Source organism: Apium graveolens, chromosome 9, assembly GCF_009905375.1.
Source record: "Apium graveolens cultivar Ventura chromosome 9, ASM990537v1, whole genome shotgun sequence".
NCBI lineage: Eukaryota > Viridiplantae > Streptophyta > Magnoliopsida > Apiales > Apiaceae > Apium > Apium graveolens.
The window spans coordinates 287,447,206-287,519,294 of NC_133655.1; the positions used below are offsets into that span (position 1 = coordinate 287,447,206).

The following is a 72,089-nucleotide window of genomic DNA, read 5'->3' on the forward strand; positions in this document are numbered from 1 at the left end:
TTCATCAGCTTCTATATCAAACTTGGATAGCTGTTCGGGATGAGTCTTGAGAACAAAACACTTGCATCCAAATACATGAAAGTACTTCAGATTTGGTTTCTTTTTCTTCACCATCTCATATGGTGTTTTTCCTTGCTTGTTAATGAGTGTTGCATTTTGAGTAAAACAAGCAGTCTGCACAGCTTCAGCCCAGGAATAGGTTGGAAGCTTTGCTTCTTCAAGCATTGTACGTGCAGCTTCAATGAGAGTTCTATTCTTCCTTTCAACAACTCCATTTTGCTGTGGAGTTCCAGGAGCAGAAAATTCCTGCTTAATTCCATGGTTTTTACAGAACTCTTCCATTACAGAAAATTCTTTAGATTTACTCACAACTTCACAGTGTTCTTCAAAGAAATCAACATGATAACCTCTGTCACAGATTTGACTTATACTCAGTAGATTGTGTTTAAGTCCTGAGACCAGAGCTACTTCTTTAATGATGACATTCCCAAGATTGATATTGCCATATCCCAATGTTTTTCCAATGTTGCCATCTCTATAAGAAACACTTGGGCCAGCTTTCTCCATAAAGTCTGATAGCAGGGCTTTATTTCCAGTCATATGTCCTGAACATCCACTGTCCAGAACTAGGATATTTTTCCTGTTGCCCTGCAATCACAAAGACCATTAATTATTAGTTTTAAGGACCCAGACTTGCTTGGATCCTTTGGCCTTATCAAGTTTGTTAACATTTGCAGCGGATTTAACATCAGAGTTTATGTTAACATTTTTCTTATCAGAACTTACACTATCAGACTTTAAATCAGAATTTACACTAGAAGGAACAATGGAAACTATGATATTCCTCACAAGTATAAATGGAATGCCATAAACTACCACAATGAAAACAAGGATTTTGTGGTTTATATCTAACAAACTGACTCTTAACTCCTGATTTTGAAGGTAAGGAGTTTATGTTCTTATTCTTCCTGCAAAAAGAAGCCAGATGGTTAGAACTTCCACAGTTATGACACGTTTTCCTAGGAGCATCAGGAACAGGTTTATAATCATTGCTTTTATTCACACCTTCCTTTCCATTCCTATTTTTCCTAGGTGATTTAACCTTGTTTGCATTCTTAACATCTTTCAGCTTATGCTTAAGCTGCTTCTTAGTCATTAAGCCTACGTTTACTTCAGCTATCTTTTCCTGTTTTAGTTTGTCAGAAGTTAATTCCACTTTAACTTCTGATTTCACATTATCAGACTTTACAGTTACAAACTTAACAGGTTTTAACTTTGGCTTTTGCTTAACAACAGGCTTAATTTCTACAGTTCCTTTATCATTCTTATCCTCTCCATAACCTAAGCCCTCTTTCCAATTTTCACTACTTAGCAAATTTTGAGTTGTTCTACCAGAGTTAGTCCAAGTCCTGATTATCTCTCTTTCCTTTTCTAACTCAGTTTTTAGAGATTCATTCATTTTTAGCACTTCATCCCTAACATAAAGAGCATCATCTCTATCCTTCTAGCATCATCTCTATCCTTCTGAGTTTGATGGAACATAACTAACTCTTTTTCTAAGAAATCATTTCTTTTCTTAAAAGCAAGATTTTCAGAAGTTAATCTTTCACATGTTAAAGTTTGATCTCTATAACTAACAAACATGGTTTTAAGATATCTTCTCAACTCATTAATATCATCAGTATGAAAAGCATAAGTAGTCTGAGGTACCTTTGTTTCAGCAGCTTCAGAATTGCTCTCAGCACTTTCTTTATCAGCATTTGCCACCAATGCATAGTTCTCCTCACTTTCAGAGTCTGAGGTGTCTGTCCAGCTTTTCTGCTTTGTGACAAGAGCCTTGCCTTTGTCACCCTTTACCTTCTTGCAATCAGGAGATATGTGACCTTTCTCACCACAGTTATAGCATTTGACATTGGTATAATCTCCTCTATCAGACTTTCCTCCTCTGCCTTCAGATCTTCTGAAATTCTTCTTATCAGAACTTATGCCTTTCCTGGAAAACTTCTTTCCCTTCCTGAACTTCCTGTATGCAATCTTTGTGATCCCTTTCACCATAAGAGCACACAGCTTCATCATCTCCTCATCAGCATCAGTCTCAGGCAAGCTTTCAGAATCTGAGTCATCATCACTTTCAGAACTTGATGACTCAGTATCAGACTTTGTGAAAAGAGCTTTACCCTTGTCTTTCCTTGAGGTAGCTGCCTTGGGGGATTCTTCTTCAGCCTTAAGAGCAACTGTCCTTGACTTTCCCCCTTTCCTCTTGCTTCTTTGTTCCATCTCAAGTTCATGAGTCTTGAGCATTGATAAGTGGCATTTTTTACCACTTAGAACGTCTTAAAATGGTTTAAATTGGTGTCTTGAAATCAAGTATTTTGTGTATTTGATGCGTTTTTCTAGTGTTCATGCATTTCAGGTTATTAGTTGCATTTCGGGGGAGGAATCATCAAGAATAAGCCTTGGCATGTGTTCACCATTGCGAGAGGAAAGGAATGGGCAGATTACGGCGAAGAAACAGAGCAAACCTGGATTTTTTCCAGTAGAGGCCTGCGCGCCCGCGCAGCAATGCTGAGCGGCCGCGCAGCAACCCGCGCGCCCGCGCAGCTATGCTGAGCGGCCGCGCAGGGTCGGGGAAAAAGATAAATTATTTTAGACTTCTACTTCTATTTGGCTTCCAACTTCTATGTAATCTGAGTTTTATGGGACTATTATATAAGTAGATTTGAGACGTTTTCACAGTGAGTATTAAGGGGATTATGTTTTAGATTGTGTTTTACGCAAGAAGCGAAGGAGATAAGGAAGAAGACCGATTTAGCACACCGCAACGAAGAGGAAGCATATTTTCTTGTGATTCTTGTTTCGTTGTAATGTTGGATGCTAGTTTTCTTGCTTTGACTTATTTACTCTTGTGAAGTACTCTGTTTTAATATAATTAGTTTAGTTATTATTTTCTTGTGTTTGTTTATCATGATTTCATATGAACCCATGATGGCGATAAGTTCTATTATGGGCTAATCGTGATCATGGGGTTGCAACGGATTTATTATGGAATTCTTTAGTTAATTGTTTAATACTTTAGTGTGTGATGATTGCATGATATCTAGTATTGGTTGTGCGTATTCGTCTTATGTGCGTCGCGAACATATAAGATAGGGTGTTAATCTCTTGTGAAGCGACGGTGGATCTTGAGATTTAGAACTTGCCATGCTAGCATAGGTTCATGTATGTTGTGCATGATTAGTGGGTAACTCTAACAGTTTTATTTGCCCTATGTAATCAAAAGGAATAACTTGTGCTTAAATCGTTGTGTTGTCAATTTCTGTAGACATATAGGAACTCAACATAATTGATGACTATTCGACTTCTATCTTAATTGTGGATGCTTGGTAGAATGGTATTAGTACAATGAAAGTTGGCTTTTATCAGTTTCGTGTTATTCGATTAATATCATCATTGTCACATGCTAAAGGTAATAACAATGGCTATAGAAGGAAGTAATAATGAAGTTGTGATCTCATGAGTGTTTTATTATCGATAAATTGAAGTGTTAGTTAAGTGGTTAATTAAGTAGTTAATTATAGTTAATATTTAATCAACAATTTTAAGTGTTATTATCTTAACATTGAGAAGTAATCATACATTGGTGAGTAAGTTTAATTAGACAATAATTTAGTCTGAGTCTCTGAGGGAACGAACTAGAAAGTATTCTATATTACTTGCGAACGCGTATACTTGCGTGAATATTAGTGCGTGTTTTCGCCCTAACAAGTTTTTGGCGCCGTTGCCGGGGACTCGGCGTATTTGTTTAGTTTATGTACTTACCATCATTGGTCATTAGGACTCAGTGATTAGGACGTAGTAGTTACTTATTTTTTTCTGGTTGTGTTTCAGGTACTTTAGCAAGCGTTTATGCAAACTCGTTCTCGTGCTCGCAAGAGGACTTTAGATACAGCTGAGGAGACAGACGAAGTTCTTGATATTCCGGAGAAGTTAGATTTTGAGGATTCGGATTCAGGAACTGAGCAGAAAGAACCAGTAAACATGGGAGATCGTATTGTTCAAGCTGATCCAGCTCTTATGGATTTTTCTCGGCCTAAAATTGATGACATTCAGTCAAGCATCCTTCATCCGGCTATTCAAGCTAACACCTTTGAAATCAAGCCGGGCACTATTCAGATGGTGCAGAATTCTGTTTCTTTTGGAGGAGCGGCAACTGAAGACCCCAACATGCACATAAGGAATTTTGTCGAGATCTGCAGCACTTTTAAGTATAATGGCGTGACTGATGAGGCTATCAAGTTGAGGCTTTTCCCATTCTCACTGAGGGATAAGGCTAAAGACTGGTTACATTTTGAACCAGCTGGGTCCATCACTACGTGGCAAGATCTTGCGCAAAAGTTTCTGGTGAAGTTTTATCCAATGACAAAGACTGCTGCTATGAGGAGTGCTCTTACTCAGTTTGCGCAGCAACCTACAGAATCTATGTGCGAGGCTTGGGAACGCTACAAGGAAATGTTGAGAAAATGTCCACATCATGGAATGCCGGATTGGATGGTGATCACTGGTTTCTATAATGGTTTGGGGGCCCAATCTCGGCCCATGCTCGATGCAGCAGCTGGAGGAGCCTTATGGGCTAAAAGCTATACTGAGGCGTATAATCTTATAGAGACGATGGCTGCAAATGAGCATCAAAACCCAAATCAGAGGATGACGTCAGGCAAGGTAGCAGGTATTCTGGAAGTTGATGCAGCCACTGCTATTGCAGCCCAGCTCCAAGCGCTATCAATGAAGGTTGATTCTTTGGCTACGTATGGAGTTAATCAAATAGCTATGGTTTGTGAGCTTTGTGCAGGTTCTCATGCTACGGATCAGTGTTCTCTTGTCAACGAATCTGTTCAGTATGTGAATAATTATCAGCGACAACAGCAGCCTGTGCCAGCGACCTATCATCCTAACAACAGAAATCATCCAAATTTCAGTTGGGGGAATAATCAGAATGCTATTCAGCCACCATATCAGCAAGGAGTGAGTAAACAGTTTAACCCACCTGGATTCCAGCAACCACAGCAGTATGCTACAAGGCAATCATATCCTCAACAGGGAAGTGCAGCTGCACCTACTAGTGCTGATTTTGAGGAACTTAAGCTGTTATGCAAGAGTCAGGCGGTTTCTATCAAGACCTTGGAAAATCAAATTGGTCAATTAGCCAATGCAGTGCTCAATCGTCAACCTGGCACTCTTCCCAGTGACACGGAAGTACCAGGCAGGAAGGAAGCTAAAGAGCAAGTCAAGGCTATTACCTTAAGGTCTGGAAAAGTAGCTGATGCTGAAAAGGCAAAAGAAGTAGAAGCTGAAATTAGAGGTGAAGAATCTAAGCAAAAGGAGAAAGCGGCGGAACCAAGGAAGACTACTGTTGAACACACTCTGCCTGAGGCTAATACAGGGGAGAAACAGCTCTATCCTCCACCACCTTTTCCTAAGAGATTGCAGCAACAAAAGCTGGATAGACAGTTCGGGAAGTTTCTGGAGGTGTTCAAGAAACTTCACATCAATATACCTTTCGCTGAGGCTCTGGAACAAATGCCTAGTTATGCGAAGTTTATGAAGACTATTCTTTCAAGGAAGGTGAAACTGGATGACCTTGAAACCGTTGCTCTTACGGAAGAATGCAGCGCTGTTCTGCAACAAAAGTTACCACCAAAACTGAAAGATCCAGGGAGCTTCACCATTCCTTGCACAATTGGCAATCTGACGTTTGACAAGTGCCTTTGTGATTTGGGAGCAAGCATTAATCTGATGCCGTTGTCGATCTTTAAAAAACTGGATCTGCCTGATCCAAAACCCACGTACATGTCACTACAATTGGCTGACCGTTCCATTACTTACCCAAGGGGCATAGTTGAGGATGTGCTCGTCAAAGTGGATAAGCTCTTCTTTCCAGCAGATTTTGTTATTCTGGATTTTGAGGAAGATAAGAAGATTCCCATAATCTTGGGGAGGCCTTTCTTGGCTACTGGCCGTACCTTGATAGATGTGCAAAAAGGGGAACTTACTATGCGGGTCCAAGATCAGGATGTGACCTTCAACGTATTCAAGGTAATGAAATTCCCTACAGAAGATGAAGAGTGCTTAAAATTGGATGTGATTGATTCTGCGGTTACTTCGGAACTCGATCACATGCTAATGTCTGATGCATTGGAAAAGGCCTTAGTGGGGGATTTTGACAGCGATGATGAAGATAGCAACGAGCAATTACAATATCTGAACGCTTCTCCCTGGAAGCGAAAGCTGGACATACCATTTGAATCTCTTGGTACTTCTGACCTCAAGAACGCTGATGGGAAGCTCAAACCATCAATAGAGGAAGCACCTACCTTGGAGCTCAAGCCATTACCTGAACACTTGAGGTATGCTTTTTTAGGTGATTCATCTACGTTACCTGTTATTATTTCATCTGACCTTTCAGGTAGTGAGGAAGACAAGCTCTTAAGGATTTTGAGAGAATTCAAATCGGCTATAGGATGGACCATAGCAGACATCAAGGGGATAAGTCCTTCATATTGTATGCATAAAATTCTGCTAGAGGAAGGTAGTAAGCCAACTGTGGAACAGCAGCGAAGACTGAATCCCATCATGAAGGAGGTGGTGAAGAAAGAAATTCTGAAATGGCTAGATGCAGGCATCATTTATCCTATTTCTGACAGCTCGTGGGTGAGCCCCGTACAATGTGTACCTAAGAAGGGAGGTATCACTGTGGTCGCAAATGAAAAGAATGAGCTCATCCCTACTCGAACAGTTACAGGATGGAGAGTATGCATGGATTATAGAAAATTGAACAAAGCCACAAGGAAGGATCACTTCCCCCTTCCATTTATTGATCAAATGCTTGACAGATTGGCGGGTCATGAGTATTTTTGTCTTCTGGATGGTTATTCCGGGTATAATCAGATTTGTATTGCACCAGAGGATCAGGAAAAGACTACCTTTACTTGTCCATTTGGCACATTTGCTTTTCGCAGAGTTTCGTTTGGGTTATGTGGCGCCCCGACCACTTTTCAGAGATGTATGATGGCTATATTCTCTGACATGATTGGAAATACCGTCGAAGTGTTCATGGATGACTTCTCCGTCTTTGGACACTCATATGATGAATGTTTGAACAATCTGCGCGCCGTACTCAAAAGATGCGTGGAAACTAATTTGGTGCTTAATTGGGAGAAATGTCATTTTATGGTGCGTGAAGGCATTATCCTTGGGCATAAGGTCTCTAGCAAGGGTCTGGAGGTGGACAAGGCCAAGGTGGGAGTCATTGAAAATCTTCTGCCACCTAATTCTGTGAAAGGAATCCGTAGTTTTCTTGGTCATGCGGGTTTTTATCGGCGATTCATCAAGGACTTTTCAAAGATATCTAAGCCGTTGTGCAATTTGCTTGAGAAAGATGTGCCTTTCAAATTTGATGATGACTGTTTGGCAGCATTCGAGACTCTCAAGGAGAGTTTGATCACGGCACCAGTCATTACAGCACCAGATTGGACAGAACCATTTGAGATGATGTGTGATGCGAGTGATTATGCGGTAGGTGCAGTTCTGGGACAGCGCAAGAAAAATCTTTTCCATGTGGTCTACTATGCGAGTAAGACTTTAAATGGTGCCCAATTGAACTACACCACTACTGAGAAGGAGCTTTTGGCTATAGTCTTTGGCTTTGAGAAATTTCGATCTTATCTGCTTGGTACGAAAGTATCAGTATTCACTGATCATGCAGCTATTCGCTATCTGGTTTCTAAGAAGGATTCGAAGCCGAGACTCATTCATTGGGTGCTTTTACTTCAGGAATTTGAGTTAGAGATCAAAGATAGAAAAGGTACTGAGAATCAAGTAGCTGACCATCTCTCTAGGTTGGAGAATCCCGATTCTACTTCACAAGATAGGACGTTAATCAATGAATCTTTTCCGGATGAGCAGTTGTTTGCAATTCAGGAGGAAGAACCATGGTTTGCAGATATTGTAAACTATCTCATCAGCAATATAATGCCGCTTAATTTGACATCCGCTCAAAAGAAGAAGTTTCTGCATGAGGTGAAGTGGTATATGTGGGATGAACCATATTTGTTTAGACAGGGAGCTGACCAGATAATCAGGAGATGTATCCCATTCTGTGAGACGGAGGGGATATTACGAGACTGCCATTCCACGGTTTATGGTGGACACTATGGAGGTGAGAAGACGGCAGCTCGTATTCTGCAAGCAGGTTTTTTCTGGCCTACTTTGTTTAAGGATGCTCATCAGTTTGTTTTAAGGTGTGATCGTTGCCAAAGAGTGGGAAATTTGTCAAGGAAGGATGAAATGCCATTAAATGTGATGCTTGAAGTCGAGGTCTTTGATGTATGGGGAATCGATTTCATGGGGCCTTTTATCTCATCTTGCAATAATCAGTACATCTTGCTGGCAGTCGATTATGTCTCAAAATGGGTTGAAGTTAAAGTTTTACCGATAAATGATGCAAAGGCAGTACTAAATTTTCTTCATAAGCAAATTTTCATAAGGTTTGGAACACCTCGGGTAATCATAAGTGATGAAGGATCGCATTTTTGTAACCGTAAGTTCACTTCTATGATGCAGCGTTATAATGTGAATCATCGAGTAGCTACTGCCTATCATCCGCAAACAAATGGTCAAGCGGAAGTGTCTAACAGAGAGATAAAGCGCATTCTAGAGAAGGTTGTTTGTCCGTCAAGGAAGGATTGGTCTTTAAAGCTCGATGAAGCTGTTTGGGCTTACAGAACAGCATACAAAACTCCACTTGGGATGTCACCATTTCAGTTGGTGTACGGTAAGGGATGTCATCTACCGGCGGAGCTTGAGCATAAGGCCTACTGGGCATTGAAGAAATTGAACCTGGATTTAGATGCAGCTGATAAGAAAAGAATGCTTCAGCTTAATGAACTTGATGAATTTCGACTTCAAGCGTACGAGAATAACAAAATGTATAAGGAAAAGGTGAAGAGGTGGCACGATAGGAAGCTACATCCTAAGTTATTTGTGCCAGGACAACAAGTTCTTTTATTCAACTCTCGGCTCCGACTTTTTCCTGGGAAGTTGAAATCAAGGTGGTCTGGACCTTTTATTGTCAAAACTGTGTTTCCACATGGAGCGGTGGAAATTTTTGAGAATGATTCGGACCAAGCATTCAAGGTTAACGGTCAGCGGTTGAAGCACTACTATGGGGACATGGCAAACCGAGAGGTGGTTAGTGCCATTTTGTTGACTACTTGAGAAAGGTACGGAACGGTAAGCTAATGACGAAAAAGAAGCGCTGCGTGGGAGGCAACCCATGAATTGTTGTTACAGGAACCCTTAGAAGTTAATAACCTATCCAAAAACACAAAAAAATCAGAAAACAGGGGCTGAAAAAAAAAAAAATCCAGAGACCCTCTGCGCGCCCGCGCAGCTATGCTGAGCGACCGCGCAGCAAGCTGCGCGCCCGCGCAGCTATGCTGAGCGGCCGCGCAGGGGTCGAGTTCCAGAAAATTTTTTACAGCTCAAAAAAAAAACAAAAAAAAACACAAAAGCAGTTTTAGCCCATAAACCCACGAATTGTTCCCACTACCCCATCATTTTATCCCTTAATTCTCAAACCCTAATCTAATCCACACCCTATATATACATACACCTATCCTACATATCTCCCACAAAACTTCCTACACTTAAACCCTCTCACAAACATCAAAAATCAGTTCTTACACACTTTTATTCACGAATCAATGGCACCCAAGAGAGCATGCACTATTGACAGCAGCAGCACAGTTCCTACTGCTGATTCATCGAGGGGTATTGCTGCAAGGCCTCGGTTAACTGACAGAGCTGCGGAGGAGGAGTACACTAGGCTGTTGGGGAAGCCGATTCTGAAGGAGAGGGGGTTTTTACCATCAGGGAGGGATGGTGAGTTGTTGCCCATGATTGCAGAGAAGGGGTGGATAGCTTTTTGTGAGTCACCCGAAGCAGTACGAATGAGCGTTGTTCGCGAGTTCTACGCGAACGCGAAGGCTGAAAAGAATGGGTTTTCTGTAGTCCGTGGGCTGACGGTTGATTATCATCCTGCGGCGATTCGCCGTGTGATTGGACAGCGAGAGAGGAAGCCCGAGGAGGAGAACTGGAATGAAAAGACTGCTGAGGATTTTGACTTGGATTTGATTTGTGCGACTCTCTGTCGACCGGGCACAGTTTGGAACCAAAGTCCAGCCAATAATGAGTATCGTCACTTTCCGGCGATCGCCATGAACAGGTATGCCCGTGCATGGAATGCATTTATATGTGCTAATATTTTGCCTTCTTCACATGCACACGAGGTCACAGTTGAGAGAGCACAGTTGTTGTGGGGAATTCTGAATGAGGAGTACTATGTGGACCTTGGTGAGTTTATCTACCAAGGAATTCTGAAGTTTTTGAGGGGAGCAAAGCATATGAACATCCCTTATGCATCTACGGTTACGAAGCTATGCCGAGCAGTGGGAGTGAACTGGCCGGCTCATGAGCAGTTGCAGTTGCCAGCCGCTCCGATTGATTCTGGCACTCTGAATGGGATGCAGGAGTGGACCGGTGGTGAGCCTGAGGAGCATGGGCTGGGTTATCATCTTCCAGGAGGGCGTCCAGCACGAGGTGCTACTATGGCTAGGCCAGGGCGTGGTGAGGCTGGTTCTTCGAGAGCTCAGGAGGGTGCTGGGATGGGTGATGCCCAGTATAGGAGGCTTTCACGGCGGATGGATGCCATGTATGAGACGCAGAGCAGGTTTGCTCAGGAGCTCACCCTTGCGTTAGGGACTGCTTTTCGAGGCCTTGGAGCTGATATCCAGTGGCCAGTTTTTGGTGAGGACTCTGCATACCCACCGCCTGATACTCCACCCACTGAGGGTGATGATGATGATGACTCCGAGTAGGTATACCCTGTGTTCCTTTCTACTACTTTCACTGAGGACAGTGAAGATTTTTAGTTTGGGGGTGGTAGTTAAGGAATATTGTGTGTGTGTCATTTAGTTGCATATTCATGATAGTTTAGTTCATATAGTTGCATAATTTATGCCATTTAGTTTTTTTTTATGAATGTCATGTAGCTCATGCATTTACCATGATCCCTTTTGCAATAAGTTATCGACTGAATTGTGATATTGATGCGAGTGTAGTGATAGCATTAAAGTGATATTAAGTTGTGTAGGTTGATATGCATGCTAGAAACAATTGTAAGTCCACTAAGTCTTAAAAAATGTGTAAGGGCTAGATTGTTGTTATGATTTGGTTGTTTTCAAGCTCAATCTACTTATTATGCTTAGAATTCGATTATAGGTTCTTAGTGATAAAGACATGAAAAAAAAAATTTTGGAGAAAAAAATATGGAAGTTGTTGCTAGTTGTGGCTAGGCGTCAAATGGCTAGTAGCCGGCTCGCATACGTTGCGAGTAGTCTAGGGTTGAGCAAGATGGAGCGAAACGCACTTGCTCAGAAGTTATTAAAAAAAAAAAAAAAAATTTTTTTTGCATAATTTATCAAGAGTGGGCTCTTTGGTATTCGAGTTATTAAGTTCTTAGGGGACTTTATGCCTAGTGACCTAAGGCTTTTAGAGTCTGGGATCCGCTAACCTAACGCTCGTTAAATGGATACCATTGTATAAGTCTTTTGTGGACCTCACTCATTGCACGGTCAAATAAGCATTTGAGTTGTAAATAAAAAGCACGATTCCGTAGTAAGCTCCAGAGTTCTTGTAGTGTTGTATATCACTTTGTGCCTAGAATTTTTATTCTTTGTATAATCGTAGGATTGCCTTGAGGATAGTCTAGTCATAGTAATTGGTCTAGTTCCGAAGCATATCTGTTAAGCATTTGCACACACCACGTTTCTGGCTGTATGTCCGTTTGCATGAGTTTATTGATCTTTAGTTGTCTAACTGCATTCGTTGAGATGTGACAATTTGGTTGGTTAATTGTAGTAAGGGGGATCGGTGCATTTTCATATAGATTGCATTCATGCATATTTTTATTTGTTTTTGAGTCTGTGACGCTTGAGGACAAGCATCGATTTAAGTTTGGGGGTGTGATAAGTGGCATTTTATACCACTTAGAACGTCTTAAAATGGCTTAAATTGGTGTCTTGAAATCAAGTATTTTGTGTATTTGATGCGTTTTTCTAGTGTTTATACATTTCAGGGTATTAGTTGCATTTCGGGGGAGGAATCATCAAGAATAAGCCTTGGCATGTGTTCACCATTGCGAGAGGAAAGGAATGGGCAGATTACGGCGAAGAAACGGAGCAAACCTGGATTTTTTCCAGTAGAGGCCTGCGCGCCCGCGCAGTAATGCTGAGCGGCCGCGCAGCAACCTGCGCGCCCGCGCAGCTATGCTGAGCGGCCGCGCAGGGTCGGGGAAAAAATAGCTGCGCGGGCGCGCAGGGTCGGGGAAAAAGATAAATTATTTTAGACTTCTACTTCTGTTTGGCTTCCAACTTCTATGTAATCTGAGTTTTATGGGACTATTATATAAGTAGATTTGAGACGTTTTCACAGTGAGTATTAAGGGGATTATGTTTTAGATTGTATTTTACGCAAGAAGCGAAGGAGATAAGGAAGAAGACCGATTTAGCACACCGCAACGAAGAGGAAGCATATTTTCTTGTGATTCTTGTTTCGTTGTAACGTTGGATGCTAGTTTTCTTGCTTTGACTTATTTACTCTTGTGAAGTACTATGTTTTAATATAATTAGTTTAGTTATTATTTTCTTGTGTTTGTTTATCATGATTTCATATGAACCCATGATGGTGATAAGTTCTATTATGGGCTAATCGTGATCATGGGGTTGCAACGGATTTATTATGGAATTCTTTAGTTAATTGTTTAATACTTTAGTGTGTGATGATTGCATGATATCTAGTATTGGTTGTGCGTATTCGTCTTATGTGCGTCGCGAACATATAAGATAGGGTGTTAATCTCTTGTGAAGCGACGGTGGATCTTGAGATTTAGAACTTGCCATGCTAGCATAGGTTCATGTACGTTGTGCATGATTAGTGGGTAACTCTAACAGTTTTATTTGCCCTATGTAATCAAAACGAATAACTTGTGCTTAAATCGTTGTGTTGTCAATTTCTGTGGACATATAGGAACTCAACATAATTGATAACTATTCGACTTCTATCTTAATTGTGGATGCTTGGTAGAATGGTATTAGTACAATGAAAGTTGGCTTTTATCAGTTTCGTGTTATTCGATTAATATCATCACTGTCACATGCTAAAGGTAATAACAATGGCTATAGAAGGAAGTAATAATGAAGTTGTGATCTCATGAGTGTTTTATTATCGATAAATTGAAGTGTTAGTTAAGTGGTTAATTAAGTAGTTAATTATAGTTAATATTTAATCAATAATTTTAAGTGTTATTATCTTAACATTGAGAAGTAATCATACATTGGTGAGTAAGTTTAATTAGACAATAATTTAGTCTGAGTCTCTGAGGGAACGAACTAGAAAATATTATATATTACTTGCGAACGCGTATACTTGCGTGAATATTAGTGCGTGTTTTCGCCCTAACAAGCATTCCATAAATTTCATCAAGAGTTGTTTCATCAAGATTATAGTTGTCTCTTATTGTTGTTGCCTTCAAATCCCTGAATTCAGGAAGAGCTAACAGGAATTTAAGGTTTGAATCTTCAAGATCATACTCTTTATCAACTAATGACAAATCATTCAAAAGTTTGACAAATCTATCATATAAATCAGTCAATGACTCATCAGCCTTTGAGTCAAAGTGTTCATACTCTTGAGTGAGTATTGTCTTCCTGTTCTTCTTAATTGTGTCGGTTCCCTGACACCTTGTTTCCAGAGCATCCCATATCTCCTTAGCAGTCTTGCAGTTGATTACCCTGTTTGACATTACATTATCAATGGCACTATGCAGTAAGTGTCGTACCTTAGCATCCTTAGCAATTGATGCTATATCTTCAGTAGTATAATCACTCTTCTCATTTGGTACGGCCTTTGCTGCTTCACCTGCAACTGCAACAGCGAGCTTGGTTGGTTTGTGAGTCCCTTCCTTTATTCTATCAAGATATTCTGGATCTGTTGCTTCCAGGAACATGGTCATCCTCACCTTCCATATGGGATATTCAGATGGTCTCAGTATGGGAACTCTGATGGTCTCATACCGACTCTGAATTTGTGTCTTTGGTGGTTCTTCAGTTTTGGTAGGCTTAGTTGGAGTTTCTGTGTCAGACATGATTGCGTTTGGATCTTTAACTGTATGTGTGTTAACAGATAAGCTCTGATACCACTTGTTAGGTCACACACACTGTAGAGGGGGTGAATACAGTGTAAAATACAATCAAATCGAACTTTTAATATTTCAAGTAACAGAAAACAAACTTTATTGAAACAATAAACTCTGTTACAGTATGGAACTGTTACCTCTCAGTGATGAACAAATATCACGAGAGCTGCTAGGGTTACAATGAATAATCTTCTCGAATATGATAACACTTATAGTGTAAACCCTATGTTTGTGTTTATATACTACACAGTTACAAGATAATCGCTAATTGATATGGAATATAATTCTGCTTCCTAAAATATATCAATCAGATATCTTTTCTTCCAAGTATTTCATTCTTCATAGAATTCCTTCTTCATGCATATCTCTTCTTATGTTTATCTTGATCTTCTTTCCTTTAATCAGCTACTGTCCTTATCTGAACGTCCTTCAGCACTTAAGTTCTGATATCCATCTTCTGATGATTATCTCCTGATAATATAAGTATTGATATCCTTAAGTCCTGACTTCCAGTATAAGTACTGATTCCCAGTTAAGTACTGATTTGTCCTGTTAAGTAAGATCTGAAAAAACTAAACATAAATCATATTAGCCATGACATTATCAAATATATCTAACACATGAGGACTCACAGAGTGGAAGTATGAATTAAGAGGTAGAAAATGTATGAAGAAGCATATACAGTTGAGACGATAATTGACATGCGAGACTTCGATAAAGGTTTTTCTAGATATTTTTGGAAGAACAAAAAGTTGTAGCTACAAGGTAAGCACGAGTGTTTAGCTTCTCTAAGAGTATAGTAGGAAATAATGCGAGCATGATAAAAAGATGAACACAAATAGAAATAGGTGAAGACGTGTGGCTGAAGAAGAGGACATGTAAATTTGCTTCACCGTTCCGTATACAGTTTGTGCTACTTATGTTTGAGCATTTTGTACTTTATTTTTTAGTTTTGCATTTGGTGCCTCAATTTTGAATTTAGTTTGTTTATCCTCCCTCATACCTTTTGTTTAGGTAGAAGTTTTGGTATTTGGATTTATAAAGGTTATACTTTTCTTTTGAAAATGTTAGAGACTATTTGTATACTTTTTTGGTTTAACTATTTAACTATAAAAAGTCATTTTTTATCATTAATTATTACTGTTTATTGCATATATCTGATAAATTTGTGTAAGATTATTCCACAATGAATTAAAATCTTAACATTTTGATAATTAGGTTGAATTATGAAATGTTAGATCTGATAAATTTAAATAACTTAATTAATTTAATATCATAATTTCCTACAAAATTTCTTAAAATTACTAAACAAAAGGAAACTAGGTTGGTGAGCCATTTAATATTTTATACCTAGACTAATAATTTTTTAAGTCACTATAAAATAATATAATATATTAGTTTTATAAATTAAACGTAAAACGATAAGGAAACGAGAAGAATATCTATGAAGTACAAAAATAAAATTACAATCCTAATATTACAGTTTATTATTTTTCCTAAAACATAAATATAAAATTGCTATTATGGCCAAAATTTGGCGCCGAGTCATTTCAGGTCAAGAATGGGCCAATTGGAATAGAATTGGGGCAAAGAGATAAAGGATTAAGTTGTAGGCAGCAATATACTAAATGAGGGCGTGCCCTCTGTGTGTTGGACGCGTCCAGCATTGAGTGGACTGTGTGATTTGGGTCATTTCAAGTCAAGGTTGCTATGCCAAGGAATTTGGAGATAATCTCAATGCATCAAGGACGCGCCCAAAGCCCAAGGTGCGTCTTGCACGAAAAGAATTTACGAGATGGGTTGTCCACATGTTAAAATTTCAATACAAGGGAAATATGTGCATTCCCCAAGAAGATGACGCGTCCTGTCCTTGGAAGATGCATACTTTTGGATAGTTGGGTTTGTCCTCACCTAGGACAAGGCAAGAATGTGATAAACAGTGGAGTATTATTTTTATTAACATATTTGTTGTAGGTAATTTTTGAAGAATTCCCTCCTTGAGACGGTCAAGGAGGAGGATGTCCATGAAAAGCTTGAACTTTGAAGGCCTCCAGGGGTATGCCTGATGATTGAAGGCCTCCTCCTGTATTCAACGGGTATCCTTATTGGGGATGCGGGGTTAACTTTGGTGTGTGCTCTGGGAACTCTGTTCTTGTATTCAACGGGTGTCCTCGTTGGAGAACTTTGGAGTCATCCTGCACTTTGCACCCAAGAGCTTGGGATCACCTGTCCTGCTATCTGGTGGGTTATCCTCATTCGGGGGACAGGGACGCATCCGACATTTGGGGTGAGCCGTGGCTATACCTGCATTCGTAAATCAAGGGAGATAGCTGTAGCGGGGTGTTATCCTTGTGCAGGGAGATGCACTATCCGTGAAGTCCTACGATTACGGAAGAGCATTGGTCCTTCGCGATTGGGCCTCATAGTTGGACATTCCTAAAGCTAGCAAAAGATGAATTTTGGAGGGACTTCTACCGGGCCTAGGAATGAGAAGTCTAAGCCCATTAGATTTCTTGTTCCCCAAGAACTACGTTAGGCTTGATCCCTATATAAAGGGTACGTAGGCACATTGAGAGGGGTAAGAAGTTGAGAGCTAAAAAGGAGCCACAACTTGCCCTAATCAATCTCAGCCACCAATTAACATACAACCACCTCACACCGCTTAATTTTCCAACGAAGAACCACCGTCACAGATCTTGATTCCGGCGATAAGCCTCAAACTTTGTTGTTACCAGATTCCTCCGTCAACAAATTGGTGCTAGAAGGAGGGGTGCTAATCAAGATCATAATCTTAGGAGGAAAAGATGTCTTACAATTGTGATGAAAGTTCTTATGACGGAAGTGATAGCAGGTCTGAAGGAGATGTTGAGGAAGGCTATACTCAGCATGAACCCTAAGTACCCAGGAACATAGTTGATCCTCTGTGAGCTCCTGATGTTAGGGGGATACCTCCGGTACTCATCAGCAACGCTGATATTTTGGAGCAGCTATATCGCATGGGAGATACCTTGAATAACTTCAATTCGAGGCTGAGTACGGTGGAACGTCGTAAGACGAGGAGAGGCCGTCATGTTCCTCGCTATGGGCATGCTGTGGAAAAAGCCCGATGAAGGAATGTAACGCTCGCGGAGCCCTTGGGCAAGCTAATGGAGGAAATCCTCGAATCACCCCACAGCTTTTGAAGTACTCCGACAATGTTTAACCTATCATGGAACTCGTAGATGGGGATACGGATGGAAGAGAAAGAGCTCGTATTGACAACCAGGTAATTCCACATCCTCATAGGTCTAGGCATACGATGGAAGAGCGGCGTCATGCAAACAATGTCCAACCTCAAACTCAAGGCGAGTAACGAAGAAATCTTTCAACTCTGAAAGGGAGGTTGGGCAAAAGGTTGGGAGATGATGACTTGAGAATGTTGTTGATGGAATGGTAGAAAAAAGCTAATGATAGAGAAGCGAGTCCCTGTGATACATGTTAAGTGGAATTTATGTCAACTTATAACGCTCCGTAAAGCTTTGAATTGATGTTTTGTACTCAAGTTATTTGTGTTTTTGATGTTTTTTTGTAGTGTTTTTCATTTCAGGCATATATAAAGGATCCAGGTGATTTGGCATTGTTTTGGTGCTAAATTGGTGCTAGGAATGTGTCTAGGAAGTTTGCTCATAGATTGTCATCTCAAACCAGCAAGAAAAACAGAAGTCAGAACTTTTTCCAGAAGGTCAGTGCGCCCGCGCTATAGTAGCGCGCGCCCGCGCCGAAGCTCCAGGAAGACAGCGCACCCGCGCTGGTGAAGCGCACGGCCGCGCCAGGTCGGGTTTCAAGAATTATGTTTCTACTACAATTTTGATTTCTGTACTTCTCTGTTGATTAGGGATGCTATATAATAAAAACTTAAAGATCATTTTTCATAACAAGACATACGAGAGCTTAAGGAGAAGGCGTAAGAAGACCGTATAACACAATTCAACCAAGGCGAAGAGGATCTAGTTTATTCTTGTGATTCTGTATTTTAAGTTGTAATCTTGGATGCTTGTTTTCTTATTTATTGAACCTATACTCTTGTTTAACGCACTTGGTTTATTAATTATTCAGTATAAAGACTACATATGTTATACCATCCTTTCATCGGAACCCACGTTGATGATGAGTCCGGTTATGGGCTAATCGTTATCGTGGGGTTCTAACGGATTTATGTATGGATTTCAATAGTTAATCTTGTTTTGATATCTTAGTGTGTGGTGATTGTGTGATATCCTAGTATTGGTTGTGCTTATTCGTCTTATGTGTGTCGCGAACATATAAGATAGCGTGTTAATCTCTAATGAAGCGACAATGAATTTAGAGGTTTAGAACTTGCCATGCTTGAATAGGTTCATGTATTTGTTATGCATGATTCATAGGTAATTTTAACCATCTTACTTGCCCTATGTAATCAAGATAGATAACTTGTGCACTAAACCTTTGTGTTGTCAAATTCTATGGACATATAGGGTCTCAACATACTTGGTGTCTATTCAACTTCTATCTCTTTTGTGGATGTCTGGTGATATGTTATTTAAGCAACGAAAGTTGGCGTTTATCAGTTTTGTATTATCTGGTTAGTATCATCACCATTGCATGCTAATGTTAAGAATAATAAGACTTTGAATGAAGTATTTAATGAAGTTAGAATCCCATGTTTGTCTCATATAATAAATCAACCACTTATTCTCTTATTTAATTGCATGTTAGTTAGTACCTTAGTTATAAACAATTTCAACTTGTTATTCGTCTTAGCATTGAATAATAACCATATCATTGTTGCATAAGCGCATAAATCATTAAGTTAATCAAAAGAGTCTCTATGGGAATGAACTAGAATTAATTCTATATTACTTGCGAACGCGTATACTTGCGTGTATTATTAGCACGTGTTCTAGCCCTAACAATTTGTTGGCGCCGCTGCCGGGGACTCGGTGTTAATTTTTAATTTATGTGTTTGTCATCAGTGATCGTTAAAGTTCATTGACCCGGACATTGTTACTTACTTGTTTCCTTGTCGTGTTTCAGGTACTCTAGCGAGCGTGTATGCATACGCGTTCGCGGTCTCGTAAGAGAACTCTGGATCAAGCCGAGGAAGAAGTTGTGGAGAGAAAGTTGAGGAAGAAGCACTAGTTGTGATGGGAGATCAAGCAAAAAATCTGAAGGTTTTGATGGACTATTCTCAGCCTAAGATCAATGATATTCAGTCTAGCATTATCAGACCAGCCATCTCAGCTAACACCTTTGAGATCAAGTCGAGAACGATCCAGATGATACAGAATTCAGTTCAGTTTGGGGATTCTCCTATAGAAGATCCCAACATGCACATCAGGGATTTCATCATGATTTGCGACACTTTCAAATTCAATGGCGTTACTGAAGATGTTATCGAGCCGAGACTTCTCCCATTCTCTTTGAGGGATAAGGCTAAGTGTTGGTTACATTCTCTGCCAGTAGGCTCTATTACTACTTGGGAAGATCTTGCTCAAAAGTTTCTCACTAAGTTCTTCCCTATGGCAAAAACGGCTGTAATCAGGAATGCTCTTACTCAGTTTGCGTAACAATCTGGAGAATCTTTGTATGAGGGTTGGGACCGCTACAAAGAGATGCTTAGGAAGTGCCCAAAACATGTCATGCATAATTGGATGATCATAAACTGTTTCTATAATGGTTTAGGCACACAGTCTAGACCTATGCTCGATGCAGCATCTGGTGGAGCCTTATGGTCCAAAAGCTATAATGAAGCTTATGAGTTGATTGAGCTCATGGCGGCTAATAAATACCAGAATCCAATGCAGAGAATGTCGCAAGGCAAGGTAGCAGGAATTCTGGAAGTGGATACAACTACTGCTATAGCTGCTCAACTTCAAGCTTTGATGATGAAAGTGGATTCTTTTGCTAATTATGGAGTTAATCAGATCATTAGTGTTTGTGAGCTTTGTGCTGGGGCACATGAGACTGAGCAGTGTGCTATTTCTAGTGAATCAGCTCAGTTTGTGAGCAACTTTCAGAGATCACACAATAACAAGCTCCAGCCACTTATCATCCCAACAACCGTAATCATCCTAACTTCAGCTGGAGCAACAATCAGAATGCGGTGCAACAATCTTATCAGCCATACACAGCAAAGCAGTATAACCCTCCTGGTTTTCAACAACCGCAATATGCACCAAGGCAACAATTTCAACTTTAGCAGCTACCTCAAGCTAATGAAAAATCTGAATCGGAAGAGTTGAGGCTCATGTGCAAGAGCCAAGGCGTTTCTATCAAGACCTTGGAGAATCAAATTGGGTAGATTGCTAATGCCTTGCTGAATCATCAACCTGACACACTTCCTAGTGATATTGAAGTGCCAGGCAAGAGGGAAGCTAAGAAGCAGGTTAAGGCGATTACATTGAGATCTGGAAAGGTTTACATTGAGATCTGGAAAGGTTGCAAATCCTGAAAAATCTAAAGTTTTTAGAATCCGAAGTTGTGGTTGAAGAAGAGGAGCCGAAGGAAGCAGAAGTGGAACCAAGGAAGATAGTTGTTGTCAACACTCCTCCCGAGGGTAATACAGGGGGAAAACAGGTCTATCCTCCACCTCCTTTTCATACAGAAGCAAAATTTGGATAAGCAATTTGCTAAGTTCTTAAAAGTTTTCAAGAAACTTCACATCAACATACCTTTCGCTGAAGCTCTTGAACAAATGCCTAGTTATGCGAAGTTCATGAAAGGTATTCTCTCTCGGAATGTGAAGCTCGATGACTTAGAGAATGTTGCTCTAACGGAGGAATGCAGTGGTGTGCTGCAACAAAAATTGCCTCCGAAGCTTAAAGATCCTGGAAGCTTCACTATTCCGTGTACCATTGGAAAGGTGTCATTCGACAAATGCTTATATGACTTGGGAGCTAGCATCAACTTGATGCCTTTATCTATCTTCAAAAAGTTGGGTCTACCTGATCCAAAGCCTACATATATGTCCTTGCAGTTGGCCGATCGCTCCATTACATATCCACGAGGCATTGTGGAAGATGTATTGGTCAAGGTGGAAAAACTCATCTTTCCTGCTGACTTTGTTATTCTTAATTTCAAGAAAGATAAGAAGATTCCCATAATCTTGGGAAGACCTTTCTTGGCTACTGGCCGAACCTTGATTGATGTGCAGAAGGGTGAGCTCACTATGCGATTCAGGATCAGGATGTCACCTTCAATGTTTTTAATGCCATGAAATTCCCTACTGATGAAGAGGAATGCTTTAAGGTGGAGTTGGTCGAATCTGTGGTTACTTCAGAATTGGATCATGTGCTAAAATCAGATGCCTTATAGAAAGCCTTATTGGGAGATTCAGATAGTGAAGATGAGGAAAGCGACCAACAGTTACAATATTTGAATGCTTCTCCTTGGAAGCGAAGATTGAAAATGCCTTTTGAATCTCTTGGATCGGAGGAGCTGAAAAGTTCTCTAAAGCGCCTCAAGCCATCCATTGAGGAAGCTCTTACTCTTGAGCTTAAGCCTTTACCTGAACATTTGAGGTATGCGTTTTTAGGTGACGCATCTATTTTTCCTGTTATTATTGCATCTGACCTTTCACGTAGTGTTGGGGAAAAGCTTTTGAGAATTCTTAGAGAGTTCAAATCGATAATTGGTTGGACTATAGCAGATATCAAGGGAATCAACCCTTCTTATTATATGCATAAAATTCTGCTAGAGGAACGGAGCAAGCCTACTGTTGAGCAACAGAGAAGGATAAATCCAATCATGAAAGAGGTGGTGAAGAAGGAAATTCTCAAGTGGCTAGATGCAGAGATCATTTATCCCATTTCTGACAGTTCTTGGGTGAGCCCAGTTCAGTGTGTGCCAAGAAATGAGGTATCACTGTGGGTTCAAATGAGAAGTATGAGCTCATTCCTACGCGAACAGTCACGGGGTGGAGAGTGTGCATGGATTACAGAAAGTTGAACAAAGATACAAGGAAAGATCACTTCCATCTTCCTTTTATTGATCAGATGCTTGATAGATTGGTTGGGCATGAGTACTACTGTCTTCTGGATGGCTAATCGGATTATAATCAGATTTGTATCACTCTAGAAGATCAAGAGAAGACTACATTCACATGTCCTTTTGGTACTTTTGCATTCAGGAGAATTTCCTTTGGGCTATGTGGTGCACCTGCCACATTTCAGAGATGCATGATGGTTATCTTCTCTGATATGATTGGAAATAATGTGGAAGTATTCATGGACACTTTCTCGGTCTTTAGAACTTCTTATGATAAATGCTTGCACAATCTTGGGTTAGTGCTGAAAAGGTGCGTTGAGACCAATTTGGTTCTTTATTGGGAGAAATGTCATTTTATGGTGCGCCAAGGCATCATTTTTGGTCACATGGTCTCTAGTAAGGGTCTCGAGGTGGATAAAGCCAAGGTGGGGGTTATTGAAAATCTTCCTCCACTAATTTCTATTAAAGGAATACGCAGTTTTCTTGGTCATGCGGGTTTTTATAGACGTTTCATCAAGGACTTCTCTAAGATTTCGAAGTCATTGTGCAATTTACTAGAGAAAGATGTTCCTTTCAAGTTTGATGACGAGTGCCTTGCTGCTTTTGAGAGCTTAAAGAAGAGTTTGATTACGCACCTGTCATAACTGCAGCTGATTGGACTGAACCGTTTGAAATGATGTGCGATGCAAGTGATAATGCAGTTGGAGCAGTTATTGGGCAAAGGAAGAACAACATATTTCATGTGGTCTACTATGCTAGTAAGACCCTCAATGGTGCTCAACTGAACTACACTACTACCGAGAAAGAACTATTGGCCATTGTTCATGGTTTTGAGAAATTTCGATCTTATTTACTTGGGACGAAGGTGACAGTTTTCAATGATCACGCTGCAATTCGCTATCTCGTCTCGAAAAAGGACTCAAAGCCTAGACTGATTCGATGGGTTCTTTTACTTCAGGAGTTTGAGTTGGAGATCAAGGATAGAAAAGGGACTGAAAATCAAGTCGCCGATCATCTCTCTCGTTTAGAGGATCCAAGTGCAACTTCACAGGATAAGTCGTTGATTAATGAGTCTTTTTCCGATGAGCAATTGTTTGGAGTGCAAGCAGAAGAACCGTGGTTCGCCGATATTGTGAACTACCTTGTGAGCAAAGTTATGCCTCCAGATTTGACTTATGCTCAAAGGAAGAAGTTTCTGCATGAAGTAAAGTGGTACATGTGGGATGAGCCATTTCTATTTCGGTAAGGAGCTGAACAAATCATCAGGAGATGTATTCCGTACAGCGAAACGAGGGGTATCCTACGAGATTGCCATTCAACGACTTATGGTGGACACTATGATGGAGAAAAGACAGCAGCTCGTATCCTTCAAGCAGGTTTCTTTTGGCCGACTTTATTTAAGGATGCTCATCAGTTCGTTTTGAAATGTGATCGATGCCAGCGTGTGGGTAATATGTCTAAGAGGGATGAGATGCCTCTTAATGTGCTTCTCGAGTTGAGGTCTTCGATGTATGGGGAATTGACTTCATGGGGCCATTTGTCTCATCTTGCAATAATTAGTATATCTTGTTGGCGGTTGATTATGTCTCAAAATGGGTAGAAGTCAAAGCTTTACTGATGAATGATGCGGATGTAGTGCTAAATTTTCTTCACAAGCAGATATTCACAAGATTTGGGACTCTAAGAGTCGTAATCAGTGACGAGGGATCACATTTCTGCAATCGCAAGTTCACTGCTATGATGCAAAGGTATAATGTGACTCATCACATTGCTACAGCCTACCATCCTCAGACGAATAATCAAGCTGAGGTATCTAACAGAGAGATCAAGCGCATTTTAGAGAAAGTTGTGTGTCCATCAAGGAAAGATTGGTCTTTGAAGCTGGATGAAGCTGTTTGGGCATATCGAACAGCGTACAAGACTCCGCTAGGCATGTTACCATTTCAGTTGGTTTACGAGAAAGGTTGTCATCTGCCTGTGGAGCTAGAGCACAAAGCGTATTGGGCTTTGAAGAAGTTGAATTTGTGGATGCAGCTGGTAAGAAGAGGATGCTTCAATTGAATGAACTCGACGAGTTTCAACTTCAAGCGTATGAGAACAACAAAATGTATAAGGAGAAAGTCAAGAGGTGGCATGACAGGGGTCTAGTGCTCAAATCATTTGTGCCGGGGCAACAAGTTCTTTTGTTCAACTCTCGTCACCGTCTTTTTCCTGGAAAATTGAAGTCGAGGTGGTCAGGGCCGTTTCTTGTCAAAACTGTGTTTCCACATGGAGTGGTGGAGATTTTTGAGAATAATCTGGGCCAAACATTCAAGGTAAATGGACAGAGATTGAAGCATTACTATGGTGACACGGAAACCCGCGAGGTGGTTAGTGCCGTTTTGTTGGCAATTTGATCTCATGATTCTACGTCAAGCTAACGACGTAAACTTCTTGGGAGACAACCCAAGTTTGTTGTACATTAGTAGGTAAAGGAAGAAGAAAACAAAGAGAAAAGTACAAAAAAATCAGAAAAGCAAAAAAAATTCAGTGCCAACTACAGTAGCACGGCGCACCAGCGCTGAAACTCCAGTAGCACGGCGCGCCCGCGCTGATATGCGGGGCGGCCGCGCTGGTTTTCCAGTAACACGGTGTGCCCGCGCTTTCAGGCGGGGCGGCCGCGCTGCACCCCTGTAGTCGAAAAAAAAAGATAACAAAAAGTAACAGAATTTCGGGGGGTTAATGCAAAATAAGTTCCTACCCGAATTTCCCTCCTCCACTTCCCATAATTTCTATTCTAAATCAATTCCATTACTCCCATTACTCCCATTAATCCCACTTCTTTTCCATAACTAATTCTCTCCCAAATTCCTATATATACACACACTTATACACAAACTTATCCATCACTTCTCAAATTCTCAAACACAATTCTCTCTTAAATACTTATCTTTTCTCTCAACTTGTTCAATCTCAATGGCACCCAAAAGACAAAGAACTCAAGTAAGCAGCAACACCACCGATTCTTTGAGTGCTGGGGGTGTGAGGCTAAGGTTTGCAACTCCCGAGGCTGAGACGGAGTATACAAGGCTGCTTTCGAAGCCCATACCTAAGGAGCAAGGTTTTCAGCCATCGGGGAAAGATGGTAAGTTGTTGGAGATGATCTTTGAGACGGGTTGGGTTGCTTTCTGCGAGGCACCCGCTGATGTGTCCATGAGTGTGGTTCGCGACTTCTACGCGAATGCAAAGGCGGAGAAGAACGGTTTTTATGTGGTGAGGGGGTTGACTGTGGAGTATAGTGCGGAGGCGATTCAGAGGGTGATTGAGCAGCCCGAGAGGAGGCCCGATAAGGATAATTGGAATGAGAAAACGGGGGAGGATTTTAACTTGGATTTGATCGTTGCTACGTTGTGTGTGCCCGAGACGCATTGAAAGTTCAAGTGGGGCATGAACGAGGATGCCACTTTCCCTGCCTCGTGCATGAACAGGTTTGCACGTGCATTGAATTCGTTTATTTGTGCCAACATCATGCCATCTTCTCATGTGCATGATGTTACTGTGGATCGTGCAGGCTTGTTGTGGGGCATTCTTCAGGGAGACTATGTGGATCTCGGGATGGTAATCCATCAAGGTATTTTGAGGTTTCTTCGTGGAAGTACTATGGGTTCTATACCCTATGCGTCGATTGTGACGAAGCTATGTGTGGCGGTTGGAGTTCAGTGGCCCACACACGAGCAGCTTCAGCTTCCTAGTGCTCCGATCGACAGTTCTACGCTATTGACTATGCAGGAGTGATATGGTAGGAAGCTTGATCCGAAGGGGCTTGGTTATTCTTATGCCCATTTTCCAGGTGGAAGGTCAGCTGATCAGACATATGCTGGTGGTTCTTCGCAGGCCCGTAGAGCACATGGAGAGCTCAGTTGGGTGAGGAAGCCGGTCCTTCCCAGTCACAGCAGCAATAACAGGAGGAAGCAGATGCAAGTGCTAGTTTGAGTTCAGCGCAGTATAAGCGCTTAGCGAGGAGGATGGATGCGATACATGACATCCATAGTAGGTTTGCACATGATCTCACCCAGGCGTTGGGGACTACATTCAGAGCCACATGAGTTGATATCCAGTGGCCATTTTTTTGTGAGGATTCTGTGTATCCGCCTTCAGACACTCATGACACTCCACTAGAGCTGGAAATTCATTTGTTTTGTGTACTTTCTTGTCGTGTACTCTCGTGTTTTGTGTCATAAATGCCTAACCCAAACCCGAACCGTTAAGGATTCGTTTCATTTCGTGTACCTTCATTTCGTGTATGTTTCGTGTCTTGTTTCGTGTAATTTTAAATTAATAATAAAATAAAGATAAATAAAATTTATATTTAAATATTTTATTTTTAATAGTCGAGTCTTAAATCAATAAGTCATACAAACTTAAGTGCAATCAAGTCTTTTAAAATTTAAATTTGAATTTATTTTGTATCCAAATTTTGTAAAAATTATAAGTAAAATAATATTGTAAGATATATGTATTCATATAATTATGATAAATATATTTATTTATTTATTTATTTATTTATTTCGTGTACTTTCATTTCATGTCGTGTACCTAAGGGTAAATCCAAAATCGACACTAAATTAATTCGTGTACTTTTGTGTTCGTGTACTTTCGTGTACCAATAATGTCAACCCAAACCCGTTATTTTCGTGTCGTGTTATCGTGTCGTATACGAAATTTCCGGCTCTACACTCCACACGTTGAGGGTAAGGATCCTGATTCTGAGTAGGTATGTCTGATTCCTTACTATTACCTTCACTGAGGACAGTGAAAATTTTAAGTTTGGGGGTGATAGTTTAAGGAATATGTTTGTGTGAGTCCATATAGTTTGCATATTCATGATAGTTTAGTTCATATAGTTGCATATTTATCATGTAATTTTTTTATTTTTGTTATAGTATGTTGCAAATAGTTCATGCATTTGCATTATAACATGATCCCTTAGTTAATTTGCCGATTGATATGTGATATTAATGCAAGTGTGGTGATGTCGTATTTAGGAATGTTAAGTATTATCGAGTTGATTTGCATGCTAGAAGCAAGATTTTTTCACTAAGTCTTATCGGTTGCTTGCGTGCTAGATCATGATCATGGTTTGTTTGTTTATTTGTTGAGGTTTAATCACATGTTTATAGTTAGAATGTATGATATTCTCTTAATGATAAAATAACATGGATGTTAAAAAAAATTTGGAGAAAAATATAGGATTTCAATGCTAGTTGTGGCTAGGTGTCAAATGGCTAGTAGCCGGCTCATTTTATATGAGTAGTCTATGGTTGAGCGAGATGGAGCAAAACGCACTCGCTTAGAAATTGAAAAAAAAAAGAAAAAAGAAAAGAAAGAGAAAAAAATGTGTTATATATAATTGATCACGAGTGGGCTCTTTAGTACTCGAGTTATTAATTTCTTAGGGGACTTTGTGCCTAGTGACCTAGGGCTTTTATAGTCTGGGATCCACTAACCTAACGCTCACTACATGGTACTATTGTATAAGTCTTTTGTGGACCTCACTCATTGCACGATCAAATAAGCATATTTTTGTTTGTTATGTGTTAGAAATAAAAACATGGATCCATGTATAACTCTGATAAATAAAACTGAAGTGTTATAAGTCATTTTGAGTTTAACATTTATTCTATTTATAACCTTTTGATTGCCTTGATGAGTGAGTCATGATTATTGATCTAGTTGCGATAGTATATTTGTTAAGCAATTACATACACGCACGCTTCTGGTTTGTGAATTGATTTGTCAGATTTGATTGAACTATTGCGAATAACTTCATTGTCGAGATATTGCTTGTCGATTGGTTAAGTTATTCTATTGGGATCATCGCATTCATATAGTTTACATTCATACATTTTTATTTCTTATTTTTTGAGTCTGTTTATGCTTGAGGACAAGCATCGATTCAAGTTTGGGGGTATGTTAAGTGGCATTTATGTCAACTTATAACGCTCCGTAAAGTTTTGAATTGATGTTTTGTACTAAACCTTTGTGTTTTCAAATTTCATAGACATATAGGGTCTCAACATACTTGGTGTCTATTCAGTTTCTATCTCTTTTGTGGATGTCTGGTGGTATGTTATTCGTGCAACGAAAGTTGGCGTTTATCAGTTTCGTGTTATCTGGTTAGTGTCATTACTATTGCATGCTAAGGTTAAGAACAAAAAAACTTTGAATGAAGTATTTAATGAAGTTAGAATCCCATGTTTGTCTCATATAATAAATCAACCCTTTATTCTCTTATTTAATTGCATATTAGTTAGTACCCTTAGTTCTAAACAGTTTCAACTTGTTATTCGTCTTAGCATTGAATAATAACCATATTATTATTGTATAAGCGCATAAATCATTAAGTTAACCAAAAGAGTCTATGTGGGAATGAACTAGAATTAATTCTATATTACTTGCGAATGCGTATACTTGCGTGTATTATTAGCGCGTGTTCTAGCCCTAACAATACAGCGTGTGTGCCCCCTATACTCCCAAGGGACGATAGGGAGCGGCACCTCGAACACGAGCGTGCCCCTCCGCGTGGGAGATACAAAAGCTATGGTCGGGGATATCAAAGGAATGGTCGTGGATAATTTGGATTTCAACGGGGAAAGGCTCCCTATCATGTTCAAAATCAAGATGCGCCCTCAACTGATGAATCACCCATTATTATTCCTGTTATTTCCCATAGTGCAACTGGCAATAGATTGGGGGCGCGTCCTCGCGGTAGAGACAATGTCCGAGCTTAAGGGGGTCGTAGAACAACAACGGGGCTCCCGGGAGCGACCAAGGAGAATTGCATGTGCAAGGGGAAATTCTGAATCAAGATGGAAACATTCATCAGCTGCCGCCTGAGAGTGAGGGGCAACAAAATTCATTAGTGCACCCGAAGGGTAATCAAGGAGGGCAGCAGCCCCAGCAACTCAACGTTAAAACTATCCCCGGATTGGGACATTCAATGTCGATGATCTTAAAAAGTTGCTCAATCATCTTGAAGGAGGAAGAGTTACGGCGACTGCGCAGGCCCCCTCTCCCTTCTCTGCAGTTGTAAGGGAAGCTCAGTTACCTGCTGGGTATAGGATTACAACCAATGATCTACGTTTTCATGAAAACTCTGATCCTGTGGAATTCCTAGGGTGTTTCAACATTGAAATAAATGTATATCAGGTCCCTGACTTAGCACAGTGCCGTCTTCTGACAGCCACATTTAGAGAAGACGCTCAACAATGGTTTCAGAAGCTTGGCCCGGGAATTATCACATCATGGAAACAAATGAAAACTTTGTTTTTGACTCAGTTCCAAGCCGCGGTGAAGTGTACTCCACCCGTTACTACTTTGGTAAATGTAAAACATAAAGAAAGAGAAAGCTTGACTTCATACATTAAGAGGTTCAATGCTGAGTCTATATTGGTAAGGGGTGCAACTGATGAGACACTGAAAATACTGCTCATAGCTATATTGCGTATGGGAACGAATTTCTGGAAACACTTGCAATGAAAGGACCCTGTGTCATTTTCTGATGTACTCGCACAAGCCGAATCTTTCAAAGCAATCGAGAAATCGCTCGCCAAAACTAAGAATAATGATAACACCAATAACTCAAAGGGGCGAGCAAAGAGGAGGGATAAATCTATAAGCTCAGGGTATCGACGAAATGACCGGAGTCCTAATAGAGTAAACGCTGCCACCACGCGGAGAGGATGGAGTCCACCATCGAACTATGAAAAGAGAGTAAACAACTATACCCCCTCGTGGGTATCATGGCATGTGGACTCATGATATTCACAATACTTTTTCTTATCTCTACTTTGCCACAAAGTCAGGTGTTCTGGTTTCTTGAAGATTCCCCTATCTTTGTTCACCTCAAGTAGACACTGATAAGAAACCGACAGAAGTCAAGTTTCAAAGAGCAGGTAGTATCAGGGCGATTTTTGGGGGACATCCACTCGTGGGTGATAGTAATCGAGCATTGGAAAGACATGCTAGAGAGGCGAGGTACCAACCCCTCACTAACATTCATAGCCTGGAGGATAGACCACCAAAAATATTGAAAGGGGAGTCTACTGATATTACCTTCAGAGAGAGAGATAATCAAGATGGGTACATCATTCTCATAACGATGCATTGGTAATCGAGATGCTCATTGGATCTATGAACGTGCATCAAGTTTTCCTCGACAACGGAAGTTCTACCAATATTTTATACTATAGCACGTATAAAAAATTAGGTTTCCTGGACAGTGATATGAATTTTAAGGATGCGCATGTATATGGCTTTACCGGGGAAGCAGTAAGAGTTATGGGATCGATACGGCTTCTCGTCACTCTTGGGGAAGGAACTCTGTCCATTACTCAGATGATAGAATTTAAGGTGTTGGAGCAGGAGTATGTGCATAATGTACTAGTGGGTAGACCTTGGTTACGAGCTTTCAGAGTGATAACCTCGATACATCACTTAATGATAAAATTCCCTACGCCTAACTGAGTGGGAATCATAAGGGGATCACAATATGAGTCGCGTGACTGCTGTCACAAGGTTGTAAAAGAATTCCACAGGAAAAGGTATGAAGGAAGGGGCCTTTTCGAGGATGAGGCAACTAACATCCAAGTAAAACCAAACAGGGAAATTCACGCTCACTATTTTTTGGAAGACCCGGAAAGCGGGGATACCCGCATTACAGAATCCACGATTGTGATGATAAGTGGTAGTTCGAGGATTCGTAGTGTTGAGGAAGTCATGGTGGATCAGGAAGAAGTAATGCAACGCGAAGTTGGCAGGGAAAGGCTAGAGGGAAGGAATGAATCATTTTAATTATTGAACAAGGTAGTTGAGGTAGATGCTTCTCCCAAGGAGGACGCGCCCTCTGTATATGCAATGTCTGAGGTTGATGCTCCAAAACAGGACACTCCTTCTATAATGTTGTCTGAGGTTGATGCTCCTATTGAAGACGCGCCCTCATAAGCAAGAGGGTCTGTCGAGGACCCCCGAGACTTCGACTTTGATCTTGACCCAAGAATTCCCGTGCATGCTGAGAAAATGGGACCAGTTGAGGATACCATATCCATTCATATTGATGAGAACGATCCAAGTAAGTTATTGAAGATTAGATCCCAGTTGGAAAATGAGATGAATGAAAAGCTCACCAGATTCTTAATGAAAAACCTTGACGTTTTTGCGTGGAGTCATTCTAACATGGTGGGGGTCGACCCAGGGGTAATGTGCCACCGATTGAATATATTCCCTCATTGTACGGGCATACGACAGAAGCATCTTCCGGTAAGTGGTGAAAGGGAAATAGCTTTGAAGGAAGAGGTAGATCGTTTGTTGGAAGTTGGGTTGATCAAAGAGTCCTTCTATCCAGAGTGGCATGCAAACCCGGTGCTTGTAAAGAAACCAAATGGAAAGTGGAGGACATGTATGGATTTCACAGATCTGAACAAAGCCTACCCAAAGAATAGCTTTCCACTCCCGCGGATCGATTAATTGGTTGACGCAAAGGCAGGTCATGCTTTTCTAAGCTTCATGGATGCTTATTCTGGGTACAACCAAATTCCCATGTTTGGTCCTGATCAGGAGCATACATCCTTCATCACCGATAGGGGTTTGTATTGCTACATAGGAATGTCCTTTGGCTTGATCAATGTGAGCGCAACCTAACAACAATTGGTTAATATGATGTTTAAAAATCAGATCGGAAGAACCATAGAGGTGTACGTAGATGATATATTAGTCAAATCAAAGGAGGCGGGTGATCATGTGATGTACTTGATGGAAATGTTCAACATCCTCGGAAGATTCCGCATGCAGTTGAACCCATAAAAATGCATATTTGGGGTTGAGTCAGGAAAGTTTCTAGGTTTTATTGTCAACCATAGAGGAATTGAAGCTAACCCCGCAAAAATTAAGGCATTACTAGACATGAAGTCCCCCACTAGTATGAAACAAGTTCAGAGCTTAACCGGGAGAATTGCAGCGCTAAATCGCTTTGTGTCTAAATCATCATATAGGTGCAAGGAATTCTTCAAAGCAATCAATGTAGCGGGGAAATATTTTTATGGATGCCGGAGTGCGAGGTGGCTTTCGGGAGAATCAAAGAGCAGTTAGGGAATCCTCCCATGTTGTCAAAGCCGCTAGATGGGGAATCTTTGATTTTATATTTGGCAGTATCAGAGTATTAAATCAGCACTGTGTTGGTGAGAGAAGAAGATGGACAACAATTACCAGTGTATTATATGAGTAAATGACTACATAATGCAGAGACTTGGTACACCAGTATAGAAAAGTTGGTCTATGCATTGATCCTCACGACAAGAAAGCTATGGCCATATTATCAAGCCCACATAATTGAGGTACGTACAACATATCCTCTGCGACAAGTCCTTCATAAATCCGAATCCTCTGGAAGGATGCTGAAATGGGTTGTGGAGCTGTGGCAATTTGACTTGGAGTACATGCCGTGAACAGCGATAAAAGGACAAGCTCTAGCTGATTTCTTGTTAGAATTTGATTCTGAAATTGACGACAAGGATCCGGTGGTGTTACATCCGTCATGTCCCGAATAAAGCTGGAATCCGTCACAAAAAGAAGAACTTCCGCATCCTTGATAGATTTTGCATGTTGATGGAGCGGTTAATAATGGGGGAGCAGGCGCAAGCACAGTACTTGTATCACCGGAAGGACATCATCTGATGAGCGCAATTCACTTTAAGTTCTATGATACGAATATTGATGCGGAATATGAAGCGTTAATAAATGGCCTGAGAATTGCTTTAGAAATGGAAATTCTGAATCTTATTGCAAGGAGTGACTCAGAGCTTGTGGTAAACCAAGTAAATGGGGGGTCCAAGCTCGAGGCCCACGGACAAAACTGTATCTAAGATGCGCACAACGACTACTTGGAAGGTTTAAGGAGGTTAGACTGGAATGTGTGCCGCGGGAGAAGAACAACAACGCGGATGCCTTGGCAAAAATGGGGTATCAGCAGAAAGTTGCGCTATTGGGATCTATTCCCCTGGAAATCCAAGAGATTCCTAGCATCCCGGAGTTAGAGGTAATGCAAGTGGATGAAACTCCTGAAAAAACATGGATGACGCCCATTCTTGCTTACATTGACAAAGGATTCCTTTCTGAAGAAAAGTTTAAGGCTCGGAGACTTCGTTACCAGGCCGCGCAATATGTGGTGTATGATAAGGTGCTATACAAGAGAGGTTTTAATCAACCGTTGCTCAGATGTGTTGATAAGGAAGAAGGGAATTACATTATGAGGGAGGCACATGAAGAAATTTATGGTAATCACTAGGGGGTTAGATCGTTGGAAATGAAGATTCTACGCCAAGGATATTACTGGCCTACGATGAAGGAGGATGCTGTGAACTTCGTCAGAGCATGTGATCGCTGTCAACGCTTTGTGAACTACTCATCTATACCGGCGATATTTCTGATGTTCATGGTTTCTCCATGACCATTTGCCATGTGGGGGATTGATTTAAATGGAGAATTACCAAAAGATAAAGGCGATGTCAAATACGCCGTAGTGGCAGTTGATTACTTTACTAAGTGGGATGAGGCCATGCCATTGGCAACCATCACTGCGAAGAAAATCAAAGACTTTGTCTTCAACTCCATTGTGTGCAGATTTGGGATCCCTTATAAGCTTGTATCTGAGAATGGAAAGCAGTTTGACAGCAAAGAATTGCGACAACTATGTGAGGACCTGAAGATTAAGAAAGAATTTATAGTGGTCTATCATCCGCAAAGCAATGGGCAAACTGAAATGGTCAACAAGATAATAAAACATACTCTCAAAGCCAAGATGGAAAACGCAAAGGGAATTGGCCTGAGGAGCTCCAAAAAGTGTTGTGATCTTACAATACCACTCCAAGGTCCACCACGGGAGAATCCCCATTTATGCTCACTTATGGGTACGAAGCTATGGTCCCCGTGGAAGTAGGTTCGGGATCGCTTTGCAGAGATCGTTATGCAGAAAAAGATGCAGAAGTTAATCAGAGGCTTCATTTGGATCTTTTGGAAGAAACAAGGGAAAACTCCCAGTTAAAGCTTGTAGCATATCAGCAGCGTGCCACGAGGTACTATAACAAGAAAGTGAAGGGACAACTATTGAAAGTGGGAGATCTGGTACTCAGGAATGTGATGCCAAATACAAAGAACTCCCAATATTGAGTGTCTGATGCTAATTGGGAAGGACCATACAAAATAAAAGCAATATTGTGGAAAGGGACATATCACCTTGAGAACCTGGAAGGGAAATTGGTTCCGCGAGCATGAAATGCAGAACACCGAAAGTATCAGTAAGGTGCGGCTTTGGCCCCTTACATATTATGTTTTACATTTTTAGTTGATATAAGTAGGGCTGCGCCCGAATCGTAGACTAGAAGCATAAAAAATTCCTCCTAGCCTAGGGGGGTACTGCATGTACTATCTACCTTAGAACTAGTTGAAGGATGGTATTTTTGAATAAATTCTCCACAAAGTATAGTATCCATGGTATGGTGCACTTTCGACACTGGAGCGCATTATTCAATAAAACTTTAATAATTCGAAATTTTCTGTTATTTGAAAAATCCTGTCAGGACGCGTCCACGAAGGAAAACGCATCCCAAGAGACAAGATAATTCTTATCATAAAGTTGCGTCCCTTGTTATTTGAAAAATAATTACAATATGACGCGTCCTGAGATCAAGACGCGTCCTGAGATCAAGACGCGTCCTCAATAACATGATTTCCGTGAATATATATTACGAGGCAAAGAAAATGAGGTTGATGCTCCTTCTAGTAGGACGCGCCCTCCTAGAGCAATGCTCTACTTTTAACATTTCATGAAATGGGATTAATAACGTGAAGTTAAAGTAATCTCATACCCCTGGAAAAGGAGTCCATAAAATAAGATGTGTCCAAAAGTTAGGACGCGTCCACTATCTAATTCTCAATATAAAATGATATAATAAGCATGGATGATATAATTTATTCTTCAGATAAAGTATTGACGCGCCCTATCTTAGGACACGTCCAGACTGGTATCAATCACTGTATTACGTTGGGTTATCTCGAAGCATTTGTCTTCTAAAATTGAAGGTTGACGCGCCCATATATGAGGGCGCGCCTATATAATATGCATTGCATAACAGGAATAGTTGAGTATATAAAAACAGGCTATCATACTGAGAATAACTTAAGGTACATAAATAGATCATCCAACAAGTTCGAAATAGTCAAAATATGAATAAAAATTGTAAGGCTTAAAGGGACATGCACCCTTAAAATAGTTCAGAAAAAAGTTCATAAATAAAAGGAAGGCGCGTCCTAAGAAGGAGGCGCGTCCTGTTGCTTATCTTGGTCTTTTGGAGGAGAGTGGGCTTGAAGTAGAGAAGGGACTGGGGACGCGTCATCTTCTTCCAGCCCAAGAACAGTTCTCTTGTTCTTTATAAAGTCCGCAGCCCTGATTTTGAAATCATTGACCCATTTCTGAGTTTCTTCATCAAATTTGGAGAAGAAGTATCCTGGATAATTTGTAATGAAACCAGAACACCATTCCTCAAAACCGGATGTGAATCTAGCCTGATGTACCAGCTTTTTCTCCTCTTTCCAGCCATGCACTATATCATCATTTAAAATGTCCAAGTCCAGCTGCATTTGGGAATTGACAACAACAACTTCATCCACAGCCTTCTTTATGGCAGTAACATGCCCATTAAGTCGCGCCTTCTCTAACTGTAGCTCAAGAATCTCTGCATCCTTTGCTTGTGTAAGAAGTGTAATGCTTTTTTCCAGAGATTTGATTCTATCTTCAGCTTTGCTTTTAGCAGTGTCAGTCTGAGCAAGACGCGCCCTAAGTATGACAGCCATATTAGCATTCTTCCTTGTGTGCAGATGAAGCTCGGTTGCATCCCTGACCATAGCTTGTTCAGTCTGTTCCTCAGTTCTGAAAGTCCATCCTCTCACTTCTTCTTCAGAAAAAGTTCCAGAAGAGGACGTGCCCAAGTACCTAAGGACGAATGACTGATCATCGGGAACAGTTTTTTGACTTTTAGAGGGTGCGTCCTCCCTGTCAGAAAGGTCCACCAGAGAAGTGGTGATTGTTTTTGGAGGAGGGGAGGGGACTACAGCAGCTGGGGGTCCTTAGTTCTTGGATCATTTTTGGTGCCTAGATGTTTGGTCCTACCATCCTTCTACTTTTTTGCGCCAATAGCAAAGCCCTTAGGAAGAGAGGTCATATCTGCAGAAAGACATGGTAAGTATTAGCAGTGGACGCGTCCTAAAAAAAGACGCGTCCTGTTATTAACAAACTTATAACAAATTTGACAGGCATACATTTTAATACTTTATGAAAATAGGAAGCATTATAAGCATGGAATGTTTGACGCATTTTAAGGGCCATGACGCGTCCAATATGAACTATGAAAACATTTATATCAAACTGAGTAAAGATCAAGCATATAAAAATTATAGGATAACGTATTCTGACGTTACGACGCGTCCTATGTATGATAATTCTTACCCTGTTCTAGGTCCACTTGTCTGCTAATGTCAAGTTGGACCAGTTCTGTGGCATTGACCCCCTTAGCTTTTTCAGAAGTTGTGAGAACGGGCTTTCCTTTGTAAAATCATGAAACTTACAAATGGAACCAACTCTTGGGGATAAATCCCCAATTTTCTTTAGATTGGCCTCTGTAATCATTTCCTTGAGATTGAAATGATCTTCAGCATACTTCAATACATTTTTCGCTCTCTTTTTCCTCTTCCCAGTTAGCTTTTTTTAAGTTCTCTTAACTAAGAGGGAAAAAATACAGATTATCAGAAAGAAAAGAAAAGAGTTGGAGAAAGAGAAGACGCGCCTTGAATACTAGGACGCGCCCTTAGAATGTCACTTAACAGATGCGAGCCCTCTTGACATCGTAAACATAGAAAAATGGATCGTTCCAGTCTCTCTCGTGACTCACTTTGCCTTCGTTGAATCCCTTGTTGTTCAGCCACTTATTGACGACAAGAAAATGGTAACCAGGAATAGACTTCCTAATGCTAAAAAAATAACTGAACTCCTTCATGGAGGGCGCGCCCAACTCTAAGTTGTGGTACATAATATATAAGGCCCACACCAATTTGTATGAATTTGGATAAAGTTGAACGGGGGCCATATCATACCATTTCAGGATCTTCTTAATGTATGGGTGCAAGGGCGCGCCCACACCAAGTGAAATGAGCTTTGGGGTAAGCACCATCCCGGGGATCCTCAAATTTTCCATGTTAAAAAGGTGGGGCCTCATCTTACGAAGAGGATGCCCATATCCTCTCCATGTCATAGCACTTCATGTTCCATCCAATCTCCAAGTCTTTTGCTGTATTCATGCCAACAAAGGCTAACTTGTTCTCTTTCTTTCTCCAAACATTCTTTTCCGCCTCAGGAAGATCCTCGAGCTCCCTCCAATCAAAATCAACCTCTACATCATCTGGCTCCCAATGTTCGAGTAGAGAATCATATTCGTGGGGAGAGACGGGATATTTTTCGGGTTCAGGAACCCTTCTCTCAAATTCACTTTCGTTGTGAGGAGAGGGCGCATCCTGAACAGGAGACGCGTTCTGAGCAGATGGGGACGCGCCCTCATCAGACTCAACTTTGTGATGATGAGATTTACCGAAAGATGGGATAATCTCATCCTCAGACCAATCTTTAATTGCTAAGCTACGTGCGGTTTGGGAGGATCTCTTACGCTTCAATTTCTTTTTTCCGACCCTTGCGCTTAGAGGAATGTTGTCCATGGACTCTGAACTAGAATTCAACAAGATTGAAGTTTTGAACTTGAGAGATTCAAAAGCACGAGCCTCTACTTCGAGGAAGGAACCTTGAAGGAATTTACGGATGAGCGGAAGCGTGATCTAACAATTATTCCGTAAAAACCATGTATCGCACATATAGAAAAACGTATAAATTAGAAAAACGGAGGAATCGTAACCATACCTTAAAAATCGAAGCTTTATAATATGGTTGCTAGCAGTTGCTCCTCAGTGTGTGAAACACTCTACCGGTATCCACCAAGAATGATCCTCTTCGATGAAACTTTTTATAAAACCAAGCTTTTATAAAAATGGAGTTTTGGGAGAGAGAGAAAGAAGAAGAAGATGGAGGCTAGCTCTTCTTAAGGTTTTCACAAAACCAAGTGTGTGTTTAAAATGAGCCATCTCATTCTATTTATAGGGCTCTCCAAGGGTTTTCATAATATATCAATATATATATATATTAGCCCCACATTTTATCTTAATAAAATGCTTTAATAATAATTAAAACTATTTTAATCATTATTTCTTTTTCTAAACTATTTAGAAAATAATTCTCTCTCTCATTATTTCATCAAAGAAAATATTCTTTTACGGTGTGACCCTATAGGTTCAATATTATGCCGATAGTAGAAATAAATAATAATAAACTTTTATTAATTATTTATATGAATACTAAAATTCACTAAATATAATTAACTAATTAATTATATTTATTCTACATCGTGAGTGATGCTTCTCAACATATCGCGACTATCCGGATAATATGAATTCACTGCTTAGAATACCAAAAACCTGTCAGTGACTAGTTACTATACAATGAATTCCTTCTACCCTTACAATATCCCGATTAAATACAAGGCATGAATCTCGTGTCAGGCCTATCAAATTTAATCATATGATTTCTTATTCATAATGTAAAGTTCATATTAATGCAAATTAGAAACTCCTTTCTAATTTCATACACTCTGGCCAGAGATCCAGAACTCGCATACTAAAAATAACATAGGATATTCTCTTCCTATACTGGAAGGGGTAGATCCTCTATTGACGTTAACTATCTCTATACACAAATCCCTATGCCCAGAATAGACCTAATGGATGTCCTTGAGACTAAGGACTAAACCAAAGCACAGTTCATTATATACAAGATAACTTTAACGATCTCTAGTCTAAGGACACTTGTATAACTATCACTCAGTGAATAACTATTAACACGTGAGTAATCTCCATTAGTTGTTCAACTTATCGAGTCATGTTCAGTGAACTTATTCCCTAATAAGCACCTACATACTAGCTATAGTGTCACCACACAAATGCCTATGAGAACAGACATCCTCCTGAAGGGAGCAAGCATAGTATGTACCAATCTTTGCGGATCCACTAACATCCGATTAGTTATCCTATAATCAGGAACTGTTTAAGTCTAGAGTTATCATCTTCTAGATCTCACTATTATAATCTCATTATAATTCTAGAATCTTTACTTTAAACTATGGAGCATCTTATTTAAAACACTACAAATAGATAAAGCCCATAATAAAACCAAAACAAGTCTTTTATTAATTTCAATGAAATCAAATAGGAATACAAGTAAGTTCTTCCTAACTCATCATACATGATTGGATTTAGGACAAACACTTTCAATCTCCCACTTGAACTAAAGCCAATCACCCTGGTATCTAATACCCATCTTCTCTTTATGACGATCAAAGTGAATCTGAGACAATGACTTTGTGAGTGGGTCTGCTACGTTGTTATGTGTGTCAACTCTCTCAATCTTGACATCTCCTCTTTCAATGATTTCCCTAATCAAATAAAAGCGTCGCAAAACATGTTTGAAAGTTTTATGAGACCTAGGTTCCTTGGCTTGTGCTATTGCTGCGTTGTTATCACAATACAACACAATAGGCTCCTCAATGCTAGGAACAACTCCCAACTCAGAAACAAATTTCCTCATCCAAACGGCTTCTTTTGTAGCCTCACTTGCAGCTATATATTCTGCTTCCGCTGTAGAGTCAGCCGTTGTAGACTGTTTGGAACTCTTCCAACTAGTCGCACCACCATTCAGAGTAAACACGTACCCTGACATGGATTTGCTATCATCACTTTCTGATTGAAAACTAGAGTCAGTATAACCCTTTATTTTCAACTTAGATCCACCACCAAAAACAAGAAAAATATCCTTAGTCCTTCGCAAGTACTTAAGGATGTTCTTCACTGCTTTCCAGTGGTCTTCACCTGGATCGGACTGATATCTGCTCGTCACACTAATTGAATAAGCAACATCAAGCCTAGTACATAACATCGCGTACATGATAGATCCTATTGCTGAAGAATAAGGAATCTTACTCATACGCTCTCTTTCCTCAGGTGTCTTAGGAGACATCTTTTCGAAAAGGGATACTCCATGGCTCATCGGTATGAGACCTCTTTTGGAGTTTTCCATGCTAAACCTTTTAAGCACTTTCTGGATGTATGCACCCTGGGTAAGACCTATCATTCTTCTAGATCTATCTTTATAGATCTTCATACCGAGAATGTAGGATGCTTCTCCCAAGTCCTTCATAGTGAAGTTCTTCGACAGCCACACTTTGACTGATTGCAGCATCAGTATATCATTTCCTATAAGAAGTATGTCATCCACATACAATACAAGAAAAGTTATCGCGCTCCCACTAACCTTCTTGTAGACACATGGTTCATCTATGTTTTTGATAAAACCAAACTCTTTGATTGTCTCATCAAAACGGATGTTCCATCTACGAGAAGCTTGCTTTAAACCATATATGGTTCGTAGCAGCTTATACACTAGGTGTTCGCTTCCCTTGGAAATAAAACCCTCTAGCTGTGTCATATACACTTCCTCTTCAAGTTACCCATTAAGGAAGGCCGTTTTCACGTCCATTTGCCAGATCTCATAGTCGTAGTAAGCAGCAATCGCAAGCAAAATCCGAATTGATTTTAACAGGGCTACAGGCGAAAAAGTTTCATCAAAGTTAATCCCTTGCCTTTGTCTAAATCCTTTTGCCACGAGCCTGGCCTTATAGGTCTCTGATAAGTGGCATTTTATACCACTTAGAACGTCTTATAATGGCTTGAATTGATGTATTGAAATCAAGTATTTTATATATTTGATGCATTTTTCTAGTGTTTGTGCATTTCAGGGTATTAATTGCATTTTTGGAGAGATTTCATCAAGAATAAGCCTTGGCATGTGTTTGGCATTGCAAGTGGAAAGATAGGAGCAGAATGCAGCAAAAATTTGGAGCAGAAACAGAGCATTTTCCAGAAGGGGTCTGAGCGCCCGCTCAGCTCTGCTGAGCGACCGCTCAAGAAGCTGAGCGCCCGCTTAGGAATGCTGAGCGGCCGCTCAGGGACGGAATTTTAGAATAATTATTTTGGACTCCTGGTTCTGTTTAACTTCCAACTTCTGAGTTAGCTGGGTTTTATGAGACTCCTGTATAAGTAGTTTTCAGAGACGTTTCACATAGGTTGGATTGTAGTATTAATCAAGGAGCGAGGAGATAAGGAAGAAGACCGTTTTAGCACACCGCAACGAAGAGGAAGCATATTTTCTTGTGATTCTTTATTTCGTTGTAACGTTTGATGCTAGTTTTCTTTACTTTGAACCTAATTACCCTTGTGACGTACTCTGGTTTAATATAAGTAGTTTTAGTTATTATTTTCATGTGTTATTATCATGTTTTCATATGAACCCATGATGACGATGAGTGTTATCATGGGCTAATCGTGATCATGGGGTCGTAACGGATTTACTATGGAATTCTTTAGTTAGTTGTTTAATACCTTAGTGTGTGATGATTGTATGATATCTAGTATTGGTTGTGTTTATTCATCATATGTGCGTCGCGAACATATAAGATAGGGTGTTAATCTCTTGTGAAGCGACGGTGGATCTTGAGATTTAGAACTTGTCATGCTAGCATAGGTTCATGTATGTGTATGCATGATTAGTGGGTAACTCTAACCTTTTTATTTGCCCTTGTAATCAAAAGGAATAACTTGTGCTTAAATCGTTATGTTGTCAATTTCTGTAGACATATAGGGACTTAACATAATTGATGCCTATTCAACTTCTATCTTAATTGTGGATGCTTGGTAGAATGGTATTAGTACAATGAAAGTTGGCTTTTATCAGTTTCGTGTTGTTCGATTAATATCATCATTGTTGCATGCTAAGGGTAATAACAATGACTATTGAAGGAAGTAGTAATGAAGTTGTGATCTCATGTGTGTTTTAATATTGTTAATTCAAGCGTCAATTAAGTGCTTAATTCTCGTAGTTAATTGTAGTTAATAATTAGTTAATCAAATCTAAGTGTTATTGTCTTAACATTGAGAAGTAGTCATACATTGGTGAGTGAGTGTTAATTGAACATAATTAGTCTGAGTCTCTGTGGGAACGAACTAGAAAGTATTCTATATTACTTGCGAACGCATATACTTGCGTGTATTATTAGCGCGTGTTTTCGTCCTAACAAGTTTTTGGCGCCGCTGCCGGGATCTCGGCGTATTTGTTTAGTTTATGTACTTACCATCAGTGGTCATTAGGACTCAGTGATTAAGACATGTTACTTATTGTTTCCGGTTGTGTTTCAGGTACTTTAGCGAGCGTTTATGCAAACACGTTCTCGTACTCGCAAGAGGACTTTAGATACGGTTGAGGAGACAGACGAAGTTCTTGATATTCCAGAGAAGATAGATTTTAAAGATTCGGATTCAGGAAGTGAGCAGAAAGAGCTAGTAATCATGGGTGATCGTATAGCTCCGGCAGATCCAACTCTTATGGACTTTTCTCGGCATAAAATTGATGACATTCAGTCTAGCATCATGCACCCGGCTATTGAGGCTAATAACTTTGAAATCAAGCCGGGCACTATTCAGATGGTGTAGAATTCCGTTTCTTTCGGAGGTGCTGCGACTGAAGACCCCAACATGCACATAAGGAATTTTGTCAAGATCTGTAGTACTTTCAAATATAATGGTGTGACTGATGAGGCTATCAAGCTGAGGCTTTTCCCATTCTCACTGAGGGATAAAGCTAAGGACTGGTTACATTCTGAACCAGCTGGGTCTATCACTACTTGGAAAGATCTTGCGCAAAAGTTTCTGGTGAAGTTTTATCCAATGGCGAAGACTGCTGCTATGAGGAGTGCTCTTACTCAGTTTGCGCAGCAGCCTACAGAATCCATGTGCGAAGCTTGGGAGTGCTACAAGGAGATGTTGAGAAAGTGTCCACATCATGGAATGCCTGATTGGATGGTGATCACTGGTTTCTATAATGGTTTGGGGGCCCAATCTCGGCCCATGCTCGACGCAGCAGCTGGAGGCGCCTTGTGGGCCAAAAGCTATACTGAGGCTTATAATCTTATTAAAACTATGGCTGCAAATGAGCATCAAAACCCAACTCAAAGGATGATGCCTGGGAAGGTAGCAGGTATTCTGGAAGTTGATGCAGCTACAGCTATTGCAGCGCAGCTCCAAGCGCTGTCTATGAAGGTCGATTCTCTAGCCACCTATGGAGTCAATCAGATAGCTATGGTCTGTGAGCTTTGTGCAGGCTCTCATGCTACAGATCAGTATTCTCTTGTTAATGAATCTGTTCAGTATGTGAACAATTATCAGCGACTGCAACAGCCTGTGCCAGCTACTTATCATCCTAACAACAGAAATCATCCAAATTTCAGTTGGAGTAGTAATCAGAATGCTATTCAGCAACCATATCAACAAGGCGTAAGTAAACAGTTCAATCCACCTGGAGCAACCACAACATTATGCTCAAAGGCAATCATATCCTCAACAAGGAGGTGCAGCTCCACCCTCTAGTGCTGATTTTGAGGAACTTAGGTTGTTGTGCAAAAGTCAGGCAGTTTCTATCAAGACCTTGGAAAATCAAATCGGTCAAATAGCCAATGCAGTGCTCAATCGTCAACCTGGCACACTTCCCAGTGATACTGAAGTGCCAGGCGGGAAGGAAGCTAAAGAGCAAGTCAAGGCTATCACCTTAAGGTCTGGAAAAGTTGTTGATGCTGAAAAAGCAAAAGACGAGGAAGCTGAAGTTGGTCATGAAGAAGCTACGCAACGGGAGAGAGCGGCGGAACCAAGGAAGACTACTGTTGAACACACTCTGCCTGAGGGTTATACAGGGGAGAAACAGCTTTATCCTCCACCACCTTTTCGTAAGAGATTGCAACAACAAAAGCTGGATAAGCAGTTTGGTAAGTTATGGAGGTGTTCAAGAAACTTCACATCAATATACCTTTCGCTGAGGCTCTGGAGCAAATGCCTAGTTATGCGAAATTTATGAAGAGTATTCTTTCAAGGAAGGTGAAACTGGACGACCTTGAGACCGTTGCTTTAACGGAAGAATGCAGTGCTGTGCTGCAACAAAAGTTACCTCCAAAGCTTAAAGATCCAGGTAGCTTCACCATTCCTTGCACCATTGGCAAGTTGTCTTTTGACAAGTGCCTTTGTAATTTGGGAGCAAGCATCAATCTGATGCCGTTGTCGATCTTCAAAAAGTTGAATTTACCTGATCCAAAGCCCACCTACATGTCTCTACAATTAGCTGATCGTTCTATTACATACCCACGAGGCATAGTGGAGGATGTGCTAGTAAAGGTGAATAAGCTCTTCTTTCCTGCAGACTTTGTTATTCTGGATTTCGAGGAAGATAAGAAGATTCCCATAATCTTAGGGAGACCTTTCTTGGCTACAGGCCGTACTTTGATAGATGTGCAAAAAGGTGAACTTACTATGAGGGTGCAGGATCAGGATGTGACATTCAATGTATTAAAAGCAATGAAATTCCCTACAGAAGACGAGGAGTGCTTAAAAGTGGATTTGAGTGATTCTGTGGTCACTTCAGAACTTGATCATATGCTAATGTCTGATGCATTAGAGAAAGCCTTAGTGGGGGATTTTGACAGTGATGATGAGGATGGAAATGAGCAACTACAATATCTAAATGCTTCTCCTTGGAGGCGAAAGCTAGACATGCCATTTGAATCTCTTGGTACTTCTGACCTCAAAAATGCTGAAGGAAAGCTCAAACCATCTATTGAGGAAGCACCTACCTTGGAGCTTAAACCATTGCCTGAACACTTGAGGTATGCTTTTTTAGGTGATGCATCTACTTACCTGTTATTATTGCATCTGACCTTTCAGGTAGTGAGGAGGACAAGCTCCTGAGGATCTTGAGAGAACTCAAATCGGCTATCGGATGGACTATATCAGACATCAAGGGGATCATCCCTTCGTACTGCATACATAAAATTATGCTAGAGGAAGGTAGTAAGCCGACTGTTGAGCAACATCGAAGACTTAATCCTATCATGAAAGAAGTGGTGAAGAAAGAAATTCTGAAGTGGCTGGATGCAGGAATCATTTATCCTATTTCTGACAGTTCTTGGGTGAGCCCCATGCAATGTGTACCTAAGAACGGAGGTATTACTGTGGTAGCAAATGAGAAGAACGAGCTCATCCCCACTCGAACAGTCACAGGATGGAGAGCATGCATGGACTACAGAAAGTTGAACAAGGCCACGAGGAAGGATCACTTCCCTCTTCCATTTATTGATCAGATGCTTGACAGGTTGGCCGATCATGAATATTATTGTCTTCTGGATGGTTATTCGGGGTATAATCAGATATGTATGGCACCAGAGGATCAAGAAAAGACTACCTTCACTTGTCCATTTGGCGCGTTTGCTTTTCGCAGAGTTTTGTTTGGCTTATGTGGCGCGACTGCCACTTTTCAGAGATGTATGATGGCTATATTCTCTGATATGATTGGAAATAACGTCGAGGTGTTCATGGACGACTTCTCCGTCTTTGGAAATTCGTATGATGAATGTTTGAATAATCTTCGTGCAGTACTCAAAAGGTGTGTGGAAACTAATTTAGTGCTCAATTGGGAAAAATGTCACTTTATGGTGCGTGAAGGCATTATTCTTGGGCATAAGGTCTCTAGAAAGGGTCTTGAGGTGGACAAAGCCAAGGTGGGAGTCATTGAAAATCTTCCACCACCTATTTCTGTGAAAGGAATCCGTAGTTTTCTTGGTCATGTGGGTTTTTATCGGCGTTTCATCAAGGACTTTTCGAAGATATCTAAGCCGTTGTGCAACTTGCTTGAGAAGGATGTGCCTTTCAAATTTGATGATGAATGTTTGACGGCATTCGAGGCTCTCAAGAAGAGTTTGATAACTGCACCAGTTATTACCGCACCTGATTGGACAAAGCCTTTTGAGATGATGTGTGATGCGAGTGATTATGCGGTGGGCGCAGTTCTTGGGCAGCGCAAGAATAATCTGTTTCATGTGGTCTACTATGCTAGCAAGACCTTAAATGGAGCTCAAATGAACTACACCACTACTGAGAAGGAGCTCTTGGCTATAGTCTTTGGTTTCAAAAAAATTCAATCTTATTTGCTTGGGACAAAGGTGACAGTGTTCACTGATCATGCGGCCATTCGCTATTTGGTTTCCAAGAAGGATTCGAAGCCTAGACTCATTCGTTGGGTGCTCTTGCTACAGGAATTTGAGTTAGAGATCAAGGGTCGAAAAGGTACTGAGAATCAAGTAGCTGACCATCTCTCTAGATTGAAGAATCCCGAGTCTACTTCACATGATAAGACATTGATCAACGAATCTTTTCCGGATGAGCAGTTGTTCGCAGTTCAGGAGGAAGAGCTATGGTTCGTAGATATTATGAATTATCTTGTCAGCAATATAATGCCTCCTAATATGAATACAGCTCAAAAGAAGAAGTTTCTGCATGAGGTGAAGTGGTATATGTGGGATGAGCCGTATTTGTTTAGACAAGGAGCTGACCAGATCATCAGGAGATGTATCCCATTCTGTGAGACGGAGGGGATATTACGAGACTGTCACTCCACAGTTTATGGTGGACATTATGGTGGTGAGAAGACGACAGCTCGTATTCTGCAAGCAGGTTTTTTCTGGCCTACTTTGTTTAAGGATGCTGTTAGGGCGAAAATACGCGCTAATATTCACGCAAGTATACGCGTTCGCAAGTAATATAGAATACTTTCTAGTTCGTTCCCTCAGAGACTCAGACTAAGTTATTGTCTAATTAAACTCACTCACCAATGTATGATTACTTCTCAATGTTAAGATAACACTTAAAATTGTTGATTAAATATTAACTATAATTAACTACTTAATTAACCACTTAACTAACACTTCAATTTATCAATAATAAAACACTCATGAGATCACAACTTCATTATTACTTCCTTCTATAGCCATTGTTATTACCTTTAGCATGTGACAGTGATGACATTAATCGAATAACACGAAACTGATAAAAGCCAACTTTCATTGTACTAATACCATTCTACCAAGCATCCACAATTAAGATAGAAGTTGAATAGTCATCAATTATGTTGAGTTCCTATATGTCTACAGAAATTGACAACATAACGATTTAAGCACAAGTTATTCCTTTTGATTACATAGGGCAAATAAAACTGTTAGAGTTACCCACTAATCATGCTCAACGTACATGAACCTATGCTAGCATGGCAAGTTCTAAATCTCAAGATCCACCGTCGCTTCACAAGAGATTAACACCCTATCTTATATGTTCGCGACGCACATAAGACGAATACGCACAACCAAAACTAGATATCATGCAATCATCACATACTAAAGTATTAAACAATTAACTAAAGAATTCCATAATAAATTCGTTGCAACCCCATGATCACGATTAGCCCATAATAGAACTTATCGCCATCATGGGTTCATATGAAATCATGATAAACAACATAAGAAAATAATAACTAAACTAATTATATTAAAACAGAGTACGTCACAAGAGTAAATAAGTCAAAGCAAGAAAACTAGCATCCAACGTTATAACGAAACAAGAATCACAAGAATATATGCTTCCTCTTCGCTGCAGTGTGCTATATCGGTCTTCTTCCTTATCTCCTTCGCTTCTTGCGCAAAACACAATCTAAAACATAATCTCCTTCATTCTCTCTGTGAAAACGTCTCAAATCTACTTATATAATAGTCCCATAAAACTCAGATTACATAGAAGTTGGAAGCCAAACAGAAGTAGAAGTCTAAAATAATTTATCCTTTTCCCCGACCCTGCGCGGCCGCTCAGCATTTCTGCGCGGGCGCGCAAGGCTGCTGCGCGGCCACTCAGCATTGCTGCGCGGGCGCGCAGGACCCTACTGGAAAAAATCCAGGTTTGCTCCGTTTCTTCGCCGTAATCTGCCCGTTCTTTTCCTCTCGCAATGGTGAACACATGCCAAGGCTTATTCTTGATGATTCCTCCTCCGAAATGCAACTAATACCCTGAAATGCATAAACACTAGAAAAACGCATCAAATACACAAAATACTTGATTTCAAGACACCAATTTAAGCCATTTTAAGACGTTCTAAGTGGTATAAAATGCCACTTATCACACCCCCAAACTTAAATCGATGCTTGTCCTCAAGCGTCATAGACTCAAAACAAATAAAAATATGCATGAATGCAATCTATATGAAAATGCAACGATCCCCCTTACTACAATTAACCAACCAAATTGTCACGTCTCAACGAATGCAGTTAGACACTAAAGATCAATAAACTCATGCAAACGGACATACAGCCAGAAACGTGGTGTGTGCAAATGCTTAACAGATATGCTTCGGAACTAGACCAGTTACTATGACTAGACTATCCTCAAGGCAATCCTACGATTATACAAAGAATAAAAATTCTAGGCACAAAGTGATATACAACACTACAAGAACTCTGGAGCTTACTACGGAATCGTGCTTTTTATTTACAACTCAAATGCTTATTTGACCGTGCAATGAGTGAGGTCCACAAAAGACTTATACAATGGTATCCATGTAACGAGCGTTAGGTTAGCGGATCCCAGACTCTAAAAGCCTTAGGTCACTAGGCACAAAGTCCCCTAAGAACTTAATAACTCGAATACCAAAGAGCCCACTCTTGATCAATTATGCAAAATTTTTTTTTTTCTGAGCAAGTGCGTTTCGCTCCATCTTGCTCAACCCTAGACTACTCGCATAACATGCGAGCCGGCTACTAGCCATTTGACGCCTAGCCACAACTAGCAACAAATTCCATTTTTACTCCATTTTTTTTTCTTTTTCATGCCTTTACCACTAAGAACCTATTATCAAATTCTAAGCATAATAAATAGATTATCCTCGAAAATAATCAGATCATAACAACAATCTAGCCCTTAAGCATTCTCTAAGACTTAGTGAAAATACAAGTGCTTCTAGCATGCATATTAACCTACACAACTTAATATCACTTTAATGCTATCACTACACTCGCATTAATATCACAATTCAGTCGATAAATCATTGCAAAAGGGATCATGGTATATGCATGAGCTATATGATATGACAAACAAATAAAGCTATATAAAAAAAACTATATGGCAAAAATTATGCAACTATATGAACTAACTATCATGAATATGCAGCTATATGACACACACAAAATATTCCTTAACTACCACCCCCAAACTTAAAATCTTCACTGTCCCCAGTGAAGGTAGTAGAAAGGAACACAGGGTATACCTACTCGGAGTCATCATCATCATCACCCTCAGTGGGTGGAGTATCAGGCGGCGGGTATGCAGAGTCCTCACCAAAAACTGGCCACTGGATATCAGCTCCAAGGCCTCGAAAAGCAGTCCCTAACGCAAGAGTGAGCTCCTGAGCAAACCTGCTCTGCATCTCATACATGGCATCCATCCGCCGTGAAAGCCTCCTATACTGGGCATCACCCATCCCAGCACCCTCCTGAGCTCTCGAGGAACCAGCCTCACTACGCCCTGGCCTAGCCATAGTAGCACCTCGTGTTGGACGTCCTCCTGGAAGACGATAACCCAGCCCATGCTCCTCAGGCTCACCACCGGTCCACTCCTGCATCCCATTCAGAGTGCCAGAATCTATCGGAGCTGCTGGCAACTGCAACTGCTCATGAGCCGGCCAGTTCACTCCTACTGCTTGGCATAGCTTCGTAACCGTGGATGCATAAGGGATGTTCATATGCTTTGCTCCCCTCAAAAACTTCAGAATTCCTTGGTAGATAAACTCACCAAGGTCCACATAGTATTCCTCATTCAGAATTCCCCACAACAACTGTGCTCTCTCAACTGTGACCTCGTGTGCATGTGAAGAAGGCAAAATATTAGCACATATAAATGCATTCCATGCACGGGCATACCTGTTCATGGCGATCGCCGGAAAGTGACGATACTCATTATTGGCTGGACTGCGGTTCCAAACTGTGCCCGGTCGACAGAGAGTTGCACAAATCAAATCCAAGTCAAAATCCTCAGCAGTCTTTTCATTCCAGTTCTCCTCCTCGGGCTTCCTCTCTCGCTGTCCAATCACACGGCGAATCGCCGCAGGATGATAATCAACCGTCAGCCCACGAACTACAGAAAACCCATTCTTTTCAGCACACGCACTAATATTCACGCAAGTATACGCGTTCGCGTAGAACTCGCGAACAACACTCATCGGTACTGCTTCGGGTGACTCACAAAAACCTATCCACCCCTTCTCTGCAATCATGGGCAACAACTCACCATCCCTCCCTGATGGTAAAAACCCCCTCTCCTTCAGAATCGGCTTCCCCAACAGCCTAGTATACTCCTCCTCCGCAGCTCTGTCAGTTAACCGAGGCCTTGCAGCAGTACCCCTTGATGAATCAGCAGTAGGAACTGTGATGCTGCTGTCAATAGTGCGTGCTCTCTTGGGTGCCATTGATTTGTGAATAAAAGTGTGTAAGAACTGATTTTTGATGTTTATGAGAGGGTTTAAGTGTAGGAAGTTTGTGGGAGATATGTAGGATAGGTGTATGTATATATAGGGTGTGGAGTAGGTTAAATTAGATTAGGAGTGGGGTTGAGGGATAAAATCATGGGGTAATGGGAAAAGAATTCGTGGGTTTATGTTCTGTGATGGGTTTTTTCTGTGTTTTTTTTTTTTTTTTTCTCAACTGCAAAAAATTTTCTGGAACTCGACCCCTGCGCGGCCGCTCAGCATTTCTGCGCGGGCGCGCAGCAAGCTGCGCGGCCGCTCAGCATAGCTGCGCGGGCGCGCAGAGGGTCTCTGGAATTTTTTTTTTCAGCCCCTGTTTTCTGATTTTTTTTTGTGTTTTTGGATAGGTTATTAACTTCTAAGGGTTCCTGTAACAACAATTCATGGGTTGCCTCCCACGCAGCGCTTCTTTTTCGTCATTAGCTTGACGTTCCGTACCTTTCTCAAGTAGTCAACAAAATGGCACTAACCACCTCTCGGTTTGCCATGTCCCCATAGTAGTGCTTCAACCGCTGACCGTTAACCTTGAATGCTTGGTCCGAATCATTCTCAAAAATTTCCACCGCTCCATGTGGAAACACAGTTTTGACAATAAAAGGTCCAGACCACCTTGATTTCAACTTCCCAGGAAAAAGTCAGAGCCGAGAGTTGAATAAAAGAACTTGTTGCCCTGGCATAAATAACTTAGGATGTAGCTTCCTATCGTGCCACCTCTTCACCTTTTCCTTATACATTTTGTTATTCTCGTACGCTTGCAGTCGAAATTCATCAAGTTCATTAAGCTGAAGCATTCTTTTCTTACCAGCTGCATCTAAATCCAGGTTCAATTTCTTCAATGCCCAGTAGGCCTTATGCTCAAGCTCCGCCGGTAGATGACATCCCTTACCGTACACCAACTGAAACGGTGACATCCCAAGTGGAGTTTTGTATGCTGTTCTGTAAGCCCAAACAGCTTCATCGAGCTTTAAAGACCAATCCTTCCTTGACGGACAAACAACCTTCTCTAGAATGCGCTTTATCTTTCTGTTAGACACTTCCGCTTGACCATTTGTTTGCGGATGATAGGCAGTAGCTACTCGATGATTCACATTATAACGCTGCATCATAGAAGTGAACTTACGGTTGCAAAAATGCGATCCTTCATCACTTATGATTACCCGAGGCGTTCCAAACCTTGTGAAAATTTGCTTATGAAGAAAATTTAGCACTGCCTTTGCATCATTTGTCGGTAAAGCTTTAACTTCGACCCATTTTGAGACATAATCGACTGCCAGCAAGATGTACTGATTATTGCAAGACGAGATAAAAGGCCCCATGAAATCGATTCCCCATACATCAAAGACCTCGACTTCAAGCATCACATTTAATGGCATCTCATCCTTCCTTGACAAATTTCCCATTCTTTGGCAACGATCACACCTTAAAACAAACTGATGAGCATCCTTGAACAAAGTAGGCCAGAAAAAACCTGCTTGCAGAATACGAGCTGCCATCTTCTCACCTCCATAGTGTCCACCATAAACCGTGGAATGGCAGTCTCGTAATATCCCCTCCGTCTCACAGAACGGGATACATCTCCTGATGATCTGATCAGCTCCCTGTCTAAACAAATATGGTTCATCCCACATATACCACTTCACCTCATGCAGAAACTTCTTCTTTTGAGCGGATGTCAAATTAAGCGGCAATATATTGCTGACAAGATAGTTTACAATATCTGCAAACCATGGTTCTTCCTCCTAAATTATAAACAACTGCTCATCCGGAAAAGATTCATTGATTAACGTCCTATCTTGTGAAGTAGAATCGGGATTCTCCAACCTAGAGAGATGGTCAGCTACTTGATTCTCGGTACCTTTTCTATCTTTGATCTCTAACTCAAATTCTTGAAGTAAAAGCACCCAACGAATGAGTCTCGGCTTCGAATCCTTCTTAGAAACCAGATAGCGAATAGCTGCATGATCAGTGAATACTGTTACTTTCGTACCAAGCAGATAAGATCGAAATTTCTCAAAGCCAAAGACTATAGCCAAAAGCTCCTTCTCAGTAGTGGTGTAGTTCAATTGGGCCCCATTTAAAGTCTTACTCGCATAGTAGACCACATGGAAGAGATTTTTCTTTCGCTGTCCCAGAACTGCACCTACCGCATAGTCACTCGCATCACACATCATCTCAAACGGTTCTGTCCAATCTGGTGCTGTAATAACTGGTGTCGTGATCAAACTCTCCTTGAGAGTCTCGAATGCTGCCAAACATTCATCATCAAATTTGAAGGGCACATCTTTCTCAAGTAAATTGCACAACGGCTTAGATATCTTTGAAAAGTCCTTGATGAATCGCCGATAAAAACCCGCATGACCGAGAAAACTACGGATTCTTTTCACCGAATTAGGTGGGGGAAGATTTTCAATGACTCCCACCTTGGCCTTGTCCACCTCCAGACCTTTGCTAGAGACCTTATGCCCAAGGATAATGCCTTCACGCACCATAAAATGACATTTCTCCCAATTAAGCACCAAATTAGTTTCCACGCATCTTTTGAGTACGGCGCGCAGATTATTCAAACATTCATCATATGAGTGTCCAAAGACGGAGAAGTCATCCATGAACACTTCGACGTTATTTCCAATCATGTCAGAGAATATAGCCATCATACATCTCTGAAAGGTGGCCGGGGCGCCACATAACCCAAACGAAACTCTACGAAAAGTAAATGTGCCAAATGGACAAGTGAAGGTAGTCTTTTCCTGATCCTCTGGTGCAATACAAATCTGATTATACCCGGAATAACCATTCAGAAGACAAAAATACTCATGTCCCGCCAATCTGTCAAGCATTTGATCAATGAATGGGAGAGGGAAGTGATCCTTCCTTGTGGCTTTGTTCAATTTTCTATAATCCATGCATACTCTCCATCCTGTAACTGTTCGAGTAGGGATGAGCTCATTCTTTTCATTTGCGACCACAGTGATACCTCCTTTCTTAGGTACACATTACACGGGGCTCACCCACGAGCTGTCAGAAATAGGATAAATGATGCCTGCATCTAGCCATTTCAGAATTTCTTTCTTCACCACCTCCTTCATGATCGGGTTCAGTCTTCGCTGCTGTTCCACAGTTGGCTTACTACCTTCCTCTAACAGAATTTTATGCATACAATATGAAGGACTTATCCCCTTGATGTCTGCTATGGTCCATCCTATAGCCGATTTGAATTTTCTCAAAATCCTTAAGAGCTTGTCTTCCTCACTACCTGAAAGGTCAGCTGAAATAATAACAGGTAACGTAGATGAATCACCTAAAAAAGCATACCTCAAGTGTTCAGGTAATGGTTTGAGCTCCAAGGTAGGTGCTTCCTCTATTGATGGTTTGAGCTTCCCTTCAGCATTCTTAAGGTCAGAAGTACCAAGAGATTCAAATGGTATGTCGAGCTTTCGCTTCCATGGAGAAGCGTTCAGATATTATAATTGCTCGTTGCTATCTTCATCATCGCTGTCAAAATCCCCCACTAAGGCCTTTTCCAATGCATCAGACATTAGCATGTGATCGAGTTCCGAAGTAACCGCAGAATCAATGACATCCACTTTTAAGCACTCCTCATCTTCTGTAGGGAATTTCATTGCCTTGAATACGTTGAAGGTCACATCCTGATCTTGGACCCGCATAGTAAGTTCCCCTTTTTGCACATCTATCAAGGTACGGCCAGTAGCCAAGAAAGGCCTCCCCAAGATAATGGGAATATTCTTATCTTCCTCAAAATCCAGAATAACAAAATCTGCAGGAAAGAAGAGCTTATCCACCTTGACGAGCACATCCTCAACTATGCCCCTTGGGTAAGTAATGGAACGGTCAGCCAATTGTAGCGACATGTATGTGGGTTTTGGATCAGGCAGATCCAGCTTTTTAAAGATCGACAACGGCATCAGATTAATGCTTGCTCCCAAATCACAAAGGCACTTGTCAAAAGTTAGATTGCCAATGGTGCAAGGAATGGTGAAGCTTCCTGGATCTTTTAGTTTTGGTGGTAACTTTTGCTCCAGAACAGCGCTGCATTCTTCCGTGAGAGCAACGGTTTCAAGGTCATCCAGTTTCACCTTCCTTGAAAGAATAGTCTTCATAAACTTCGCATAACTAGGCATTTGTTCCAGAGCTTCAGCGAAAGGTATATTGATGTGAAGTTTCTTGAACACCTCCAGAAACTTCCCGAACTGTCTATCCAGCTTTTGTTGCTGCAATCTCTTAGGAAAAGGTGGTGGAGGATAGAGCTGTTTCTCCCCTGTATTAGCCTCAGGCAGAGTGTGTTCAACAGTAGTCTTCCTTGGTTCCGCCGCTTTCTCCTTTTGCTTAGATTCTTCATCTCTAACTTCAGCTTCGACTTCTTTTGCCTTTTCAGCATCAGCTACTTTTCCAGACCTTAAGGTAATAGCCTTGACTTGCTCTTTAGCTTCCTTCCTGCCTGGTACTTCCGTGTCACTGGGAAGAGTGCCAAGTTGATGATTGAGCACTGCATTGGCTAATTGACCGATTTGATTTTCCAAGGTCTTGATAGAAACCGCCTGACTCTTGCACAACAGCTTAAGTTCCTCAAAATCAGCACTAGTAGGTGCAGCTGCACTTCCCTGTTGAGGATATGATTGCCTTGTAGCATACTGCTGTGGTTGCTGGAATCCAGGTGGGTTAAACTGTTTACTCACTCCTTGCTGATATGGTGGCTGAATAGCATTCTGATTATTTCCCCAGCTGAAATTTGGATGATTTCTGTTGTTAGGATGATAGGTCGCTGGCACAGGCTGCTGTTGTCGATGATAATTATTCACATACTGAACAGATTCATTGACAAGAGAACACTGATCCGTAGCATGAGAACCTGCACAAAGCTCACAAACCATAGCTATTTGATTAACTCCATACGTAGCCAGAGAATCAACCTTCATTGATAGCACTTGGAGCTGGGCTGCAATAGCGGTGGCTGCATCAACTTCCAGAATACCTGCGACCTTGCCTGACGTCATCCTCTGAGTTGGGTTTTGATGCTCGTTTGCATCCATTGTCTCTATAAGATTATACGCCTCAGTATAGCTTTTAGCCCATAAGGCTCCTCCAGCTGCTGCATCGAGCATGGGCCGAGATTGGGCCCCCAAACCATTATAAAAACCAGTGATTACCATCCAATCCGGCATTCCATGATGTGGACATTTTCTCAACATTTCCTTGTAGCGTTCCCAAGCCTCGCACATAGATTCTGTAGGTTGCTGCGCAAACTGAGTAAGAGCACTCCTCATAGCAGCAGTCTTTACCATTGGATAAAACTTCACCAGAAACTTTTGCGCAAGATCTTGCCACGTAGTGATGGACCCAGCTGGTTCAGAATGTAACCAGTCTTTAGCCTTATCCCTCAGTGAGAATGGGAAAAGCCTCAACTTGATAGCCTCATCAGTCACGCCATTATACTTAAAAGTGCTGCAGATCTCGACAAAATTCCTTATGTGCATGTTGGGGTCTTCAGTTGCCGCTCCTCCAAAAGAAACCGAATTCTGCACCATCTGAATAGTGCCCGGCTTGATTTCAAAGGTGTTAGCTTGAATAGCCGGATGAAGGATGCTTGACTGAATGTCATCAATTTTAGGCCGAGAAAAATCCATAAGAGCTGGATCAGCTTGAACAATACGATCTCCCATGTTTACTGGTTCTTTCTGCTCAGTTCCTGAATCCGAATCCTCAAAATCTAACTTCTCCGGAGTATCAAGAACTTCGTCTTTCTCCTCAGCTGTATCTAAGGTCCTCTTGCGAGCACGAGAACGAGTTTGCATAAACGCTTGCTAAAGTACCTGAAACTCAACCGAAAAGAGTAATTAACTACTACGTCCTAATCACTGAGTCCTAATGACCAATGCTGGTAAGTACATAAACTAAACAAATACGCCGAGTCCCCGGCAGCGGCGCCAAAAACTTGTTAGGGCGAAAATACGCGCTAATATTCACGCAAGTATACGCGTTCGAAAGTAATATAGAATACTTTCTAGTTCGTTCCCTCAGAGACTCAGACTAAGTTATTGTCTAATTAAACTCACTCACCAATGTATGATTACTTCTCAATGTTAAGATAACACTTAAAATTGTTTATTAAATATTAACTATAATTAACTACTTAATTAACCACTTAACTAACACTTCAATTTATCAATAATAAAACACTCATGAGATCACAACTTCATTATTACTTCCTTCTATAGCCATTGTTATTACCTTTAGCATGTGACAGTGATGACATTAATCGAATAACACGAAACTGATAAAAGCCAACTTTCATTTTACTAATACCATTCTACCAAGCATCCATAATTAAGATAGAAGTTGAATAGTCATCAATTATGTTGAGTTCCTATATGTCTACAGAAATTGACAACATAACGATTTAAGCACAAGTTATTCCTTTTGATTACATAGGGCAAATAAAACTGTTAGAGTTACCCACTAATCATGCTCAACGTACATGAACCTATGCTAGCATGGCAAGTTCTAAATCTCAAGATCCACCGTCGCTTCACAAGAGATTAACACCCTATCTTATATGTTCGCGACGCACATAAGACGAATACGCACAACCAAAACTAGATATCATGCAATCATCACATACTAAAGTATTAAACAATTAACTAAAGAATTCCATAATAAATCCGTTGCAACCCCATGATCACGATTAGCCCATAATAGAACTTATCACCATCATGGGTTCATATGAAATCATGATAAACAACACAAGAAAATAATAACTAAACTAATTATATTAAAACAGAGTACGTCACAAGAGTAAATAAGTCAAAGCAAGAAAACTAGCATCCAACGTTACAACGAAACAAGAATCATAAGAATATATGCTTCCTCTTCGCTGCAGTGTGCTAAATCGGTCTTCTTCCTTATCTCCTTCGCTTCTTGCGCAAAACACAATCTAAAACATAATCTCCTTCATTCTCTCTGTGAAAACGTCTCAAATCTACTTATATAATAGTCCCATAAAACTCAGATTACATAGAAGTTGGAAGCCAAACAAAAGTAGAAGTCTAAAATAATTTATCCTTTTCCCCGACCCTGCACGGCCGCTCAGCATTTCTGCGCGGGCGCGCAAGGCTGCTGCGCGGCCGCTCAGCATTGCTGCGCGGGCGCGCAGGACCCTACTGGAAAAAATCCAGGTTTGCTCCGTTTCTTCGCCGTAATCTGCCCGTTCTTTTCCTCTCGCAATGGTGAACACATGCCAAGGCTTATTCTTGATGATTCCTCCTCCGAAATGCAACTAATACCCTGAAATGCATAAACACTAGAAAAATGCATCAAATACACAAAATACTTGATTTCAAGACACCAATTTAAGCCATTTTAAGACGTTCTAAGTGGTATAAAATGCCACTTATCAGATGCTCATCAATTTATTTTAAGGTGTGATCGTTGCCAAAGAGTGGGAAATCTTACGAGAAATGATGAGATGCCGTTAAATGTGATGCTTGAAGTCGAGGTCTTTGATGTTTGGGGAATCGATTTCATGGGGCCATTTGTCTCATCCTGCAATAATCAGTACATCTTGCTGGCAGTCGATTATATCTCAAAATGGGTAGAAGTCAAAGCTCTACCGATGAATGATGCAAAGGTAGTGTTGAATTTTCTTCAAAAGCAGATTTTCACAAGGTTTGGAACGCCACGAGTAATCATAAGTGATAAAGGGTCGCAATTCTGCAACCGTAAGTTCACTTCTATGATGCAGCGCTACAATGTGAATCATCGTGTTGCTACTGTAACGACTGGGAACTTTACGTTTATATTATATCATGATTATAATAAAATATGTGAATTAATGTGTCATTTATGTGTGATTATCTGATAAACCCTAACTGTTACGTGATACGTGTATCCCATGTCATTTCTGTATTTTTAAGGTATTTTTCAGATATTTTATTATGCATTTATAGGTTTTATTTCAAACGTTTTACGACCCAAACGATGATTTTAAAGCCAGTATTTCAAATAAAATAATGGGCCTTATTTTTCATCAAATGGCTTTTACAATCGCCTTGTTCTGAACATCTAGATAATTTATAAATTTTCTCGTTTTGCGAAAAATGATTTTTCCGGGCCCCATTGGGTGTCAAAAAACCCCACAAAAATCACATTTTTATTTTTATAAGATTATAGGACTTTCATTTATATTATTTCTTTGCATTTTTGCATTATTCACAATTTTTGGGAATTTTTGGCATATATATTGCATATATAAAATATTTATAAATTAAATTTTAATACTAAAAAATTATAAAAATTAGGGCCCAATATTTTTATTTAATGTATAATTAGCCCCTTAATTTTAATTAGGAGTATTATTTTTACTACTATAAATAGCCTAATTTTTATTTAATTAATTATAATTAATCATTAAAATCTGCAAAATTACTAAAAATTCTCTGAAATCGGGTCGGGAAGAACAGGTTCGGGTCGAAGAATCAAGTCGTGATTTCTCACTGATTACAGCATCAAATCGTGTGATTCAAGTACTCAAATCGAAGGTTTTGATCCGTTCTTTCTGTTTCTTGCATCAATTTCACGTTTTATTGCATCGTTTTTGATTTTTGATTTCTAGGGTTTATGTTCGAATTAGGGCTTTTTGATTCTGGGGTTATTTTGATGTTTTGATGATTGATATAGCTTTGTTAGATGATTTACAGTCGATTCATGGTGTTTAATTGAACAAACGATGCTTGGATAATGATTCACGATTTCTAGGGTTTAGGTCGAATTTTCAAAACACAACTCGATGATTTCTGTGAATATTTGGTTCTTGTAATGTTAGGGCTTTGATTGTATATGTTCTTAGCTTCATTTTGCACTATATAACGTTTGAGTTTATGTACAAATGAATGATTTGGGTTTTTGGCCGGAATTCATGTCGATTTTGATCGGAGAAGATGACCCAAGGGTTATTCTGTGATGTTATTGCCAGAATTAGATTGCCAGAACGATTTGGAATTGAAACCATGTGAAAAACGAACAAAACGGTTCCGTTTTTGGCCTGAAAGTGGCTCACCGGATTCTGTACCGGTGGCCGGATTCTGGGCAAAATCCGGCGTGTTCTTCACGACCCGGATTTTGACCCGTTTGACCCGTATAAAATACCCTGGTTTGATCTGATTTTGTCAGGGATGGTTTTCTGACAACTGTTTCTGGAAATTATTTTTACTTTTTATTTTTATTAATTTTAAAAATCAGTTTTATTTATTTTGTAAATTGATTAATTAATTATTTAATTAATTAATTTATATTATAAATAATTCTGAATTATTTTCTAAAAAATCAGATTGAATTATTTTCTTAATTATTTATTATTTATTTATTATTTATTAATTATTTAAAAGTGATTAATTATTTTGATAATTAATCAAATAATTTTCAATAAATCATAATAAATTCATTTTTAATTTCAACATTTATAGACAAATTATTTTTAATTCTGATTTTCTTAAATAATGATTTAAAAATTATTTTTGGGTTTTTAAAATTAGTAATAATTATTTATAATGATTAATAAATGGAATTATCAGTATTTAATTAATAATAATTCAACTGTCAGTCCGTTTTGCGTGAAACGAAAGCCTGTTAACTCAGAAAAATGAATCCTTTTCATTAAAAATAATATCAAAGCTTAATTTCTTTTAGATGTTAGTTGATTTTGTGACTTGTTTGATTATCAGTCAAGTTACGTGCCGAGACGAGTCCGAAAAATTCCGTAAAAATGGGAAACGAGTCAGATAACGATCAGTTGAGCGATCAGCGAGTCGATTTTGGTTTTAAAAATTATTTTAACCATAAAAATGATTATGTGCTTATGTGCTTATGTGTATTACATGGTTAATCGAGTCTTACTTGCTTATATGTAATACATGAGTCAGTCATAAGCGCATGGGTAGATGTTAGGATCGGTTTGAAGTCGATTCAAGATGCAAATGAAGTACGACGTGACTTAACCAGTCTGTTTTGCCAACAGAAGCTAAGCCAGCCAGGCCAGTTGAGTCGGTAATAGTCCAAGGTGATAGACATAAGTGATTCAATTGCAGTAAGTCGCGCAGAAGGCAAGTTTTTCCTCTATTCTACTTTCAGAATAGTGATATTGATTCAAATATTTATCACATTTACATTCTCTTGATTATTGTTCTTGATCACTAATATACAATCCCTATTCCTTTGTTCATATTTCATTTCAATTCTTGATTTCTCCGTTTCTTTGGATTCTTGATTCATATTCTGTTGGTAACACATGGAGATTGATATATTCTAGTGTTTGGAATATATCAAAGCATACTGATTATCCCGGTTGCTAAGCGATGGACTGGATAATGATATTTTGGGATTGAGTGTGTCTTAATCCTGAGGACCGGGATGACTGGTGCCTCGACGTGGGCCGCGGTGCCTGGGTACCCGACTGGATCTATATATTGAGATATGGATCTGCATTATATTCTGACTGATCAGCAGAATATAGATGTGAACTTGTGTCCAGTTTAGTTTATTTGTACTCGCCAGTAATGGCCTTCTTTCTATTCTCGTGAGGTTATATCTTGGCAGATATACCTGGGATGGCGGATTCATTTAAAATGCTTTAACACTGTTTATATGTTTGTGGACTTGTTGAGCAACTTTTGGCTCACCCCTTTTGTTGTTATTCACCTTATTGTTTTCAGTTAAGAAGGAATATGAAACCAATCAGGACTCGAGTGGTAAAGAAGCGAGTCAAGCCTCGGGATCCTCTTATACTCAAGGTGTTGATCCCAATCCAGGAAGAAAGCTTTGAATTTCCCGAGCAGGTGGAGTGTTGATAGATAGTATGTGTGTGTGTTTGAATAAAAGTTGAACTTAGTTTAAAATGAATTAGACAATGGTTTGTAATAAAGAGAGTTTGTGAGATTTTGAATGTTGGTTTGTAATAAAAGTAGTTAGTGGTTCTTGTTTTCATACTTCAACCTAAAAAGATCCTGGTTAGTGTTAAAGGGGTTTAATTTCATTTCTTTATTAATTGTTAATCAGATTGTACAGGTTTGGTGATTAGCTAGTAACCCCCAGACTTATACCCCGGGTCTGGAGGGCGTTACAGGTTTGGTATCAGAGCTGTAGGTTTGGTCCCTGAAAACAAGAACATTAGGATTAAGATAGGATAGGGAGATCACATAAGATAGGGATAGTCAAATTAGGATGAATAGTGTTAGGATTTAGGTCAGATTAGAATAGGGAAATAATCTTAGGATTGTTAATGACCTTTTCTTTTCTTTGGTATATTATCAGATGGCATCTTCTGGTTATTCTGCATCTTCCGAGAGGACAGTCACTGGGCCAGTAGCACCAGCCATACCTCCAGTATCTGAGTATATGTTTCCTCATCTACCACCTCCACCACCATTGCCACAGGAGCCGGTACCACCAGTACAGGGGATAGTGCATGACCCCATAGAGATGTTTGATCCATTTAAGTTCTTCGAGCCGATGGTTCCTTTACCTATTGAGCACCAGTTTATACTAGGTATTGAGCAGGAGTTACCACCACCACCATTGTTACCTCCTATACCAGTGCATGCCCCAGAGCCGGACATAGTTCAGATGATTCCAGTAGAGGGGATGGGAGAACATGATGTGGATCTACAGTTAGGTTTACCCCAGCAGGGTGCAGGTATTCCGAGGGTTCCTTCTCAGGAGTCAGTAGGTCAGGTTGCTCAGCCGCATATGGTACCATACCATGAGTATAGAGTTATGAGGGATGATGTGGAGTATTGGCGGGCACAGTGTCGGGAGATTATGCATCTGTTTGATCAGAGGGACAGAGGACCGTTAGCGGCCCTACAACCGGATTATTATATGAGACAGCGATTACAGTCAGTGTTGATGAGTGCTACTTGGGAGGTGGATGATTTGACTCATGATGGACCTCCTTCTTTTGCAGAGTTCTACAGGGTTTTTCGCTTGGCACAGACATTGGTCCAGGCACTTAGAGAGGAGCTTAGGTGTATTCCGCCTGGGTTCTGAGAGGGTTTGAGACGGTGACTCCAGAGTACATGTGTATATAGAGGCAGCATAGTATAACCTAGTGAGTAGTGTATGTGTGTATCAGTAGTTTAACTTGTAGTAGTAGTTTAACTTGTAGCGATAGTGTGACTTGTAGCCGTAGTGATGACCAGTAGCCCGAGACTTTTTGTATCAAGCATTTACACCTGAAGCTGGTGTCACATATATATAAGATGAACTTTTTCAAATTCTTTTATTTAAATTTCAGTCTTTACAGTTTTACAACATTTACTTTCACTTTACAGTTTTTCATATTATAATTCCTGTTGAAAAAAAAAACAATTATTTTATTTAACTGTTTACGTTTCCAGTCTGCACACTCAGCAACTGTTTTCTTTAAATAAACCATGTTATGAATACAGGATAAATTGTTTTCCATACATATTGTCGATTGTTTATTAAACTGTTAAATATATATCACCTGTTTTATTATCAGAAGAAGATGGCACCAAAAAGAAAGACTAGGGCTGAGACCTCTAACAGCAATTCTGAAGATCAGACTAATGAGACCATGAACCAAATGTTCCATCTGATGCAACAACAGATGGTAATGATGCAGCAACAGATGCAACATCAGCAACAACAGATACAACAACAAATGTTACAACAGCCACCTCGTCCTGAGCTTCAATTACCACAAGTATTACCTGTTGTTACTTTTAAGCAGTTTCGGTCAGTTAAACCTCCAGAGTTTGAAGGGACTACTGATCCTATTAAAGCTACCACCTGGTTAAAAGAAGTAGAGAAAGCGTTCGCACTAGTGAAGGTAGGTGAGGACCAGAAGACTGATTTTGCTAGTTACTTGTTGAAAGGAGAGGCGAATTATTGGTGGGAATCTAAAAAGGCCTTAGAGGGTGAAGAAGTTATTGCATGGGATAGGTTTAAAGAGTTGTTTTTAGAAAATCATTTTCCTCGCTATGTGAAGAATCAAATGAAGATTAAGTTTCTAGAACTGAAGCAGGGAAATATGTCCGTGGCAGAATATGAAGCCAAATTTTTTGAGTTGGCTAGGTTTGTTCCAGAACAGGTTGACACTGAAGAAAAACTAGTTCAAAGGTTTCAAGAAGGGTTACGACCATGGATTCGTGGCCAAGTTACAGTTTTCGAATTAACGACGTATACCGCCGTAGTTCAGAAAGCTTTGATTATAGAAGGGGAAAGTGAAAGATCTCAGCAAGACAAGGGACAGGGAAGTTTCCAAGATCGCTCCAGCAGAAAGCCGGGATTCCAAGCCCGGGCAAATTTGAATTTTAAAAGGATAGGACAAGGTTCACAGAAGACAGGTAATCGTTTCCAAACCTCCAGTCAGCAGGGAATGGTCAGAGTTCCAGTGCCGTACTGCAAGACATATAATCGAAAGCATACTGGTGTATGTATCAAAAGGGATGTAACGTGTTATCGGTGTAAGCAGAAAGGGCATTATTCTAACGAATGTCCAATAGGTAGAACAACAGAGATGACTTGTTTCCAGTGTGGAAAGAAAGGGCATATCGCCAGAAATTGCAAAGGATCAGCTATGGCAGCCAGTGTTCCGAGAGTGTTAGCGTTACCTCCGCCGCCGCCTAATCAACCCAAAGCAAGAACTTTCAACATGACCATGAAAGAAGCGGTGCAGAGTCCGAGTGTTATTGCAGGTACGCTTTTGGTGAATTCCGTAATTTCAAAAGTATTAATTGATTCTGGAGCTACTCGTTCATTTGTTTCTGAAGAATTTCTTGATAAGTTACATTGTGAAATCGAATGGTTGGGCGAAATGTTAATTATAAAATTAGCGAATGACGACCAAGTTCCGGTAGATCGAGTATGTCCTGCGTGTGATATAGAAATAGCCGGACATCATTTTTCGGTAGAATTAATTCCTTTTAAGCTAGGAGAATTCGATATTATCTTGGGAATGGATTGGTTAGCATGTCATAACGCTCAGATAGATTGCGCGAATAAGAGAGTCAAATTGCGAACTGCGGAAAAAGCAACGGTAATATTCAAAGGCGAAAAACAGCAGAAGAAATTTCTTACTGTGATGCAGACTAAACGATTGCTTCGACAAGGATGTGAGGCGTACATAACTTACGTGTTAGATACTGAAAGAGGAAGTCCTAGAATAGAAGACATTCCAATTGTGTGCGAGTTTCCAGACATCTTTCCAGACGAGCTTCCAGGGTTACCACCAGATCGAGAAATTGAGTTCACAATTGATCTAGCACCAGGTACAGAACCAGTTTCGAAAGCTCCATATCGGATGGCTCCAGTCGAAATGAAGGAATTGTCAACGCAACTGCAAGATCTTCTAGACCGAGGCATCATACGACCTAGTGTATCCCCATGGGGTGCACCGGTGTTATTTGTGAAGAAGAAGGACGGCAACATGCAATTATGCATTGACTATAGGGAATTGAATAAACTCACTATCAAGAACAAGTATCCCTTACCGAGAATCGACGGTTTGTTCGATCAGCTAAAAGGAGCAGCATGGTTTTCAAAGATAGATTTGCGATCAGGCTATCATCAATTGAAGATTAAAGCTGAAGATATTCCAAAGACTGCGTTTCGTACAAGATATGGGCATTATGAGTTTTTGGTAATGGCATTCGGTCTGACAAACGCGCCAGCAGCATTCATGGATTTGATGAACAGAGTATTCAAGAAATATTTGGATAAATTCGTGATTGTTCATTGATGACATCTTGATTTACTCCAAGTCAGAAGAAGAGCATGCAGAACACTTGAGAATAACTTTGGAAATTCTGAGGAAAGAGCAACTATACGCAAAATTTTCGAAATGTGAATTCTGGTTAAGAGAAGTACAATTTCTAGGGCATATTATCAGTAGAGAAGACATCCAAGTCGATCCAGCGAAGATTGAAGCTGTGTTAAATTGGGAAAGACCAAGGACGCCGACAGAAGTTCAAAGTTTCTTGGGATTGGCAGGATATTATCGAAGGTTTGTCAAAGATTTTACGAAAATAGCAACGCCGCTGACCAAGTTAACTCGAAAAAGTGAAAAGTTTGAATGGAGTGATAAGTGTGAAGAAAGTTTTCAAGAGCTGAAAAATCGGTTAGTAACCGCACCAGTACTTGTATTGCCAGACGAGCTAGGAAATTTCGTCATTTTCAGCGACGCTTCGTATCGCGGGTTAGGATGTGTACTGATGCAGCATGGTAACGTCATCGCATATGCTTCGAGACAACTTAAACCTCATGAACAAAAATATCCCACTCATGATCTGGAATTGGCAGCGATCGTATTTGCGTTGAAGCTTTGGAGACATTATCTCTACGGTGAAAAATGTGAAATTTATACAGATCATAAAAGTCTAAAGTATATCTTTACGCAAAAGGAGCTGAATGCGACAACGTCGATGGCTGGAATTGATAAAGGATTACGACATCACGATTAGTTATCATCCAGGGAAAGCAAATGTTGTAGCAGATGCGTTGAGCAGGAAAGAAAGATTGAATCGGTTAACTTCGTGTGAAGACTTAATCAAGGAATTCGACAAATTGGAAATTGAGATTCGTATTCCCAATGAATCTGCAGAAGCTATCTACACTATGACTTTCCAACCGGAATTATTAGAAAAGATTCGCCGCTGTCAAAATGAAGAGATGAGTCAAGATGACGACCTGACGGGAGAAGAAATCACAACTCAGAAAGATAATGAAGGAATTTTATGCTTTGCGTCGAGAATCTGGATCCCTAACGTAGTAGAATTAAAAGAAGAAATAATGCGAGATGCGCACAATTCGAAGTATTCCATTCATCCAGGAAGTACAAAAATGTATCGTGATCTGAAAGAAAACTTCTGGTGGCTGAACATGAAGAAGGAAATAGCTGAATGGATAAGTAAATGCTACACATGCCAGCGAGTTAAAGCGGAACATCAACGTCTGAGTGGATTATTGCAACCATTAGACATTCCAGAATGGAAATGGGAACATCTAGCAATGGATTTTGTGGTAGGGCTACCAAGGACAAAGGCAAATCATGATGCGATATGGGTAATCATTGACAGACTCACGAAGTCGGCACATTTTTTACCAATCAATGAAAGATTTTCACTCGACAAGCTAGTGCACATATATCTCAAAGAAATTGTGATGCGACATGGAGTTCCAGTATCTATCGTGTCTGATCGAGATCCTCGTTTCAACTCAAGATTTTGGAGACAATTTCAAGAATGTCTTGGAGCTAAATTGAACATGAGTACCGCTTATCATCCACAAACCGACGGGCAAAGTGAAAGAACTATCCAAACTATTTAAGACATGCTACGAGTTTGTGCGATCGATTTTGAAGGCAGTTGGGATGAACATCTACCCCTAGTGGAATTTTCTTATAATAACAGTTATCACGCCAGCATTGGAATGCCACCGTATGAAGCATTGTACGGGAGAAAATGCAGATCACCAGTATATTGGGATGAAGTTGGAGAACGCAAAATTTTGGGTCCATAACTAATTCAACAGATGAAAGAAAAGATTGAACTCATTCGAAAACGACTCGATGCAGCGCAAAACAGGCAACGCAAATATGCAGATCAAGCCAGGAAAGATATGGACTATCAGGAAGGAGAAAACGTACTACTCAAAATATCGCCATGGAAAGGATTAACCAGATTTAGCAATAAGGGTAAATTGAAACCACGATACGTTGGACCGTTTGAAATTTTGAAGAAAGTGGGAAAAGTTGCATACGAATTAGCTTTACCGCCTCATATGCAGCATATTCACAATGTGTTTCACGTGTCCATGCTTAAGCAATATAATCCTGATTCTAGGCATGTAATCGAGTATGAGCCGATAGAAATCCAACATGATTTGTCTTTTATAGAACAACAGGTAAGAATTTTAGATCGGCGAGAAAAAGTGTTGAGAAATAAGTCTGTATATTTAGTGCGAGTGTTGTGGAGAAATCCTATGGTTGAAGAATCAACCTGGGAACTCGAAAGTAAAATATTAGAGAAATACCCTCATTTGTTTTCATAGAAGATTCTGAGGACAGAATCCTTTTAAGGGGGGAAGGATGTAACGACTGGGAACTTTACGTTTATATTATATCATGATTATAATAAAATATGTGAATTAATGTGTCATTTATGTGTGATTATCTGATAAACCCTAACTGTTACGTGATACATGTATCCCATGTCATTTCTGTATTTTTAAGGTATTTTTCAGATATTTTATTATGCATTTATAGGTTTTATTTCAAACGTTTTACGACCCAAACGATGATTTTAAAGCCAGTATTTCAAATAAAATAATGGGCCTTATTTTTCATCAAATGGCTTTTACAATCGCCTTGTTCTGAACATCTAGATAATTTATAAATTTTCTCGTTTTGCGAAAAATGATTTTTCCGGGCCCCATTGGTGTCAAAAAACCCCACAAAAATCACATTTTTATTTTTATAAAATTATAGGACTTTCATTTATATTATTTCTTTGCATTTTTGCAGTATTCACAATTTTTGGGAATTTTTGGCATATATATTGCATATATAAAATATTTATAAATTAAATTTTAATACTCAAAAATTATAAAAATTAGGGCCCAATATTTTTATTTAATGTATAATTAGCCCCTTAATTTTAATTAGGAGTATTATTTTTACTACTATAAATAGCCTAATTTTTATTTAATTAATTATAATTAATCATTAAAATCTGCAAAATTACCAAAAATTCTCTGAAATCGGGTCGGGAAGAACAGGTTCGGGTCGAAGAATCAAGTCGTGATTTCTCACTGATTACAACATCAAATCGTGTGATTCAAGTACTCAAATCGAAGGTTTTGATCCGTTCTTTCTGTTTCTTGCATCAATTTCACGTTTTATTGCATCGTTTTTTATTTTTGATTTCTAGGGTTTATGTTCGAATTAGGGCTTTTTGATTCTGGGGTTATTTTGATGTTTTGATGATTGATATAGCTTTTTTAGATGATTTACAGTCGATTCATGGTGTTTAATTGAACAAACGATGCTTGGATAATGATTCACCATTTCTAGGGTTTAGGTCGAATTTTCAAAACACAACTCGATGATTTTTGTGAATATTTGGTTCTTGTAATGTTAGGGCTTTGATTGTATATGTTCTTAGCTTCATTTTGCACTATATAACGTTTGAGTTTATGTACAAATGAATGATTTGGGTTTTTGGCCGGAGTTCATGTCGATTTTGATCGGAGAAGATGACCCAAGGGTTATTCTGTGATGTTATTGCCAGAATTAGATTGCCAGAACGATTTGGAATTGAAACCCTGTGAAAAACGAACCAAACGGTTCCGTTTTTGGCCTGAAAGTGGCTCATCGGATTCTGTACCGGTGGCCGGATTCTGGGCAAAATCCGGCGTGTTCTTCACGACCCGGATTTTGACCCGTTTTACCCGTGTAAAATACCCGGGTTTGATCTGATTTTGTCAGGGATGGTTTTCTGACAACTGTTTCTGGAAATTATTTTTACTTTTTATTTTTATTAATTTTAAAAATCAGTTTTATTTATTTTGTAAATTGATTAATTAATTATTTAATTAATTAATTTATATTATAAATAATTCTGAATTATTTTCTAAAAATCAGATTGAATTATTTTCTTAATTATTTATTATTTATTTATTACTTATTAATTATTTAAAAGTGATTAATTATTTTGATAATTAATCAAATAATTTTCAATAAATCATAATAAATTCATTTTTAATTTCAAAAATTATAGAAAAATTATTTTTAATTCTGATTTTCTTAAATAATGATTTAAAAATTATTTTTGGGTTTTAAAAATTAGTAATAATTATTTATAATGATTAATAAATGGAATTATCAGTATTTAATTAATAATAATTCAACCGTTAGTCCGTTTTGCGTGAAACGAAAGCCTGTTAACTCAGAAAAATGAATCCTTTTCATTAAAAATAATATCAAAGCTTAATTTCTTTTAGATGTTAGTTGATTTTGTGACTTGTTTGATTATCAGTCAAGTTACGTGCCGAGACGAGTCCGAAAAATTCCGGAAAAATGGGAAACGAGTCAGATAACGATCAGTTGAGCGATCAGCGAGTCGATTTTGGTTTTAAAAATTATTTTAACCATAAAAATGATTATGTGCTTATGTGCTTATGTGTATTACGTGGTTAATCGAGTCTTACTTGCTTATATGTAATACATGAGTCAGTCATAAGCGCATGGGTAGATGTTAGGATCGGTTTGAAGTCGATTCAAGATGCAAATGAAGTACGACGTGACTTAACCAGTCTGTTTTGCCAACAGAAGCTAAGCCAGCCAGGCCAGATGAGTCGGTAATAGTCCAAGGTGATAGATATAAGTGATTCAATTGCAGTAAGTCGCGCAGAAGGCAAGTTTTTCCTCTATTCTACTTTCAGAATAGTGATATTGATTCAAATATTTATCACATTTACATTCTCTTGATTATTGTTCTTGATCACTAATATACAATCCCTATTCCTTTGTTCATATTTCATTTCAATTCTTGATTTCTCCGTTTCTTTGGATTCTTGATTCATATTCTGTTGGTAACACATGGAGATTGATATATTCTAGTGTTTGGAATATATCAAAGCATACTGATTGTCCCGGTTGCTAAGCGATGGACTGGATAATGATATTTTGGGATTGAGTGTGTCTTAATCCTGAGGACCGGGATGACTGGTGCATCGACGTGGGCCGTAGTGCCTGGGTACCCGACTGGATCTATATATTGAGATATGGATCTGCATTATATTCTGACTGATCAGCAGAATATAGATGCGAACTTGTGTCCAGTTTAGTTTATTTGTACTCGTCAGTAATGGCCTTCTTTCTATTCTCGTGAGGTTATATCTTGGCAGATATACCTGGGATGGCAGATTCATTTAAAATGCTTTAACACTGTTTATATGTTTGTGGACTTGTTGAGCAACTTTTGGCTCACCCCTTTTGTTGTTATTCATCTTATTATTTTCAGTTAAGAAGGAATATGAAACCAATCAGGACTCGAGTGGTAAAGAAGCGAGTCAAGCCTCGGGATCCTCTTATACCCAAGGTGTTGATCCCAATCCAGAAAGAAAGCTTTGAATTGCCCGAGCAGGTGGAGTGTTGATAGATAGTATGTGTGTGTGTTTGAATAAAAGTTGAACTTAGTTTAAAATGAATTAGACAATGGTTTGTAATAAAGAGAGTTTGTGAGACTTTGAATGTTGGTTTGTAATAAAAGTAGTTAGTGGTTCTTGTTTTCATACTTCAACCTAAAAAGATCCTGGTTAGTGTTAAAGGGTTTTAATTTCATTTCTTTATTAATTGTTAATCAGATTGTACAGGTTTGGTGATTAGCTAGTAACCCCCAGACTTATACCCCGGGTCTGGAGGGCGTTACAGCTACTGCCTATCATCCGTAAACGAATGGTCAAGCGGAAGTGTCTAATAGAGAGATCAAGTGCATTTTAGAGAAGGTTGTTTGTCCGTCAAGGAAGGATTGGTCTTTAAAGCTCGATGAAGCTGTTTGGGCTTACAAAACAGCATATAAGACTCCAGTTGGGATGTCCCCGTTTCAACTTGTGTATGGTAAGGGATGTCATTTACCTGCGGAGCTTGAGCATAAGGCCTATTGGGCATTGAAGAAGTTGAACCTGGATCTAGATGCAGCTGGAAAGAAGCGAATGCTTCAGCTAAATGAACTTGATGAATTTCGACTCCAAGCGTACGAGAACAACAAAATGTACAAGGAAAAAGTGAAAAGGTGGCACGACAGGAATTTATATCCTAAGTCATTTATGTCGGGGCAGCAAGTTCTTTTATTCAACTCTCGTCTCCGACTTTTTCCTGGAAAGTTGAAATCAAGGTGGTCTGGACCTTTTATTGTCAAAACTGTGTTTCCACATGGAGCGGTGGAGATTTTTGAGAATGATCCGAACCAAATATTCAAGGTTAATGGTCAGCGTTTGAAGCATTACTATAGGGACACGGCAAACCGGGAAGTGGTTAGTGCCGTTTTATTGTCAACTTGATTAAGGTACGCT

At 39.9% G+C, this 72,089-nt stretch overlaps 4 non-coding genes across 4 annotated transcripts; 1 reads left to right on the plus strand and 3 right to left on the minus strand.

Annotated features, from left to right (window-relative positions):
- Positions 1-4,431: 4,431 nt before the first annotated feature.
- Positions 4,432-4,538, minus strand: LOC141687910 (small nucleolar RNA R71). Its single transcript, XR_012561389.1, has one exon. It is a non-coding gene; the product is annotated as a small nucleolar RNA R71 (small nucleolar RNA).
- A 15,325-nt stretch (positions 4,539-19,863) lies between these two features.
- Positions 19,864-19,970, minus strand: LOC141688064 (small nucleolar RNA R71). The gene has a single exon (XR_012561532.1). It is a non-coding gene; the product is annotated as a small nucleolar RNA R71 (small nucleolar RNA).
- Positions 19,971-43,291: 23,321 nt separating this feature from the next.
- On the minus strand, positions 43,292-43,398 carry LOC141687918 (small nucleolar RNA R71). The gene has a single exon (XR_012561396.1). It is a non-coding gene; the product is annotated as a small nucleolar RNA R71 (small nucleolar RNA).
- Positions 43,399-56,165: 12,767 nt separating this feature from the next.
- Positions 56,166-56,272, plus strand: LOC141687911 (small nucleolar RNA R71). The gene has a single exon (XR_012561390.1). It is a non-coding gene; the product is annotated as a small nucleolar RNA R71 (small nucleolar RNA).
- Positions 56,273-72,089: the final 15,817 nt, after the last annotated feature.